General features: G+C 38.6%; 3 protein-coding genes and 1 long non-coding RNA gene across 5 annotated transcripts; 3 read left to right on the top strand and 1 right to left on the bottom strand.

Moving 5' to 3' along the window:
* The first annotated feature begins 12,438 nt into the window (after positions 1-12,438).
* Positions 12,439-20,882, top strand: LOC135775154 (low affinity immunoglobulin gamma Fc region receptor II-like). Its single transcript, XM_065285173.2, has 4 exons — positions 12,439-12,677; positions 12,803-12,844; positions 20,240-20,506; positions 20,593-20,882. Exons 1-4 carry the CDS (start codon positions 12,647-12,649, stop codon positions 20,880-20,882), a joined length of 630 nt encoding a protein of 209 aa, XP_065141245.2. The 5' UTR covers positions 12,439-12,646.
* Positions 20,883-24,549: 3,667 nt separating this feature from the next.
* Positions 24,550-32,964, top strand: LOC135776105 (high affinity immunoglobulin epsilon receptor subunit alpha-like). Its single transcript, XM_065286715.2, has 4 exons — positions 24,550-24,813; positions 25,211-25,501; positions 31,724-31,987; positions 32,478-32,964. Exons 1-4 carry the CDS (start codon positions 24,633-24,635, stop codon positions 32,774-32,776), a joined length of 1,035 nt encoding a protein of 344 aa, XP_065142787.1. The 5' UTR covers positions 24,550-24,632; the 3' UTR covers positions 32,777-32,964.
* A 3,044-nt stretch (positions 32,965-36,008) lies between these two features.
* LOC135775153 (high affinity immunoglobulin gamma Fc receptor I-like) lies at positions 36,009-56,681 on the top strand. The gene is made up of 10 exons (XM_065285172.1): positions 36,009-36,336; positions 36,810-37,100; positions 44,985-45,248; positions 46,072-46,338; positions 53,384-53,485; positions 54,141-54,197; positions 54,505-54,555; positions 55,444-55,512; positions 55,599-55,648; positions 56,478-56,681. Exons 1-9 carry the CDS (start codon positions 36,009-36,011, stop codon positions 55,646-55,648), a joined length of 1,479 nt encoding a protein of 492 aa, XP_065141244.1. The 3' UTR covers positions 56,478-56,681.
* On the bottom strand, positions 47,415-50,877 carry LOC135745940 (uncharacterized). Of its 2 annotated transcripts, none has more exons than XR_012335645.1 (3): positions 50,839-50,877; positions 49,827-49,977; positions 47,415-47,833 (listed from the first exon to the last, which is right to left on the bottom strand). It is a non-coding gene; the product is annotated as an uncharacterized lncRNA (long non-coding RNA). The 2 variants fall into 2 exon arrangements; XR_012335646.1 differs by lacking the exon at positions 50,839-50,877 and adding an exon at positions 50,114-50,221.
* Positions 56,682-64,605: the final 7,924 nt, after the last annotated feature.

Raw genomic sequence — 64,605 nt, 5'->3', positions numbered from 1 at the left:
TTTCTCATTAGTTAACTCACTCAGTACCTGACACAGACAAACTAAAAACAGAATTTCTATATATTTTCCATGTATAAACAAAGGAAACTGAAATATCACATTTGCATAAGTATTCTTACCCTTTGCAACAACTCTTGAAATTTAGCTCCGGCTTCTCCCATTTCTCTTGATCATTGCTGAGATGTTTCTATACCTTCAAGTCTACCTGTGCTAAATTAAGTTATATTGGCCAGACATGATTTGGAAAGGCACACACCCTTTTGTAAAAGGCCTCAGCTGACAATGCATATCAGAGTAAGAAAACAAGCCATGAGGTCAAAGCACAGAGTTCATAGACAGGATAGTTGCAAGGCACAGATCTGGGAAAGACTACGAAAAATTCTGCTGGACCCATCATTCCCAAGAGCACAGTGGCCTCAATAACACTGGAAGACGTTTGGCACAACCAGGACTCTTCCAAGAGCTGGTCGCCCAACTAAATTGACCAATCAGGGGAGAAGGGCCTTAGTAAGATAGGTGACAAGAACTCAATGGTCACTTTGACTGAGATCCAGAGATCCTGTGTGGACATGGCACAAAGTTCCAGAAGGACAATCATCACTGCAGCCCTCCAGCAATCCGACCTTCTCCTCAGTGCAAAACACATAAGGCTTGCACAAAAGACTTAAGGTACTCTGCATCATGCTGTGTTCCCTTTCAATACGGTTCACTTCGCATTGCGTCAGTTAGCTGACGCTATGGGGGGAAACTCCTGTTTACTCCGTGACTGAAGCCTATTGGTTAACGTCTGTACAAAGTACAGACCAATGACGTTTGAACCCGCGCGCGGGAGGAACGCGTCCCTATATAAGCGCGGTTCAATCGTCAGGAGCTCATTATTTTCTCCTTCAGCGCGAACCTCTCGCTGCTCCGAAGAAAAAGAAGAAGCCTTACCTCGCCGTTGACAAAAGCCCTGCAGCGGAGTCCAGGCCTAGCGTCTTCCCCTGCCGTTTTCCGGCTGAGAACCGAAGATAGCAGAGTCCAGGTCTAGCGTCTTCCCCTGCCGCTTTCCGGCCGAGAACCGAAGATAGCCTTCGCTTGCCGTGGTACGAGCCCTGTGCAGCGGACACACGCCTGACGAGGTCTCCCCTGCGGCCGCCCGGTAAGATCAATATTTTTAATATAAAGCTATAAGCTAAAAGAGCAGGCGCTGTTGTAATAGCGTCCAGCACAGCGGCTCGGTGAGCCTCTCTGCTATGAATTTCCTCCGAGCGCGTTACCGGTCTGGCACCTCCCATGCCGGGACCGCGCTTATGCTTTGGTTGTCTTATCCATGTTTCGTGCTCCCCCTGCTGTTCCTCTCTCGCCGGGATGAACACACGGCGAGCCATGAGACTAGATGGATGCATAGACAAGCACACACGGACTAACCCCCCCTGTGTTCTGTCATACCGCAACCGTTCATGCTTACAGAGTCCCTTCGCTCCTCTTACATTCAGTGGCGAGATCTCTGGCACATATATTAATCCCCCGAGTGCATCGGGTGATACCGTCACGACGCATGGCTGTTCTGTCTGTGTTGCTGCTCCCCTCTGCCGTTCCTCTCTTGTTGAGATGAACAAGCGGGGAACCGTAGACCTGGATAGATGCATACGACAAGCAAACACGGGCGGTCTGCCCCTGTCTCTGTCATAGCACAGCCACTCGTGCTCCACGCTCGCGGAGTCCCTCGCTCCTTTCCCCACAGTGGTGAGGTCTCTTAACGGCTTAGCTAGCACGCGGTATTACGGCTCGCTGCCTCTAAATGCAGCTGTCCAGTGTTCAACGATTACAGAGCTTCATGCCCCTCCCCTCCTGGAGCGGCGCGATCTCATTCGTCTGCTCGATAGGGCCGATTCGCCGCTATTGGAGCACCAAGAACACTCATTATAAGAGAGCTTCATGCCCCTCCCCTCCTGGAGCGGCACGATCTCATTCGTCTGCTCGATAAGGCGGACACGCCTCTATTGGAGCGCTAAAACACTTATTATAGAGCTTTACTGGCCTGAGCCGATCTCACTTCAGATAGCTCATTCTTTGTCTGCCTGGTAATTTCTCTCTGGTTTAGACGGAATCAGAGGCAGAACGAATTTGTTTATAATATACTGAGGCCCGAATACCTCCCTTTATTCAGTCCCGTCCTATATCAGTGCGCTGAATATTGGTACATTCTTATATATATACCCGGTTTTTCTGCCCTTTTAATAAACGGCAAAACCGCGGGCCTCACGGCAGACTTCCTCTCTGCGATGGGTTCAGTCTGACATTAAACCACCTAGACATACTACCCTGCTCCGTGAGCCGTTCGGTCACCGTCACTACTGAGGCTTGTGCACCTGAACGGCTGAGCTCTGGTCTCCGCAGCACAGCTGCATCAACAGAGAACGAAACTGTCTGGGAGAAAAGGGGTTATGTCGCGCCTCGGCTGGACTGCCCTGAAATGTTTTCTGTGTGCTGTTTATCCAAACATACTGTGTAATACTGTCGGCTATGCGACCTCACTATAGTGGCGAACGGTATTTAATTCCTCTAAAAAGAGTAATTTCCGTGCTTACTATACTGTGTTTTGACACCCACGGTTGTACGGTGTCTCTAAACACTTTATCGCCTTACTGACAAGCAATCAGTAATACGCACACACGGCCCGCTGTCCATAATTCTATCGACGCTAGCCGAAAAAACCCCGGTTTGGCCATATACTGTGTATTGACACCCCACGACTGTACGGTGTCTCTAACACCTTTCTGCCAAATTCGCTCGCAGCCCACCTCAGTTTCTCCGCTACGATGCTGATGGCGCAAACGAGCACGGTCTTACGGCTGTTATTCTCTCTTCCTAGAGGAAGGACAGCCTCAGACTTTTGCATGGCTCCAAGCGTTTGAATCGCGCCCTCTCCGGACGGCCACTCAAAGGCTTACAGCCAAGCGGTTTATGACGTTTTTCGGCCATATAGCTGATTTATATTAGCGGATCCGAAGACGCTCACACCTCCGCTCCAATACTCGGAGATATTAAGGGTAATATCAACCTCAAGTGAGCTTGCTACCCGCCACAATAAGTTTCAAAGCTTAAAGCGCGCGCACAGTCAGACGCGCGCGGCATCTCGTTTAAGACGGGCACACGTACCCCTCTAACGAGCCTCAGAAAGCTGAATATCGTGGCATTCTGTTCATAAGTCCACTTCAGTTTGACTAAGCAAAGGTCCCGCCCCGAGCTGACGGCCGGGAAGCTTGCTTAAGTTACACACGGCTGCATGAAGTGCTGTCATTACGAGCTAGCCCAGCATTTGCTGTGCGCTGTGGGTTGAACACGCTTTACGACGGCAATCAGCCTTCGGCGCGTGGAACGCCGTTTGTCTCATATAAATCACCTTGTACTGTGAATACGGTACATTAAGAGGATGATTTAGCACTGCAGCACTCTCGACCGTGTTATTGTGATAATGCGGTCGGGCAATCTACCGTGGTTTCATTATTTACCGAACCAGACTGAGATCTCGCCCCCTGAACAAGCTGACGAGTCATCTCCTTTATAAACTCATTGCATCGCTTTATAAGCTATGTTCAATCAGAGTGATACGCATCACATGCTTAACTACCAATATTAACCCATTACGATGGGCGTGCGGAGATGGCATCCGTGGGACACGACCTACATTACGTGCCTTATGACACATTGACACAAGCTGCTAGGACCCCTTTCACGAGGCGTCCTTATGCAAAGTCTGATCCATTCTGTCTAGTGACATTTGAAAGTCAAAACCCCCCGCGAATCGCCGGTGGAACACTTTTCTCCTCACTACAGAGGCACGGCGGCTCTCTCCCCTACCTATATCTATGTGGCCGTGATAACAGCGAACCACGCTTTTACGACCGACCATTCATTTAATTCACAAGCCTGTCATCTCTCAGATGCGGACGGTGCCCGAGGCACAGCGCTCTGGAACTGTCCAAGGTCCTGTATGACACATACGTCTGACGTACATCAGACGATCAGCTGTTCATCTGCGTCACAGATCACTCACTAGAGCACCTGTCAATACAGGCTATTTATGGATCGTTGACGTTATCACCTCCCGTGACAATTATGCTCACTTGTCTTAGAGCATGGGCATGGTCTTAGAGGTTTCTCATTGACAATTGTGACACGGCCGGCTGGTCCCCGCCGTCCACGTTGTCAGTTTACAGCTTCGACATCCCTGCTTCGCGCACTACTGAGGTTTGTTGCATTAAAGGTGCGCCCATTAGCTCACCTGTATGCACGATATGGTTTTTAATTATATGCGTCCACCGTGCGCTTAGAGAAGCTCACATGTACACGCTATAACATTTTGGTATACAATAAGATGCGCTTGGGAAAGCTCACCTGTATACACAGCTGTGTTATGCTTTGTGACACATACATTGTTGTTCATCTGTGTACGTTCACGGTGCGTTGGGTGCCCACCGTTACGTTCATCAATCATATCTGTACACATTCACGGCGCGTTCTGTGCACTGATTTATCTATACGCATTCACGGTGCACTGAAGAGTTCACCCGTGTGCGCACAATTTATTATCAGAACACATGACGGCGCGCTCGAGAATCTTGCCGGCCTGTGCATTATAACACTCTGATTCATCTATATGCATTCACGATGTATTCAAGTGTTCACCTGTGCCCGTGCAATTTATAGTCAATACACATTTACGGCGCGCTTGGAAAGCTCACCGATCTGTGCACTATAATACTACCTATATGCATCCCGATGCGCTCGAGGGTGCACCTGGGTTCACACTATTGTGGTATCTGTATAATCCCACGCTACGAACCGTTCTGCCGCATATTATAGTCAGATCGGCCGTTCGTGAGCTGCGCAGATCACTCACTACGTATGTCTGTTGCTAACAGTGGTTATTTAGATGGATCGTTGAAACCATCGCACTGGCTCACGCCCCTCTATGAGCTATGTCCTATATAGAGCCCACTCTGTGCGAGTTTGGCTTCTTCATGAACTTGGTCTACAGGGGTATCTATATCTATATTTGATATCTGCTACGCGGCCGGCTGGTCTTCGCCGTCTACGTTGTCAGATTGTACAGCTTAGACGTCCCTGCCCTACGAGCGCAGGTTCTCTCGGCTCAATCATGCACGCTCATGCGTTTTATGTGTACACCACGGTGCGCTCAGCGAGCTCACCAACGTGACTCTGAATTTACTTATCTCGCACAGCCGCGGCGCGCTCGGTACCTCGCCGTCTTGTGCTATGTTATGTGCCCCCGGTGCGTTTAAAACCCCACCGTGTGCGCGTCAACAATTTATATGGTGCTTACACATTTGCTTTTAAAGCTGTGAATATGCCGGGTATAGGGCCACACGCAGTGTCTCTCCGGTAAGGCACTTCAGTACGTTGTGTATGCACGGCGTGATGGGATTACGTTCCCCCATAGCGTCAGCTAACTGACGCAATGCGAAGTGAACCGTATTGAAAGGGAACGCTTAGGTTACTCACGTAACCCCGGTTCCCTGAAATAACGGGAACGAAGCATTGCGTCTCTTGCCGTGCTACAAACGTCTACGCAGCGAGTGTTATTCGGCTGCGCGCTTCAGTCGAATATAATGAGCTCCTGACGATTGAACCGCGCTTATATAGGGACGCGTTCCTCCCGCGCGCGGGTTCAAACGTCATTGGTCTGTACTTTGTACAGACGTTAACCAATAGGCTTCAGTCACGGAGTAAACAGGAGTTTCCCCCCATAGCGTCAGCTAACTGACGCAATGCTTCGTTCCCGTTATTTCAGGGAACCGGGGTTACGTGAGTAACCTAAGCGTTTTTAAGCCAGGGGACTAGTCAGTGTTGTGGGAAAGCCAAAGAAGTTAAGTACAGACTACAGAAACATCAGACGCACGTCTGCAAACTAGGGAATGAACTTGCGCTGCCTGGGCGGTTCAGCGCAAAAAAGGAGGCTTGTTCTGGCGCAAACCATCGCTGATGCTATTTTGCAGTTTCAAAAAACAATCGCGCCACTGACCAGAAAAAAAATAGTCTAAAGTCAGTGGCACACACACTTTGCTTATCTAATCTACACAGATGCAACAGTTATTTTTGCAAATCATAAATTGTTACAATAAAAAATATTAACACATGAGATAAGGGAAATCATTGTGGTGATAGTTTTTATTTATTTTGTGTGGCTGCGTAAAAAAATTATCATGCAAATAACGATTAAAATATTTTCATAAGTTTGTTGTGTGGCTGTATTACGTTTATTTTATGTAAATAATAATTTACACAAAGGGCAATTCCCGCAAAAGGTTAAAAAAAATAAAAAGTTTTTAATAATCGTTGCGTTGCAACCCGCCATGGAACTTGCGCCCTCGCGTTTAAAGGGAATGTTGGATAGCGTTCTGATTCGTTTATTTGACGTTACGCCCAAACCACACCTATGAATAATGAACGTACTTCAGACCAACCCCTTATTGATTTGCGCCTGGCGCAAGAGTTCTTTCTCCTGCCGGGAAAATAGCAACAGCGCCCAAGATCCGCCCACAAACTCACTTGCGCTTTGCACTTGCATTTCAGATCGTTAAAATAGGGCCCATAGACTTCAACAGGTTAGGCTTTTTATAAGACTGAATGCAATAAAATGTTTAATCATTTAAGACATACAGTAACCAAATGTTTACTAGGATACTCACTAAGACAGATATTTTGATATGAAAATGTTTCTCTTAATTTGTTTTTACAAATATTATGTGACCAATTGTCTAATTAAGATATTTAAACTCATCTGATCCAATATAAAAAAACAACTTCAAAGAATAGTTGAACATGCAAAATATTTTAAATACTTCACATACTCTGACCACAACTAGAGTTTCTTGTTAAATTTATCAACAGCCCAGGTGACAGCCTCCAAGACACAGTTTTGACACACAATTTTTACAGACAATTTGAACATGCTCTCTGACATTATCAATCACCATCTATAAGACAGGATAGTTTCACAGATTATTCAGATGCGCTGTGGTGTTCTTCCCCAAAGTGTCATTTCACACAGCGTTGATTTCCCTCGAAATGGAACACAAGCCACGCCTACCATTTTTTTCGTGTGATAATCCGTTTTACTCAGAAATACGTCATATTACAGAAATCAATCGCAATTTCCTGTTTACTGGGACTAAGTACTGGGTGCTGTATATGTTGTATTCTAAATTATTACATTATAATCTGAGTTTCCATGGCTGCTACCTAGGCCATGTCTGTCTTGTAAAAGAGATCATTGATCTTAGTGAGACTTCCTGGAAAAATAAAGGTTAAAAATGTGCTACTGTTTATATAACTGCTGCTTTTTTATATAAAAAATAGAAGAAGGGTGGTCTGTGGTCCCAAAATGTCTGTGCATGTTTTACATTGTTACTCACATGCGACTGATTTCTGCACTATGGGAGAAACTAAATGTATATGTCCCAATTACCTCCAAAGAGTTAATAGAGACCAAAAGCACCAAATTTCTGCTCATAAGCATGCATGCCGTCATTTTAGCTTTTGACATCCTTGCAGTGCTGCAGAGGTAATATGATTGAAAAAAAAACAGGATGTAGGTTCACCACTTGTGAAATAGGCAGGATATTCTGAGTGTTGCTTGGAAACAAAAATGAATAATAATGCAAAAAGTTTTAAAATGGAAAGTTAAGTAATGTGTATCTCATATTCTTTTGATGTGTGACTTAATGAGAATAAATGAGAATGCGTATTTAAGAACAAAATATTATAGTTTTATTTTCTATTAAGTACTGGCAAAAAATTATTGGCATTGCTACAACTACATTATGTTGTACTCATTATATCGCACATGTCATGGATACATGAAAAGAGAGATCTGTCCTTTCATTCAGTAAATTGAATCAATTCACTTGACACAAAACAGAAATGTGTTTTCTTTTCTGCTATTCTACCAGCTTCTGCTTTAAGCATTGTGGATGTGGTTCAGCTCATCATAGTTTAAAGAAGTGTTGAAAAGCATTTTATAAACTTCCTGTTTTCATTGTGTTATTTCCACTAGTGAGTTCAAAACATCACAAAAAGAAGCATGTTAATACAGTAAATACAAGAAACGAGACATAGTGAACCACTTTTCAGTCTGCTGAACACATGCATGTTCAGTAAAGATGAATGCCCAGTCATCATGTCATTTCATCCAAAAAACTAAACATAAACATAGTTTACCTCAGTGATGCAAAACACCATTGGGTTTTGTTTATTTCCTGATCTGCAACCGAGGGCCAGATTTTGTTATAGCTATAATTGTCAATAGCATACTTCGGCTACGGTTAGATTTAGGGTGTCAAACCAGGGGTGTGGTTTGAGGTTGAACACATAAAAGATATTTGTGGTGTCCGAAACCTGAGTGAACAACTTCATTCCTTACTTTCGTTCACTAGTTTTTACCCACAATGCACTCTGATTTTGAGGGTACATTCGATGTACACACGCTCACTTAGTTCCCATGATACAAACGGGACATGAACGTGTAACTGGAATCAGCTGAAGGATACTGACATTAAACACCAAAAATGTATGTTTATAGACGGTTTCAGCAGTAACAACATAAACAAGCGGCTTTTGTGGTCAACACGTAACTTCCAGTAAACTCCGCTAAGAATAAATAACAACAAAGTACTTTAAACAGTTTATTTATATAACAAGCAAATAAACAACACATATATTACCTAGGAAACCAAAACATTTGTTATTTTTGACAAGGTATTTGATCAGGTATTTTCTACTTTTTAAATTTAAAATAATTGTATTATCTTTTATTTAAATACACATTTGAATGAAACCACAAATAAACAACAGTAAATAAATATGAAAAGCAGTAGTTTTGTTCTCTTTATTATCAACTAATAAAATAAACATGACAAATGTGACAAACAGCAAAAAAGAAGACTTTGCCATTTCACAGTACAATCAATAAAGCCAGACAGGTGTTAAGGGTTTATGATGAATCTCTGCCACAGCTCTCTGACGCATAGTATTTATGCCAGTGGGTATATATATGGGTGATTCTCACGAAAACTTGGTTTTAAAAATGTCAAGCATGAAAATGTAAAAATTGCTTAAATTTACTTTTTTCCCACCAGACATTGAAAAACAAAGTCTGGAGTAAATGGGAACATTAATTTAAACACTTTTACTTATCATTTAACACTTTTTTGTAACATAATTTAAAAAATTTGTCATTACCGCAACAGTCAGAAAACATCAACACTGACATATTTTCAAAATGACATGACAAACCTGAAAGAACATAATTTGGAGATTCTGCACATGCATTTAAAATCAAAGTATTATGCTTTTATTAATTAAATTAACATTTAATAAGCATCTGTTGCGGTTATGATAATCAAAATTTCGTGTAAGCATTCTGACAAGACGTTATTTCAAATTAACTGTAAAAAAATTATCTTACCTGGTAGTCATCTTGAAGTAACTGGTCCATGTGCTTGGTCACTCAAAATCAAACTTTATTAAAATTCTGTATGTGTGCTTAAACTGTTCTCAAAAAGTGTTGCGGAGGATGAGAACATCAGGCATGGACACATACTTTTCCTAATTTTTCTTTCAGTAAATATTTTTTCTGTCATCTAAAGTAGTCTAGCAAAACATCCATTTATTTTTTTTCTAAATATTTTTGGGTTAATTTGATTAAATTACAACATAACGCATGTTCAAACACAGCGGGACACATTGCGGTAATGAGAATTTCAGCAGAAAATGAGATAAAATTGACAAATTATAAATTCTTATGTTGAAATCACACATTGTGCAAGGTAGAACACAGTATTGTGTTAATTCTGATGCTTTTTAATATTACTATATTACACATTTTATAGCTAAAATCATTAGTGCCGTGGTGTTTCAATGGTTTCGTGAGAATCACCCATATATGGAATACTTAATGAGTGAACAAGGGAGCGGTTTTGGACCCAGCTATTGAAATTCAAAACAAATACAGACTCATACAAGCTTCATTGATCATCCATGAATGACACAATTTGAAACAAAATGATGCACACTGTGATCACTCAAGCACTCTGTCTGTGAAATGGGTGCAGACCATAGACTGTAAAAAAGATGGACGTAGTGTCCGTGACGTCACCCATAGGTTTCTGAAGATAATTTTTTAAGCTTAAAGTAGACGGTGCCTATCGTTGCCGTCTTGGCCACGCGTCACCGCACATCACTCGCGGATATCCGAAAATGGGTAAAAAGGCGAGACGTGGGTGAAGCTGAGGTGTCTGGTTGCTGAAACCACGCCCCCCTAGCTCGATTCTAGAGACAGCGATTGCTGTTCAACCATCACTCAGGTGGCCACACCCTTAATTATGCAGAACTTTAAGGCTTAATATAATTTAAACGGATGAGTTTCAAAATAATTCACCCCCCTCACAGTTGTCATGAAGTGCAAACTTAGCTATACACACCAAAAACTATTTTTGTACCAGACTGTAAACATATTATTTTCTACTGTAAAGTTGGCCATTTTAACATGGAAGTCTATGGGAATTGAGTCTAGTGGCGGCGTTTCACAAAAACCTAGGGTATTGCAAAAATTCTTCGTACAAGGCCATTCAAATAACTTATCTATGAATCCACATTATATGTGTACATACTCCACCAACCTGTACAAAATCATACTACGATTGAACGGATGTGCACTTACTGACAACAATATGGAGGCAATACAAATAAAAAACAAAAATAGAAATCATGGTTGTTTAAAATGCTTTTCAAATGTTGTAATTCTTAACAAGTGCAACTCCATCAACAGATAAACTAAAACAAGATAAAATCAAAACATACTGTAACATCCCTTCACAAATCTTGTCATGACAACCGCCAATAAACACTTATAAACACACAATAAAGACTTTTAAATGATGTGATAGAGCACACATAGTTAACCAACTAAGACTAAAACACTTAATAAAACAGGGCTTAATGCAAAAACTTATCAAGTCTTACCTTTTGTCGTCGTGCAGTTTTATTTCCACAAGTGGCCATATTCAAAAATGCGCGCAAATAATTAATACAATTCACTTCAACTGCGCTACAATTTCCCAGTGGAAGAGAACAAATCATATTAACGTTACTTCTGGAATAATGTATGCAATATGCATAGCGCGAGTGTGAGGGAGAACCGAGTCTGTTTGAAAGTTAAAACAAAAAAAAGGATTTTATTGCGAAAATAAAGATTATAAGAGCAGCGGTCATCATGAAACCTCCTGCAGCGTGAACCCCACTATAGATTGTGTTCGACTTCAAGCTGCACTGTAAGAACGACAGGCTGATGACATCAAAGTACCGCGAGGGTGAGGCGAGAAATCATCGGAAGAGTTTGCTGTCAAACAGCTCTCCGGCACGTTGATGTCATCCGCATGTCGGTTCCTGTATTATATCATGAAGTCGAACGCACGTGTAAATTATCCATATTAGTGATGTACCAATGTTCAGAAATGTTTTACTGAAAATATTTAAAATTATCTTTAATGGGCATCATTATAGCCTGTTGATTTCTGGTGTTTTGTCTGAATGCTAGGGTATGGCAACTGCCATACCCTGCCATACGCAAACGCCGCCCCTGATTGAGTCCCTTTTGGAGCCTGCCTAGAGCGGCCAGTCGATGAATTGTAGTTTAAATCACTTCCGTTTTGGCTTCATCAGAAAGATCGGAAGATTGCCCCTCGATGCAGACACTATGGCTGTGTCCGATACCGCCTACTTTCATGATGAATTAGTAGGTGAAAAGCAGTAAGCGAGGAGATTAGAATGTCTGAATTCATATTCCAAAAACAGGCGAAAAGTACATGGATGACCTGCTACTTCCCTAAGATCCCGAAGTTTTCATTCGATGGACCCTTTGCTATCCCCTAAGCCCCCCCCCCCCTTTACGAAAATTAACCAAGGTTTAATGTTGTAAAAGTGTAGTAACCATGGTTTTTTGGTGCATTGATTACTATCAGCAAAACCATAGTTTTACTACACTAACCATGGTTTAACTATGGTTTTTGAAAACCACGGTTGTCAAAACCATGGTTATTTTGTGGTTACCATGGTTTAACTACAGTAACCATGGTTTTTTGGTTTTAACTGTAGTAAAACCATGGTTAATTTTTCGTAAGGGCCGGGAGAGGAGTGTTTGAATGAAGAAGAAGTATGAGAAGTGTTGTTTTTTTTTTCAAAAATGCCCGGTAATGTAGCTCTATTCAAATGAAAATGCATATATTAAACAGCTGTCCTTTGTGGTTAAATTGTGCTAGTTTGAAGTTATTTCAGTTAATGACTAATTTGTTATGTTGATGCATCAACATGGCAGATGTATTTTGTCCAAATTCAATCATACTATCCATATTCATACTATATAGTACCTACTGTATTAACCATCGATGGGTAGGAACTTTATCTAATTCAGTACCTACTGTCATGCTATTTCAGACACAGCCTATTTAAAAAAAAGAAAGGTTTAATTTCCTGTGAGGTTTACGTTTTTAAATGGTAATGAAGGAAGTCATTTTAGTTTTGCAGCATCTTCCTTCACTGACGGAGAACAGCTTTGCTTTACTCCTGACTGTGGGTGCAAATGGAAACGTTTAAAATACTCCTTTTGACAGGTAAGACATAATATTTGGTAGGAAATTGTGTTTGTCTACAAAAAAATTTATGGTGAAATGTTATTTTTAATATATTGTAGGTATTTTGACACATTACATTTCTGAATGTTTCTTTTTATGTACAGTGGCAGTCATTGCAGCAGTAAAATCTCAAAATGCAACTGATGGTAAGACATTTTTACACTGTAAAAGGTTTATTGTCAAATTAACAGTAAATTAATGGGAACAATTGTACAGTAGTTGATGTATTTTATACAACAGGAAAATTAATGAAACAATGACGGTATATTTTTAAGCATACTGCATAATGAAGTATAGTATTAGTAGGCTATTTATAAGATCCAAAGTACAATATTATACTGTTATACTGGAAATGTTACTGTTATTTTTTTACAGAGCTACTGTACAGTCTCTAATATATACTACTGTATTTTTTTACAATAAGTAAAGAATAATTGACGGCGGGCCATTGAATTATAAGAAAATAATGCACAACCAAGGTGGTAATGCAGCACGACGCGAAGCGGGTGTGTATGATTTTCAAATAATTCAAAGGTCCAGAGTCAATTATTTCTTTTATACCACAGTTACCACAAACATTGCTCTGGTGCCTATTTTTAAGACATTGACAAGTTAGGTGTGTGGTTATCAAAAAATAATGCATACCCACAGAACATTTATCAACCAATCAGAATACAGCATTCAACAGACCAGTGCTATAAAATAAAATAATGTTATTTTATTGGTTGATGTAAAAAAAAAGACAACAACAAATCTGCTTCAATGATTGTAAACATGACACAAAACTAAAAAAATTATAATTAGTGTAAGAAATAAAGAAATGTGTTAACTATAATAATTATTATCAATAAACAGATAACTAATTCCATATAGACCATTCAAAATTAAGTCAAGACCTTAAGGGGTTGTGCACACCAAAACTTTTAAATGCGGCTGACAACACCAAATGCCAGCTGTTTTTTCAGCTGAGTGCCAGCTTTCTTCAGCCGAGCGCTTTGGTAGCTGTGATACTTTAGCTGTGAGCCGATTGGTTGCTGTGGTAATGCCCAGCCCCTCCTCCACTGTGATTGGACAGCCGTGTGAGAACTAGGGGTGGACCAGAATATTCGAATATTCGTTCCGTGGGTTGCCATTCGATTTTCAGTTTTGAGATTCGAATATATATATAAACATTTTACAGCGTTAATTCAGAGCTTTTGCCAAGCAGGAAGTGCGCTTCACGCTCCCGCTCTATAGGTGGCGCAGAGAGACCAACATCCATAGCCAACAGCCACACGCCACCAGTACAAGAGATCGCCTCGAACGGAAAGCGCTCTTCCTACTTTGGCATTCATGCTAATAGTGTTGTAAATAACGTTCGGTTTCTTGCAAAAACTGATTGATTTGCTTCACAAGACGTCAATATGTCACACGGAGTTATGGGGATTACTTTTGTATTGGATATATATGCTTTCCCTACTGAAAAATCCAGCTAAGACCAGCATAAGCTGGTGAGCTGGTTTTAGCTGGTCTCCCAGCTTGGTTTTAGCTGGTTTTGCTGGTGTAGCAAGCTGGTCTAGCTGTGTTTTGGACACTTTTTAAGCTGGTCTAGCTGGACTTAGCTGGTCAGGCTAGAAGGCCAGCTGGCCCACCAGCATGACCAGCTTTGTCAGGCTGGGAGGACCAGCATAAACCAGCTAGTGCCACCTTAAACCAGCTACCAACTTATGCTGGTCTTAGCTGGATTTTTCAGTAGGGTTAGCTCTTAAAGTGTGCGGATCGGTTGACTTGCATGACGGAGCACTGGGGTTTCTGCTAAATATCTTCTTTATTGTTCTGCTGATGAAAAAAACATATTGGATGGTGTAAGTGTTATAAATAAACTTGATTTTGAAAGTATGCTACCATTTTATTACAGTTTGTTGAACTTCGTTCATTTATTTTCGTTGTTTTATTCAAATAGCCTACCCTTTACGTTGTCAGTAATTACTGTGCTGCTAATTTCTGATACGGGAATGATTGTTTGTTAGAAAAATGTTAGGCTACCTTATAAAAAGTATTGCTCTTGTGTTTTGTTTCACTAATGCTGTTCTCGCAGGACGCGTGACAAGCACGCCGCTTCCGGCTTGCGCTGTTCTGTAGTATTTTTAAAGTTTATTAATTCTAAACGTGTCACATGTCCATATTGCACGAAAAAAAAGGCACTGCACTCCCTTGGGTCCACAGCAACACATCCGCCACATAATGAAACTGTAGACAGACAGACAAACAGACACACACAGACACACAGAGAGAGAGATTCCTGCCTTTATTAAAGAGAAAAATATGTTCAGTCCCTCCTTCTGAAGCGTTGAATATTTGATTTGATTTCTACTAGAGCTTCGAAGCTCAAAAAATGGTATTCGGAACAGCCCTAGTGAGAACTGACATTAAGGAGCGGAGCTTTTCACCCAATGTTGAATATTTTTCAACTCTCGACGCTCAGCGCTGAGCGCAGAAAAACTGCAGAGCACCGGTCTTTAGTGTGAAAGAAAACCGCTAGCTGCTGGCTTATTTGAAAAACCGCTGAGCTTCCATTGGAAACAATTGAAAACATGCGCCGGCTGCGGAATGCTTGCGACTTGCGCAAGTTTTGGAGTGCACACCCCCTTAATGAACAAATTGACACAAATCTTATATTAACACATATTTTGAGAAAATGTTTTGAAATTTTTCAAAAACTGCATATGGCGACCATGTGCGTCTCCGCGTAGAGAACGTGGCGCTCATAAAAAACAGTGTCGGGTGTAGAGCGCATTGTATGGAATTGCGTTGCATGTAAACAATCTATGGAATCATATTACAGCACACACTTAAAAGATCCTGCAGTGCAGCCTCACTGAAAGTTTCCATGAAGGATACGAAGGTGAATAACTGTTTAACACTGTACGACATGTAACAGTTATCCACCATTACTTGACTCACGCGTCCTTGTTTGTAAACAATGTGAAAGTTTATGTAAGCTAAACTGCACAAACCATAAGCATATTACATGATAGTAAATATAAATGACGATAAATAAGTTACTTACTTCAGAAATATTTCCTCCTCCAGTGCGTCTTCCATTGTTCTTCTTCTTAGGTAACATTAAAGATAAACCCTTCTCTCTTCCTCAATGTCCAGACATAAATGAAGATCTTCCTCAGGGGTGTATAAAGTTTATCATCCAAACATGCGGTAAAGTCTTTAAATCTGATCAAACTTTACGCTTTGTTTGTTATGGTTTGAACTGCTCGTCTATTCATTACCATGTCAACAACCGGTACCGCCTGTGGGCGTGACCGCATTAGAGATAATGAGCTCAGCCAGGAAAAATGGTACTTTCTTTACTTCAATGCAGATTTGTTTTCGATTATAATTAGCTTGTTTAACTCTTTCGCCGACATGCATTTTTAAAAAAAGTTGCCAGCCAGCGCCAGCGTTTTTCATGATTTTCACCAAAGTTTAATGCCTTCCAGAAAATGTTCTTCTTTAAATATATAAACATACAATATACCAAATGAAAGAACAGACCCTCTGCTTTCAAACAAAAAAAAAAAACGTTTCATCCTACCTTTAGTGGTTCTTTTGCAATCAGCTTTTGAATATGGGTAGGTTTTTGCAAAAACACCATATTTTGAGCAAAAAGCAGAGATAATTCCATTTTTATGACGGATTTTTCATAGAGATCCCATTCAGAGCGATCTTTAAAACAGACACGGACATGCAGCAGCTTGCCATAGGGCAATACTTCCGGTTTTAAAAAGTTGCGGAAGGGCGCCACCTGGTGGATAATAGCGGTATTGCGGAAAGACGGAAAATCTCGTCATTGGCGGGGAAGCGTTTTCTCTTAAGTGACGAGATATCTCGTCAATGGCGGGGAAAGAGTTAAAAGAAGACATTTCAGGCTTTCTTTGGATATGTGTATCATGTTTGTGTGACGAGTTTCAATTGATTTTTGTAGTGTGTTTTGAGAGACAGCTGGTGGAGACAGAAATGTCTGAATGCACACCCTGTTTATTTTCTTTATTTAACAAAAACACAAAGATCTGTTGTTATTGTGAATGTAACAAATTAAAGAAGACCCTACACATTTTTAAATGATGTCAAACACGTAAGTGTATGATTATTAATGATGGAGTATTTTAAGTTGATTCTGCTATGATAAGGAGAAAACACGTCAAAACGTGACGCCGCGTTTTTGGACCCCAGGGGGTTAATTGCCAATTTCATAAGTGATGTCACTGATTTGGGAAAAACACACAAAATGACTGATTTTCAATATAAAAAGTGGTTGTGGACTGGATTTTTTTCACGAACAACCCGTAATGGTAGTGAATTTGAACAACGCACAAGGGTTAATATTATGCCATTTCAAACATCTACTTATTAAACACAAATTAAAGTCATACAGTTTGGAACAACATGCCAACACAACATTTTCTTTTTCATTTCATCAGCACATTACATTATCAAGCAGCTAATAAGGTTTTGCTTATGGTACACAAACGATGTTACCATGTAGAGTACAGCTCGGGTACATTTGTCATCAATGGCTGAAATATGTACATTACGATGTCTGACTCTGAGGTGGCGGAAGGGAACATTTGTTATATCCGAAATCGTGTACTGTGTCAGTATGTACTGAAGTACCTACTGCTTTATTGTTAAAACTGTACCTATGAATACATTTCGGCAATGCCATGTTTTCAATGTCATGTGACCCGTATGTCCTTTGACCTATGATGTAATCATAAATACAGTTATATCGTGATGAATACATTTCTTGATACCTAAATCACCTAAAGAGCCACATGTTTAATAGATTTACAGAATTTTTATTATATAAAGACATTACCATTCTGATAGATCAAATTCGATGACCCTTTATTATTCTTACTCTTCTGAATCATATTCTGGTTTTAACATAGATATCAAAATTTAACCAGTATTACCAACCAGTTAAACAAATATATTTCCAATTTTCCACTTGCCATTGTGTCACATTTACTACAGTTGAGTGAGTGGGTCTGGTGAGTTAAACTGGTTAGACTGAATGAATGTGGGGACAAATTGGCAATCGTCATGGTTCTGCGTACATGAAATGGGTGTAGAGTTAATTCAAGCTATTTTGAGGCATAAGGGTTTTTTCACAGGAAATAGCATTTAGATATGTCAAAATTATTGACCACAGGAGGATTTTTCCTGATACCATTTTTCAAACTTTAGTTATTGTTTAATGTTGCTGATTTATAAGGCTCATTCAATGCCAAGCGATATATTTACTTTAATAGAAATATATAATTTTCTATACATTTTTGGGATATTTTTCTTCCTCGTTCGTATAGTGACAGATGATCAAATACTAGTAAATAAATATTGCCTTTCATTTCTCTCTTTAGATCCCTTGACCAAACCGCTTTTAACCCAGACCACAGATGTCTAAGTGATTTACACAGGAGAAAAACTAACATTTAATTGTAAATCCAAGGTGCAGTCGTCAGGCAGTCGTTCTTTAGAGATTCAAAGCAGATTAACACTGACACCAACGCAAACACATCAGCACAAGTGCAAGACCGTTAAAAATACTGGTGTCAAATCAAAGGAAGAAATCTCTCCTCTAGCCGAAGTGATGAACCCACAGTAACTGTAAATGGTTAAAGGGGCAATGAATTTGTCGATTTTATTGTTTTATACTGTTGTCTGAGCTCTACTTATGATGTTTGTGTGGTTTTTACATTCAAAAACATTGAAAGCAATAAGAAACAATAAGGCTATTTTGTAACATGGATTAGTGGTTCTCTGGAGAAATCCTGAACGTAAACACCCACTGCTATGATTGGACGGCTTCATTACCCGTCATTACATGTGGGGAAATGTTTTAAAAACATTAATGTGTAAAAATAGCAGCCGAAAACATATATATTTGAGTCACAAAAGATTCTGGGTGCTAAAGATGATACACATAAATGACAATACGGATAGTAAAGTACAAACAAAACTTTAAACTCGACGTGACTACACATTTTTACTGGTACCGTATACAACGCAATAAGCGTGCATCAGAATCTAAACTGCGGCTGATAAATCCTTATCAATAACTTTCTATATTTCTATTGTGCTTGTGAAGTTGATCTTACATACACGTAATGTTACATACCACAGTTATATGATAAAAAAGCTTTGTTGAGTGTTGGACCTTTCAAACGCAACTCACCTAAATTACCGTATACAACACAGTAAGCGGGCATCAGAATCTAAATTGCGGCTGGTAAGTCCTTAATTATCACTAACTTTGTATATTTCTACCGTTATATTACAGTCGTATTGTTAAGTGTTGTACTTTTATTAATCATTTAATGTTTTTAGTAAATTAAAACAGTCAAACAAACGTGTTTAGACACGGATGTTACAACAGGACATCTCTTACAAAGCAATAGTGAAACGCAGTAACGTTATCTTAAATAAAGTAAAATGTTTTACCTACTATGTATACTGCTGTGTTATTTTTGTCAGATCCAATATTAGTGGTGCTTTTAATCTGAAGGGTGATTAGGGGGCGTCTAAATGGGGCAATCACTTAAATGCATATAGAAAATACTTATAGCTTTGTTACGTTCCTTAACTTTTAACGCGTTATAAACAAACATCTCGGTAATACAACCACAAAAACTGCAGCTATAGTGAGCAAAGTACAGAGCTCTGAACAATTTTACAACATACAAGAACAAATGAGAAAAAACTAGGGGTGACCCTGAACAGTCGAATATTTGATGCTTCCATACGAGAAGCCTTATTACAGTCGAATCGTCGCAGATGTGTTATGAAATGAGGATCATAAAATTTTGGCTATATAAGGGTGTACATTATCTGATTTTACATATAACAGCTTTCTCCCAATATATTACTATACTGTACAGCCCATTATCATTATGATAATACTATGCAAATAATATATGAAAAAGTAGCTTTTAATATAGCTGAACTTAGCTGGGACTTCCCAGGCAGGATACCATTTGTTATCTTTTAGGTTTAGTTATCAAAAATGTTTTTTGTTTTATCTTTGTGTGATGTTCTGAACATCGTGGCTTTAAAATGTTATGAGAAATCATTTAACAAATGTTTATCTTGCCAATCATTTTAACCTAAAAAAGATAAAAATGCATCGTCAGTTTTGTCTTCGTTCATCACTTGAAAGGCAGTTTTGGTCACTTTATCAGAAAGAATAAAAAGTTAAATATTTGTTGACTACGTGGTCTGTTCCCCTTCCACACACATAGATGATTCGACTATCGGTCGACTTAGAAATATTCGACAATTCTGATTCGAATATGAAAATCCGTAGTCGGGGACAGAGCCCAGAGTTAGTGGCAAAATTCGACCTTGCCTAACAAACCATTACAGTCACATTTCATTATTTGTGGGCTATGTTTGAATAATAAACATAATCATCAGCGAGTAATCAGAAAATAAAATATAATTGAATTCATTTTTAAGTATAATTGTATTGATATTTACATGTTTTATCTACATCCTTCATAAAGGATCCAAACCAACAATCAGTTTGAAGCAAGATCCAGAATACCCAGAGATCTACACCGGTGAACAGGTCATACTTACCTGTAGCATTACAGAGCAGACATCAACTCAGTGGACATACCAGTGGAAAAAAGACAATACTGAGGTCAACAGTGGCGGTCAGATTTACAATATCTCAAGTGCTACAATGCTTGACAAAGGGTCCTACACGTGTCATATAAGCAGGAATGGGGTCACATTTTCATCTGAGCCAAATAACCTGACCATAATCGGTAAGATCAATCTTATGCATTTTGGTCTAGGCAGGCATACAATGCCAAAAAGACCTTCAACATACATTGTTTTTATGTCTATACAGAGCCACCTCAACCACAACTGTCCAAAGAGCCTCAATGGGATTTATTTTACCCAACTGAAAAGGTGACTCTGACGTGTTCAATCAATGAAAATCCAAATGATTGGAAATATAGATGGTACAAAATCAAAGATAAGCTGGACAATGACATATCCATATCTGGAAAAACACTTTCAATAAACTCAGCAAAATCAAGTCACTCTGGAAAATATATGTGCAAAGCAAAACATCTACGAAGATCTGCAGGTACAAAACCAGCAGAACTTTTGGAGCTTCACATTTCAGGCAAGTAAAGAAAATTACGCTAAAGTCAAAGTCAGATATAAAGGATGAATGAGTTCGCACAAAGTCAGAGGTGTCTTAAACAGGTCAACAAGGCAGAGTAATGTGCTGTTCACATGAAGATTTACTGTACTAGTCCCAATACAGTTTGATGTAAAAAAAAAAGTTTAAAAGTGACATTCACCTGAAAGAGATCAGTAAGAAAGCTGCTTGTAGTTTTTTTGCCGCTAGAAAAACTGGCAGGTTGTTGCAACCCATTGCTGGGTCAAAAAATCCTGTTGTCATTTTAACTTAGTAAATATATTGCATATTTAACACATTTAATTCACATCATCATTATATTAGCAGATAGCTGTACTGGGTGTCTTATATAAGGGAGACTTATATAACCAAATATAGAAAATAACAACACCATGCATATTATCATCATTATTATTATTTATGAATAAGGAATGTTAATCAGCATATATTCAGGAAGATATTCAGCTTATTTTTGGTAGAGGACCTGAAAAATGGATGGGGCCCTGGCCCAACAAAGGTTGAGAAGCACTGCTTTAAATTATAAAATACCTTAAATTCTTAAAATTAATTTTAATATATAGTAAATGTAAACATCAAATCAATTACATGATTTAATGATTTTGTTTAAACACAACTCATACCTTGGAAACCGTATCAGAAAATTTTAGTGGTTTTGAAACCTTTAAACCTTAAAAAAATTATCTAAGGCCTATTGGCTTAAGCTAGGCCTAGTCTGTGAAACCAGGCTTTAGTCTTAAACTACATATCAAGAAAAACAAGCATGTGCAACTTCAGGACGTTATTGTTTGGGAATGGATTTTTAACCATACAACTGTTGTTTGCAGATTCCACGCCTAAACCAGACATACGACCAGAGCCATCATTTGAGTTTTTCTACATTGATGAGCGAGTCCAGCTTATTTGTAACATGCCAGGTGCCGCATGGGAATATCATTGGTACAAAGACTCAAAGACAACAGAACTTTCTATTGCAAATAAAAATTATATTATTAATTCAGCATCTCTCCATGACACTGGTGAATATTACTGCAAAGCAAAGAGACGTGACTTCTCAATCAACAGTGAGAACTTAACATTGCAAGTTAAAGGTCCGTTCATTTCTATATTAAATTATATCTAACATGTTCAAAATGCTTAAAGGGATAGTTCGGCCAAAAATGATATTAAACCCATTTTTTTCTCACCCCCAAGCTGTCCGAGTTGCATATGTCCATCGTTTTTCAGACAAACACATTTTCGGATATTTTATCAAATGTTTTAGATCTTTCAGTTGATTAAATGTAATGTTATGGGGTCCACCCATAGTCCACGACCTTCAAGTCCAAAAAAAGTGCGTCCATCCTTCACAAATTAAATCCAAACGGCTCCAGGATGATAAACAAAGGTCTTTTGAGGGTAATCCGCGCGGTGTTGTTGTAGAAATATCTATATTTAAAACTTTATTAATGTAAATAAATACCTTCCGGTAGCCCCGCTATCTTAGACTCCTCTGTATTCAGGAGAGAGTATTAGCGTAGTGTACGCACTTTTCTTAGTGACGTATGACAAATTCGGAGGGCGGGGGCACAGAGCAGCAGCAGAGAAACCTCCGTAGGCTGCGTAAGCTCTCATCCTGAATGCGGACGCGACTAAGATGGCGGCGCTACCGGAAGGTAGTTAATCATCCTGGAGCCGTTTGGATTTAATTTGTGAAGGATGGACGCACTTTTTTTGGACTTGAAGGTCGTGGACTATGGGTGAAACCCGTAACATTACATTTAATCAACTGAAAGATCTAAAAAATTTTATAAAATATCCGAAAATGTGTTTGTCTGAAAAACGATGGACATATGCAACTCGGACAGCTTGGGGGTGAGTAAATCATGGGTTTAATATCATTTTTGGCCGAACTATCCCTTTAAGGTCACTGCACATATAAAACATTGCAAACATCTTAGCTCACAGAAATTTGTAAGTATTTTACGAGTTGGCTAATTCGTATCAAGTAAATTGTACCATGTAAAGTCGCTTTGGATTAAAGCATCTGCCAAATGCGCAAATGTAAATATGTAAATATAAAATCTTGAATGGTTATTAGAAAAATAACAATAATGATGTCATACTCCTAACCCCGCCCCTAAACCCAATGTCACTGAGGGAAAGCAAATAATACAAGAATGTATGAAGTATAATGTACGAATTTATACGAAATAGCCACCTCGTAAAAAAACTAATTACCATGAGATTGTGTTGGACCTCACTAAACAATTTTTTTATTTTGTGGTATAAATTGTGGTTTAAGATGTCAAGGCAGTTTCCAATGTTAAATAATATTATGTTGGGTTTATCTACATAGAGCCACCTCAACCACAACTGTCCAAAGAGCCTCAATGGGATTTATTTTACCCAACTGAAAAGGTGACTCTGACGTGTTCAATCAATGAAAATCCAAACGATTGGGAATATGAATGGTACAAAAACGAAATGAAGCTCTCCAAAGACAATGACATCTCCTTATCTGGAAAAACACTTTCAATCAACTCAGCAAAATCAAGTCACTCGGGAAGTTATAAGTGCAAAGCAAAACATCTACGGAGATCTCCAGTTACTACAAAAGAATCAGAGACTCTGCATCTTAACATTTCAGGCAAGTAAAGATAATTCTGCTAATGTGGAAGTCAAATATAAATGAAAAATGAGTTCACACAAAGTCAAAAGCTTAAAGTGACAGACAGGCACAATACATAGGTAAGCAGAAAAACTGTAAGCAGAGGAAGAAGACCACACGTTTAAGATTAATGTAAAAAAATTGCGTTGTGTTTTATAAAAACTTTTATTTTTGTAATTAAAGCTTTGGTTCTCTTTAAAAGTCGTTATTTCACTAATGGAGTAATAAGTAAAATAAGCAGTGTTTTTTGTGCCCATTTTTTTGATAAGAAGTTTGACTGTTGTATTTAGGCCTTACAATATTCATTTTTTAAACTCTCTGTGAAACTATAATAATATCCAACTGTCCTGTCAGATCAAAACTGTCATTTGGCTTTAAGTGACATTCTATTTAACTATAACATTATTAATAAAAGAAGAAGGAAAATAACAATGCCATGTTATATTATTATTATTATTATTATTAATGAAAAAATAAGGAATGTTAAACAGCATATATTCAGGAACGAAATTAAGCTTATTTTTGGTGGAGGACCTGAATAATGGATGGGGCGCTGGCCCAAAAAAGATTGAGAATCACTGCTTTAAATAATAATATACTTTAAATTCTTAAAATGAATTGTAATATATATTAAATGTAAACATCAATTACATGGTTTAATGATTTTGTTTAAACACAATTCATTGGAAGCTGTATCACAGAAAATTTGAGTGGTTTTGAAACCTTTAACCCTTCACTCTTTAAAAGTCAAGTATACCTTGAAACTGGTAACCGACCCATGCCTAATTTCAAGATACACACCAGTAATATATTTTTCTATTGCATGTTTATAAAAGGTGCTTAAATTTAATTTAACTAAGACCTAGTACTGGCATAAACTAAGCCTAGTCCAGGCTTTAATCTTATACTATCAAGAAAAACAAACATGTGGGACTTCAGGACGTTATTGTTTGGGGATGGATTTTTAACCATACAACTGTTGTTTGCAGATTTCACTCCTGAACCAACCATACGACCAGAGCCATCATTTGAGTTTTTCTACACTGATGAACGAGTCCAGCTTACTTGTAACATGCCAGGTGCCGCATGGGAATATTATTGGTACAAAGACTCAAAGACAACAGAACTTTCTACTGGAAATAAAAATTATATTATTAATTCAGCATCTCTCCATGACACTGGTGACTATCACTGCGAAGCAAAGAGAGGCAACGTCTCGATCAACAGTGGGAAAATGAAAGTGCAAGTTAAAGGTCAGTTCATTTATATTTTAAATTATATCTAACCAGTTTAAAATGCTTAAGGTCACTGGACATATGAAACATTATGAGTTGGCTAATTGGTATCAAGTGAATTGTACCATGTAAAGTCGCTTTGGATTAAAGCATCTGCCAAAAGCGCAAATGTAAATATAAAAACTTGAAGGGTTATAATAAAAATTACAATAATGATGTCATACTCCTAACCCTGCCCCTAAACCCAATGTCACTAGGCGAAAGCGAATCATACAAAAACGTACAAAGTATGCTGTACGAATTTATACGAAATAGCAACCTCGTAAAAAAACAAATTATTTTGAGATTGTGTTGGACCTCACTAAACAGATTTCCAATGTTAAGTTATTATTAACTATTGGGTTTATCTACACAGAGCCACCTCAACCACAACTGTCCAAAGAGCCTCTATTGGAATTATTTTACCCAACTGAAAAGGTGACTCTAACGTGTTTAATCAATGAAAATCCAAATGATTGGGAATATGAATGGTACAGAAACGAAATTAAGCTCTCCAAAGACAATGACATCTCCTTATCTGGAAAAACACTTTCAATAAACTCAGCAAAATCAAGTCACTCTGGAAACTATAAGTGCAAAGCAAAACATCTACGGAGATCTCCAGTTACTACAAATGAAACAGAGGCTCTGCAGCTTCACATTTCAGGCAAGTAAAGATAATTTTGCTATTGTGGAAGTCAGATATAAATGAAAAATTTGTTCACACAAAGTCAAAAGTTTAACAGACAGACAGGTACTATACACTCACCTAAAGAATTATTAGGAACACCTGTTCAATTTCTCATTAATGCAATTATCTAAACAAACAATCACATGGCAGTTGCTTCAATGCATTAAGGGGTGTGGTCCTGGTCAAGACAACCTCCTGAACTCCAAACTGAATGTCAGAAGGAAAGGTGATTTAAGCAATTTTGTGTGTGGCATGGTTGTTGGTTCCAGATGGGCCGGTCTGAGTATTTCACAATCTGCTCAGTTACTGGGATTTTCACACACAACCATTTCTAGGGTTTACAAAGAACGGTGTGAAAAGGGAAAACATCCAGTATGCGGCAGCCCTGTGGGCGAAAATGCCTTGTTGATGCTAGAGGTCAGAGGAGAATGGACCGACTGATTCAAGCTGACAGAAGAGCACCTTTGACTGAAATAACCACTCGTTACAACCGAGGTATGCAGCAAAGCATTTGTGAAGCCACAACACGCACAACCTTGAGGCGGATGGACTACAACAGCAGAAGACCCCACCTGGCACCACTCATCTCCACTACAAATAGGAAAAAGAGGCTACAATTTGCACAAGCTCACCAAAATTGGACAGTTAAAGACTTGAAAAATGTTGCCTGGTCTGATGAGTCTTGATTTCTGTTGAGACATTCAGATGGTAGAGTCAGAATTTGGCGTAAACAGAATGAGAACATGGATCCATTGTGCATATTGTTATCAATGTGCAGGCTGGTGGTGGTGATGTAATGGAGTGGGTGATGTTTTGTTTTGGCACACTTTAGACCCTTAGTGCCAATTGGGCATCGTTTAAATGCCACGGCCTACCTGAGCATTGTTTCTGACCATGTTCATCCCTTTATGACCACCATGTACCCATCCTCTGATGGCTACTTCCAGCAGGATAATGCACCATGTCACAAAGCTCGAATCATTTCAAATTGGTTTATTGAACATGACAATGAGTTCACTGTACTAAAATGGCCCCCACAGTCACCAGATCTCAACCCAATAGAGGATCTTTGGGATGTGGTGGAATGGGAGCTTCATGTCCTGAATGTTCATCCCACAAATCTCCATCAACTGCAAGATGCTATCCTATCAATATGGGCCAACATTTCTAAAGAATGCTTTTAGCACCTTGTAGAATCAATGCCACGTAAAATTAAGGCAGTTCTGAAGGCGAAAGGGGGTCAAACACAGTATTAGTATTGTGTTCCTAATAATCCTTTAGGTGAGTGTAAATAGGGCAATGAGCAAGCTGTGTGTAGTTTTTTTTATTGATCTTTTTTATTATGTTCTTTGGTTATTGTTGGCATTTGTTTAAGAACAGTGGTTCTCAAAGTCTTGGTTTGAGACTAAATGAACCAAAATACTGCTAGTGCTTCACTAGAAATCTAAAGGACTGCACATTTTGTGTGTCTTCCACATTTAACACATTTGATTCACATCATCATCATCTCATAAGCATCTCAGAGAGCTGAACTGGGTGTGCCACATTAGGGAGACTTTCACAAAGTGTGCAGTGCTGTGAGTTTCTAGAAGCATTAGCAGTGTCATTTCATTTAGGGGTTGCTATAATATGCTTTAGCAGCCACATACACCTTAAGGGTAGAGGGAGAGGGATGTTTCTCCAACCTTTCCTGTAGAAAGGAAAACACCACACTGGTGGCGCACCACTGTGGCTCCTCTCCGCGAGAGGAACAACAGGATGAGAAAAGACGCAACTTAAAGGCATAGAGCCGTCTAGTAGAGGGGGCTCTAGCCTGAGCGATGGTTTCAGCCACGGTAGGCAGATGCTCCACTAGAGCGTCGTCGTCCTGTCCTGAAACCAGACATGGAGGTTCCAGAGGTCCGGCCTCGGGTGCCAAATCGTGCCCTGCCCCTGTGACAGAAGGTCCTGTCTCAAGGGAATCGTCCAAGGAGGGGTGGTCGCTAGTAGCGAGAGCTCCGAGTACCAGGTCTGGTTGGGCCACAGGGGCGCTACCAGAAGAACCTGATGCTCTTCCTCCTTGACCTTGCTTAGAACCTGAGCAATGAGGCTCACTGGGGGGAAGGTGTACTTCCTCAGATGATGTGGCCTTGGAGTGGAAAGCAAAGCAAGCACAAGGCCCCCCGTGGGGACTCAACTGAAAATAAGACGGAAAGGTATACGTCTTGCAAAGGCCAAAGAACGATGAAAATGGCTCATAGGGCCAGGCCCGCTAGTCGAGATTTCCTCCCCGGAACGGCACCGTCAGGGCTGCTCAGCAACCAAAAGGGTCCCTCACAATCATCTTATGACCTGTCTTCCTGTGGGTAGATCTTCACTAGGGCCGGCCAATCTATTGAAGGGGAGGCCAGCTCCTGTATCACTCGTGCTGCTCGCTAGACTGACAGAGACTGAATTAACAGCTAAACCGCCAGCATGGAAAGCAGACGCAGCCGTGAATGTAACGTTTTAAATAGACACGCTCTTGCAATAGGAGTGTAACAGGTTATAAACGCAGCCTCAGCAGTGGGGGAGAGAAATCTTACGCTCCAAGAAGCACAGAAATGAAAACCTTTCCAGAAACGGACGTTCATTCTGTGCGGAAATTGTTTTTTAAGATAATGCTCTGACAATCTGCTGAAGTTCCCATGGGATGTTTTAAGACGAATCCACTGCTTCGCCATCTTGCCAACAGTAAACTTCTTCATATTTACTGGAAGAGAGATCACACCAGCAAGCTCTGAAGAACAAGAGCAAATGAATGAATGCATTTTGTCTCTTTTTATACACGTATGTGTGGGTGGAGACTGGTATGCAAATACCATTCACACAATTTCATTGCAATTTCATTGGCGTTTTACACACAAGTCAGACCAGTTTGGCTCTTAAGAGCACTGTGAGGAATTGTAGGACAAATGAACCCAAGAGCAGACGATGTCGGGGAAAAACAGAAAACACTTTATTCTTTCACAAAAACAAAAACCCACGAGGGGGTACAAAACATGAAACACCAAACTCTGACATATAACACTAAACTCTGACAGGATAACTAGACTTCTCTTGAACACCAACACGGGAAACAGAACACAGATGAACCTGCCAAGATTGAACCCAGCGACGGTGCCGGGGTCTGCTACAATGTTTGTCCTGCTGCCCGTCGGGGTGCGCCCTGTCTCGGATTGGCTGACCAGGCGGGCTCGAGTGCGGCTCTTTGCCGATCTATGGCAGGCCGTCGTTGAGTCCGATCCGGACCTTGAGGGGTTGGCTGCCTTGTCCGGGCCGATCCTTGGACTGGCCCCTGTCCAGTTTGCCTCGGCCTACGGGATGACCGAGTCCGCGCAGTCTGCGCCACCCACCGAGTCCGCGCAACCGACCCAGCCCGCGCAGCCGGAGCCCGCGCATTCCGCGCATCCCGCGCAGCCGGAGCCCGCGCATCCCGCGCAGCCGGAGCCCGCGCATTCCGCGCATCCCGCGCATCCGGAGCCCGCGCATCCCGCGCAGCCGGAGCCCGCGCATCCCGCGCAGCCGGAGCCCGCGCATTCCGCGCAGCCGGAGCCCGCGCATTCCGCGCAGCCGGAGCCCGCGCATTCCGCGCAGCCGGAGCCTGCGCATCCCGCGCCGTCAACCCAGTCTGTGATGTATGTGTTTGAACGGCCTAAGCCAGTGAGGTCTGCGTGGCCTTTGCTGCGCCCTCGCCCCGCACCCCCTTGGACTGTTGTGTTTTGAGTATTTGGTGGACTTCAGAGTGTTTGATAAGTTTTGTTTTTAGCACCTGTTAAGTTTTAGTCTGATGTGTTCTAGTCTTGTCATGTTTATTATCTGTCATGTTCTCTTGTCTTGTGTGTTCCCTTTTTGGACGCCAGGTGGCGTCCTTTGAGGGAGGGCTACTGTCAGGACTCTGCCTTGAAGTCTTGTTAAATTTGTATTTTGTCATGGTGGCAGAGTTCTGGCAGTCCCTGGCCTTGTGTGGAGGTTCATGCCTTGTTTTTGTGTTTGGCATGTGCCTCCGGTGTCTTGTCCTGTGACCCCGCCCCCTCGTTCTCCTGCTTATTAGTAATCATTGGTTTTCTCTTATCACCTGTTCCCCGCTCATTATCTTGTTTTGTTCATTCTATTTAATGTCAGTGTATCTTTAGTTCTGTGCAGGATCATTTTGTATTGTTCTCGTGTCTGTGTAGGTTCAAGTCAACCAAGATCTCGTCAAGTTTAGTGGTATCTGTCTAAATATCGTGTTTCTTGTTGTGTACCCCCTCGTGGGTGTTTTGTTTCTGTGTTTAAAGAATAAACTCTTTTCTGTTCTCCCCGTCACCGTCTGCTATTGGGTTCATTTGTCCGTTATTCCTGACAAGCACACCCCATACTGTCATCATTGACACAACGTCTGGTGAATGACAGAATGGGACCTACTACTAGACTGCACAATGGTAACTTTTAAAAAACGCATATAGAATAAAAAAATAATATTTCACAAGCAGGTATCTTTTTTCAAAATCAAAGGCACAATATGTAATTTTAGCTGCTAGAGGTCAGTGGTGTAGCTTGATGATGTTGTGAAAGAGCATAAAACAATCAGAGTCTTCACCTTTACTGTCTGACTCACAAATTATGTTCATGGATGAAATATTGAAATAAACTTTCATAACAGCATTGCTTGATATAAGCTACAACAGATTTATGTGATAGTTGTTAAAACCTCTACATCTGTCACGGTCTTGTCAGACATCTGTGCTAGATGTAGGTCTGAGTGCATCTGACAGGACCGTGGCAGTATCATGTTCTGTGTGGGGGCATGTGGAATCACATTGTGTGTGTGGCTTCCACATGTTTCCGGTGTCTTGTTGCTGTCGTGATCTTGCCAGACCTTAGTATAGATTCAGGTCTATGTTAGAGGGCAAGATCCTGGCAGCATTGTGTGTACGTGGGAACACGTGTGCTTCACATCATGTCTGTGTAACACGTGTTCCCAGTGTTTTGTGGCTGTCATGGTCTTGCCTGACTTTGGTTATAGTCCAGGTCAGATGTTGGAAAGATTATGGCAGCATTGTGTTTGTGTGGGAACACGTGTGTTTTCACATCATGTATGTGTGACACGTGTTCCCAGTGTCTTGTCACTTTTACCCTACTCCCTTATGTACTCGTGTCTTAAGTGATTAATTATGTTCACCTGTTTCCCATTGATGTGCTGTCTATATAATGCCCTTGTGTTCTCTGTGTGGTGTGCGTGCGTTGTTGTAAATTCTGTGTTCATGTTCTCTGGTACCTGTTTCAGTGATTCTTGTGTTTCATCACAGTCCTTTGTTGATCTTCTGTTTTTCCCCCTCGTGGGTGTTTTTGTTATAGTTAATAAATTCATAGTTATATTTTTATACATCTTTGCGTTTGGGTTCATCTTTTACTTTTCTTATTCGGTGTTTAAATCACACCGTGACAACATCAGCATACAGCACTGCGCAGATTGATTACATATATTTTGCCTTTAAAAAATGGGTTTGCTGAAAGTAGTACACTGGCGGTACTATAGTACAGTTTTCTTATGGCTAACACTTGATACAGTGGCTCCAGAAAGTATTTAGACAAATAATATGAAACAAATATATTTATAACAAAAAATAGGGCCCCTAATAGGAAGTTTGGCTGTTGTATTTAGGCCTGTAATTACAATGTAACTCTGATATGATATGATATATGATAATAATATACCATATTATACCATATATTCTGTCCTGTCAGATCAGGTCATTTGGCTTTGGGTGACATTCTTTTTAATTATAAAATTATTAATAAAAGAAGAAGAAAAATAACAACGCCATGCCTATTATTATTATCATTATTATTATTATTATTTATGAATAAGGAATTATATGTTAATCAGCATATATTCAGGAAGATATTAAGCTTATTTTTGGTGGAGGACCTGAATAATAGATGGGGCGCTGGCCCAAAAAAGGTTTGAGAAGCACTGCTTTAAATTATAATATACTTTAAATTCTTAAAATTAATTGCAATATATATTAGATTTAAACATCAAATCAATTACATGATCTAATGATTTTGTTTAAAGCTAAGCCTAGTCTGTGAAACCAGACTTTAATCTTAAACTATTAAGAAAAACAAGCATGTGCGACTTCAGGACGTAATTGTTTGGGGATGGATTTTTAACCATACAACTGTTGTTTGTAGATTCCACTCCTGAACCAGACATACGACAAGACCCATCATTTGAGTTTTTCTACACTGGTGAACAAGTCCGGCTTACTTGTAACATGACAGGTGCTGCTTGGGAATATCATTGGTACAAAGACTCAGAGACAACAGAACTTTCCATTCCGAATAAAAATTATAATATTAATTCAGCATCTCTCCATGACACTGGTGACTATCACTGCGAAGCAAAGAGAGGCGACTTCTCAATCAACAGTGGGAAAATGAAAGTGCAAGTTAAAGGTCTGTTTCTATTTTCATTTCTATTTTAAATTCTATATAACATGTTTAAATTGCTTAAGATCACTGCACATATAAAACATTGCAACCTCTGCTCACAGGAATTTGTAAGTATTTTACGAGTTGGCTAATTGGTATAAAAAGAGTTGTACCATGTAAAGTCACTTTGGATTAAAGAATCTGCCAAATGCGCAAATGTAAATATGTAAATATAAAAACTTGAATGGTTTTTCAGAAAAATAACAATAATGATGTCATACTCCTAACCCCCCCTAAACTAAAAGTCACTGGGCGAAAGCAAATCATACAAAAATGTATGAAGTATGTTGTACAAATTTATATGAAATAGCCACCTCATAAAAAACTAATTACCATGAGATTGTGTTGGACCTCACTAAACAGAAAATGTGTTAATTTGTGGTATAAAATGTGGTTTAAGATGTCGAGGCAGTTTCCAATGTTAAGTAATTTTCTTTTGGGTTTATCTACACAGAGCCACCTCAACCACAACTGTCCAAAGAGCCTCAATGGGATTTATTTTACCCAACTGAAAAGGTGACTCTGACGTGTTCAATTAATGGAAATCCAAACGATTGGGAATATGAATGGTACAAAAACGAAATGAAGCTCTCCAAAGACAATGACATCTCCTTATCTGGAAAAACACTTTCAATCAACTCAGCAAAATCAAGTCACTCTGGAAACTATAAGTGCAAAGCAAAACATCTATGGAGATCGCCAGTCACCACAAAAGAAACAGAGGCTCTGCAGATTCACATTTCAGGCAAGTAAAGATAATTCTGCTAATGTGGAAGTCAGATATAAATGACAAATGAGTTCACACAAAGTCAAAAGCTTAAAGTGACAGACAGGCACTATATGTCAATGAGCAAGCTGTATGTGGTTTTTATTGATCTAAAGCCTTTGATTGGGCCCTATTTTAACCATCTAAAAGCATGGTCTAAAGCACACGACACAAATGCACTTAATGTAAGGCGTGTCCAAATCCACTTTTGCTAATTTAATGATGGGGAAAATGGTCTATGCGCCTGGCACACAGTCTAAAAGGGTGACTTCTTTCTATTCTAATATTTCTAATAATGAGTAATGGGTGCACTGTAAAAAATCCAATTAATGAAATGTTGGACGGGCAAAAATATATAAGTTAAACCAATTTTTTTGTTTGAGCTAGTTGAGAAGACATATTATTTTAATAAATCTGTGTTTAAAACATTAAATTAATGGTTATTTTCAAATCCAGTCAACATTCAGAATGGCTAATGTTGACTGAACTAAATAAGACAAATCAAGTAAATATGTGGACTTATGACAGCTCTGTTTCCTGACAACAAAATGCTCAAAATATTACTGTTATTTGGTCACAAAATGTAATTGTAAGAGTTGTTCAGGCGTGAATGTATGTGCTTAAAGTTTAAATATGCGGTCGGTTAATAAAGATAGCGTCTATTTAAAAGTGTGCTCGGACACTTTCAGACGGAGATAAGCTCCATATGAACTCCATATGAGCTCCAGAAAATCACCGGCGCTTAAGCGTTCACACCCCGCCCAGCGCAGCCTCGCCTCGGCAAGCGCATCAGAAATCGACTGCTGGCTCTGATATCTCTGTGGTGTTTAAACGTGATTTAATTCATTTTAATTTCTCATACTTAACAATGAAAGGGTTATGTTTTAAATCATATTTTAGGATTGCACTTAATTGATATGGCTGTTGAGTGATGTTTCATATCTTTTACATTTGTTATAACCGGACTGCATGCGAATTTGAACTTCAGAGCTGAAGGAGCGGGTGGAGAAATAGTCCCAATATCATAACAATCTTAAATAAAACTTCTAAATATACCCGTGTGTGTACCCGTGTGCGCGCGCGCGTGTGTATGTATGTACAGAATGTGCGTGAGTTTTTAATTTAAAATGTCTCAACTCGGAAGGATCTGGATCACAGGTCATTTCATCTGAGATCAATCCGCACCTAACAGCAGGAATCACTCACTGTTTTACACAAGGACACAAGTCATCAGCCGTTTCCTCAAGTTCACGTCAGGTAAGTGTTTGTAAATAAATGTTAATTTTAGACTATATTTATTGGCAAAGATGCAAATACTCGACGTTTTTGTAAAGATATAAGTTATATAAAGGTGAATTATGTTATGTGTCCGAGTTAAAGTGGAGCTATTTTAGTTACCGGACAGGGTTTATTACTCCGTCTTAATTATAATTGGGACATTTTTACAAACAAACCTTATAAAATACAATACTGGCGTGCATTGAGACAAAACAATAGCACTCATATGTTAAGAGATGTCAGTATTTTAGTCAGTGATAAGTCATGTCCGAGAAAACCGCCCAATAGTGTTTAATACAATTACGTTTGATGTCTGAGGGAAATTTGGCAATTTTAGGGTATAAAGTTTTTCACCGTCAAGCTTTATTATATTAAACATGTATTTATGTATGTATCTATATTCCTCTGTTTATCAAACCAGAGCGGTGATGATGTGGAGGCAGACCAGAGGGATACATGGCGAAAGAAGTTTTCCTAAATGGCCCTGGAGATGTTCTGACTAACTTTGGAGTGCTTTTGGACTGTTTTATGCCTTTTATTTAGAGAAGACTTAATTCTGTATGTTCAGTTTGTATAATAAGTGAATAAAGCTTTTGTTTTTATGTGACTGAAGTTAATTTGTTAACAACACCAGCATAAATTATTTGATAAATAATTTTAAAAAGTTTATAAAAAATTCCCAAATAATAAATATTAATTGAAGTAACACATAAAACATTGAGTAAATACTTAAAATTTAATTGACAGAGTCTTTGCTGTAATTTTTTAAAGATTCAACTGATTAAAACATTTTAGTTGAATGAACTATAAAGCTAGTTGAGCAAACATACTTTTTTATATTTGAGTCAAGTTTGGGCCAACTAAAAAACATCAATCCAGGTAACACTTTGGAGTCAGAAATTGAGTGAATGTAAAATTTCTGTGGAACTAGTTACTAAAAAATTATTTATTGAGACAACTTTTTTTTTACAGTGTGTGTTTTGGGTGTAACATGCAATAAACCAATGGGAGTCTCATCCCTCATCCCCTTTAAAGCCAGTTGCACTCGTGCCAAGGCGAATTCCCTATTTACATGGCAGAGTTTGTAAGCAGAAAAACTGTAAGCAGAGGAACAACACCACCAGTTTAATATTAATGTTAAAAAATTGCGTTGTGTTTTATAAAAACTTTTATTTTTGTCATTAAAGCTTTGGTTCTCTTTAAAAGTTGTTATTTCAGTAATGGAGTAATAAGTAAAATAAGCAGTGTTTTTTGTGCCCATTTTTTTGGATAGGACGTTTGACTGTTGTATTTAGGTCTGTAACTACAATGTAGCTTTTTAAACTCTTTGTGAAACTATGATAATAATATACCAACTGTCCTGTCAGATCAAAACTGTCATTCAGCTTTAAGTGACATTCTTTTTAATTATAACATTATTAATAAAAGAAGAAGGAAAGTAACAAACAACGCCATGAATATTATTATTATTATCATTTTTATTATTATTTATGAAGAAACAATGTTAATCAGCATATATTCAGGAAGATATTAAGCTTATTTTTGGTGGAGGACCTGAATAATAGATGGGGCGCTATCCCAAAAAAGGTTGAGAATCACGGCTTTAAATTATAATATACTTTAAATCCTTAAAATGAATTTTAATATATATTAGATGTAAACATCAATTACATGATTTAATGATTTTGTTAAACACAACTCATACCTTGAAAACGTATCACAGAAAATTGGAGTGGTATGAAACCTTTAAACCTTCACTCTTTAAAAGTCAAGTATACCTTGAAACCGGTAACTGGCCCATGTCTAATTTCAAGATACACACCAGTAATGTATTTTTCTATGGTATGTTTATAAAAGCTGCTTAAACTTAAATTAACTAAGGCCTAGTACTGGCTTAAGCTAAGCCTAGTCTGTGAAACCAACCAATCAAGAAAAACAAGCATGTGTGACTTCAGGACGTTATTGTTTGGGGATGGATTTTTAACCATACAACTGTTGTTTGCAGATTCCACGCCTAAACCAACCATACGACCAGACCCATCATTTGAGTTTTTCTACACTGATGAGCGAGTCCAGCTTACTTGTGACATGCCAGGTGCCGCATGGGAATATCATTGGTACAAAGACTCAAACACAACAGAACTTTCCACTCCAAATAAAAATTATATTATTAATTCAGCATCTCTCCATGACACTGGAGAATATCACTGCAATGCAAAGAGACGTGACTTCTCAATCAACAGTGAGAACATAACATTGCAAGTTAAAGGTCTGTTCATTTCTATTTTAAATTATATCTAACAAGTTTAAATTGCTTAAGGTCACTGCATATATGAAACATTGCAACCTCAGCTCACAGGAATTTGTAAGTATTTTACGAGTTGGCCAATTCGTTTTAAGTGAATTGTACCATTGGATTGAAGCATCTGCCAAAATGAGCAAATGTAAAAATGTAAAGGTAAAAAACTTGAATGGTTATTAGAAAAATAACAGTAATGATGTCATTCTCCAAACCCCGGTCCTAAACCCAACGTCACTGGGCAAAAGCAAATCATACAAAAACGTATGAAGTATGATGTACGAATTTATATGAAATAGCCACCTCGTAAAAAACTAATTACCATGAGATTGTGTTGGACCTCACTAAACAGATTTTTTTTTATTTTGTGGTATAAAATGTGGTTTAAGATGTCAAGGCAGTTTCCAATGTTAAGTTATTTTCTATTGGGTTTATCTACACAGAGCCACCTCAACCACAACTGTCCAAAGAGCCTCAATGGGATTCATTTTACCCAACTGAAAAGGTGACTCTGACGTGTTTAATCACTGAAAATCCAAATGATTGGGAATATGAATGGTACAACAACAAAATTAAGCTCTCCAAAGACAATGACATCTCCTTATCTGGAAAAACACTTTCAATAAACTCTGCAAAATCAAGTCACTCTGGAAGTTATACGTGCAAAGCAAAACATCTACGGAGATCTCCAGTTACTACAAAAGAAACAGAGGCTCTGCAGCTTCACATTTCAGGCAAGTAAAGATAATTCTGCTAACGTGGAAGTCAGATATAAAATGACAAATGAGTTCACACACAAAGTCAAAAGTTTAAAGTGACAGACAGGCACTATGAATAGGTCAATGAGCAAGCTGTATGTAGTTTTTTATTGATCTCAAGTCTTTGGTTATTGTTGGCATTTGTGTAAGAACAGTGGTTCTAAAATCATGATAGTTTGAGACTACAGTAAATGAACCAAATTTCACTGCTAGGGCTTCACTAGAAACCTACAGCTCTGCACATTTGTGTCTTCCACATTTGATTCACATCATCTCATTATCATCTCAGAGAGCTGAACTGGGTGTGCCATATTAGGGAGACTTTAACAAAGTGTTCAGTGCTGTGGGTTTCTAGAAGCACTAGCAGTGTCATTTCATTTAGGATTGCTATAATATGCTATTTAACAGATTGGGCCCTATTTTAACAACCTAAAAGCCAATGGCGCAAATGCACTGATGTTTGCGTTTGACTCTATTTTCCAGTTTTATTTTCCTTACAAATGCACCTTATTTGACTTCACATTGCCTTTTTGAGTCCACAACACCGTAAGAGCTAAAACACACAATAACATTCACAAATAATTAAGATATATACAAAATGAAAGTAAATAATATGATATTTAACAGCAAACTATCACATTTTAAAGATAACATCTAATATAGACAATATAAAATTACTTGTATAACAAGAAAATACTTATAAGCAAGCACAAAGACTATGGCTGAATCCCAAACCGCCTACTTCCATACTATATAGTATGTAAAAAGCGCTACTTTGCGTACTATATAGTATGGAAGTAGGCGGTTTGGGATTCAGCCAATATTAACTATGTTAAAGTGCTCAAATACACGTGACTGACCTTTGTGCCTCTTTCAACCAGGTACTAAAATAAAAGAAGGCCAAAAACACAAAAATATCCAAAAATAAACCAAAATAAACCGTGTGCTACACTAATCAGGCAACTATAATTACTCTGAATTACTTTTTATCTGCTATAACTTTATATTTAATCGTTTTGACTCCGTGACCGTGTTGCTCCTTCTCTCCATGCACGAGCGATCTCCACATGTGACCGATTTCCGCGCATGCGCGATCTTCGCGGCAGTCCGTCTATCCGCCATTTCAAAATAAAAGTCTCTATAGGCTTAATAACTTTGCATGACAAGAAAACATTTTTTAAACCAGAATAAACACAACTAATATTTAGAAAACTTAAACTTATGCTCAGTATAGTGCATGTAGAGAAAATCTAAAAACTAAATAACTGGGTTATTTACACTCCCACCAAAATCACGAGTGACTATAATCTCAAACTTAAATCACGAATGATTTTTAAATGAATTAACTATTACTTAGCCTAGATGAGAGTAAAACAAAAGAACTAATCATGTATTATGAACTGCTAAGCTTAAAGGATACATGACGTTGTTAAGCTGCCTCTAGCAGCAGGACCAACTTCTGCACTGGGCGCTCGACTACTGATGGTTTGCTCAGACGTTTACCATCCTTTCCCAGCTTTCTGTCTCCAAAACGTATTTTTACTCTTCTCACTAGATTATCCTTGTCAACCACAGTCTCAATGACTTCTGCCATACGCCACTCATTTCTAGGCAAGTCTTCTGCTTTCTCCAGCACTATATCTCCAACTTGTATGTTCCTCTTGGGGGTTAGCCAGCATTGTCTGATTGCGATGTTAGACAAGTACTCCTTTCTCCAACGACTCCAGAACTGTTCCGCTAAGTACTGGACATGGCGCCATCTCTTGCGAGCATACACGTCTTCTCTGACAAATTTGCCAGGGGGTGGTAAAGCTTGGGCACTTTTTAAAGTGAGCAGATGGTTTGGGGTTAGGGGTTCAGGACTTTTAGGATCATTAAGATTGTCTACTGTCAGCGGTCGACTATTGACAATTGCCATAGCTTCGTAGAAGAAGGTCCGTAGACAGGAATCCTCCATTCTTCCAGAAGATAAGGACAGAGTGGAATGAAGAACGCTCCTTACTGTCCTAATCTGTCTCTCCCAAACTCCTCCTGTGTGACTTGCATGAGGTGCGTTGAAGATAAAGTCACACTGCTTTTCTGCTAAGAATGTCACAAGACGGTTGTTGTCAATCTCACTTAAAGCCTTTGCAAACTCGTTCTTGGCTCCAATAAAGTTACTTCCTTGGTCACACTTTATCTGACGAACTGCTCCTCTGATGGCAATGAAACATCGCAGACTATTAATAAAGGAGTCCGTGGACATATCATCCAGCATCTCAATGTGGATAGCTCGGCAACAGAAACAGGTGAAAAGAAGTCCGTACCTCTTGCATGATCTACGTCCTTGTTTTGTGAAGAACGGGCCGAAACAGTCCATTCCACTGTAAGTGAAAGGAGGGGATGGATCTATGCGCTCTGAGGGCAAATCTGCCATTTTTTCCTGTTCTGTGGGTCTGCGGTGTTTACGACATCTTATGCAGTGTTGCACAAAAGAGGCTACAGTCCTGTTTACTCCTGGAATCCAGAATCCTCTTGATCTGATCTCATTTATAGTTAAGCCTTTACCTTGATGTCCTGTTTTCTCATGACAATCAGCAATTAGGAGTTTCGTTAGGTAATGTTCCTTCGGAAGGATCACCGGATGTTTGACAGAGTGTGAAACAGAAGCATTGCCGAGTCTTCCTCCCACCTTAAGCAATCCGTCATGATCCACAAAAGCATCAAGTAAGTATAGGCTGTTGCTGCGAGGTAGCGTCTTGCCCTTATTCAACAATGCCATCTCCTCTGGATATGTCCGTCTCTGCAAGTCCTTGATAATAGTGCGCTCAGCATCCTCACGCTCCGCTACTGTACTATGATCACTTGACTTGTCCTTTCTCACTCTACGAAGTACACGTGCCACTGCTTGGATGACTTTAGACCATGAATATAATCTTTTGAGTCTGTCAGACTCAACAGGTGTCCCCTACTGTATGGGTATTCAGTGATGTAGCCTTTTTGACCTCTGGGTCTCCAATTTGAAGATGAGGATTAACATCCACAGGAGGAGGTATATTTCTTTGCCATAAGATGTTGGGTCCAGTGAACCAGCAGGAAGTGACTAGATCATTAATGCTTAGGCCTCGTGATGCATAATCGGCTGGATTTTCATCCGAGGGAATATACCGCCACTGTTGAGGAGCGGAACTGTGATGAATCCTCTGGACTCGATTTGCAACGAATGTGTGAAAGCGACGAGCTTCGTTGCTGATGTAACCCAATACCACTTGGGAGTCAGTCCAGAAATATACATCTACATCAGTAAGATTCATTTCTTCTTTCAGCACATCATTAACTGCAACTGACACAACCGCTGCAGTAGACTCTAACCGAGGAATTGTTGTGACTTTTAGTGGGGAAACCCTGGATTTAGCCATGAGAAAACTACAATGGACGTCGCCCGGTTCATTTTTGATTCGGAGGTATGAGCACTGGCCATACCCATTTGTACTGGCGTCGGAAAAATTATGAATCTCCTTCTTTATGATTTTTCCAAATCCAGCAGGTACAACACAAAGTGGAACCTTGACCTTTACTAAGTTAGCGAGATCGGTCTTCCAGTGCTCCCACCTTGGATTCAACGCATCAGGTAAGGGATCGTCCCAGCCCATGCCACTTCTGCATGTTTCTTGTAAAATAACCTTTCCCTTCAGTACAAATGGCGAAAGAAACCCTAAGGGATCGAACAAGGAGGCCACAGTTGAAAGTATACCTCTTCGGGTTGCTGGTTGGTCCTTAAAATTAGCATGGAATATGAAGTTGTCATCATCCAGATGCCAATAAATGCCTAAGGCTCTTTCCAAAGGTTCGTTAGCGAGGGAAAGGTCAACAGTACTAACATCTGTTGCGCATTCAGAAGATGGTATGCTCTCTAAAACTTTCTTGTTGTTAGAGACAAACTTATGCAGCCTCAAACCTCCCAGACTACAAAGGTGACGTGCTTCTTGTGCCAACTGAATTCCTTTCTCTGCATTTTCTACACTGGAAACTCCATCATCCATGTAAAAGTCTCGCATAATGAACTGTGAGCCTAGGGAGTGTGAATGCTCACCCTTTTTTGCAAGATGCTTCAGTCCAAAGTTGGCACATCCTGGGGACGACGAGGCACCAAAAAGATGTACTCTCATTCGAAAGGTTTGAGGTGGCAAGTTAACATCTCCATTTCTCCACCAGAGGAATCGTAAATAGTCTCGATCTGCTTTGTCGGCATGCAACTGGTGAAACATTCTTCCGACATCACACATCAAGGCAACTGGATGCTGTCTGAACCGTAAAAGAATTCCAACCAGGCTATTCATCAGGTCAGGGCCTGTAAGCAGATGATCATTTAGGCTGGCTCCCTTGTATCTCGCAGAACAGTCGAAGACTATGCGAATTTTCCCAGGCTTCTTCGAGTGATACACCTTGTGATGCGGGATATACCATTTTTCTCCTTCCTTTCCTTCATCAAGATCTCCTTCAGCATCTCCGTTTTTTATTATCTCCTCCATGAACTTCACATAATGTTCTTTATACACTTCGTCCTTTTCGAATCTCCTCTTGAGATGTTGAAGTCTCACCACTGCAAGGGGTTTGTTATCTGGAAGAAAGGGTCTCTGTCTGAAAGGAAGGGGCATTTCCAAGTGATTGTCTTTGTTCATTTTGACATTTTCTTCTAGTCTGTTCAAGAACATGATGTCCTCTTGAGACACTGCCTTTGTGTTTTCATTAGTGTCTTTAAAATCTGACTCTAGTAATTTAATAAGATCTGCTGGTGTAACAGAAGGCATTTCCTTGATAGATACTCTGTGACATATGTTGACACCATTTACAGAATCATGATTCTTCAAAGAAGGACCCACAATGCTCCATCCAAGATCTGTGGGAACAGCATATGGTTCGTTGTCTGCTCCAATGATCACTTCTCTGGGTGCTAGAGCTCTGGAACAGTTATATCCTATCAAGAGTCCAACCTCACAATCTTGAAGTGGGGGAATTTTATCTGTGAGAGCAGTGAGATGTTTCCAGTGTCTGGCAGTATCTTTGGTAGGGATGTGTGCACGATCCACAGGGATACATTGCTTTGTGTATGCAGGAGGAAGGTCTAGAACAACTGTAGAATTAAAGCCTCTGACTCGGAAACCAGACACTCTTTCACTTGATGTTAATGAATCTTTTCCTATCATAGTAGTGAGCCTAAGAGTAACTGGGCATGAGTTTACCTGTAGACCTTGACTTACTGCCTCTTCAATGAAGACTGAGTCACTTTGTGTGTCTAGAAGAGCATAGACAAGTTTCTCAGAGACTGGGTCCCTTTGTGAAGACAACCACACAGGTACAATCATTGAGGTGATGGTGGATGTGCAACCAGATTCTACGCTCAAAGACGTTGTTACAACTCTCTCCTCTTCTGAGGCATTATTAGGAGAAGACTTCGACCTCATAACAAAGGTGTCATCGTGTAGGCATGTAGGATGTCTTCTTCTGCATGTATTACATGTATGTCTGTAGCGACACTCTCTGGCACCATGACCGGGCTTCAGACATCCATAGCACACCTTATTGTCCTTAATGAACTGCCTTCGCTCTTCAAGAGATCTAACAGAGAATTTAGAACAATCATGAATTCGATGCTCTTCACTTTGACAGAACAGACAGGGTTTAATGACTTTATTAGACAACCTTGGATTCTCATGCTGTGTGACCATCTTTGTATGGAAGACATTAGCTTTATTCCTAACAAGCTTAGGGTTAGGTCTCTCTTTGTTAGCTTCGGAAGCGTGGAGGGCAGAATAGGAAGTAATAGGGTTGCAGGCTATTTTAGCCTCTGCTGAGACAAATCTCCCAAAGTCATGAAAGGTTGGGAAATTTTGAGTCTCACTCAAAGTTTGTGTGGCTTTACGATTCCAACGGGCAGCCGCCCAATCTGGAAGTTTGCTGACGAGTTTTCTGTTCTCTTCACAATCATTCAATATATCCAGTCCCTTTACATGAGGCATAGCATCTGTACATGCATTTAAGAAATCTGAGAAATTTCTGAGCCCTTCAGCATCCTTGGTTTGTATCCTGGGCCAATTCGCAAGTTTTTCTCTGAATGCTCTTTGTATAATGAATGGCTGTCCATAACGATCTTGCAGTCTTTTCCATGCATCTTGGTAGGCTTCCTCATCGTTTCTGTAAAAGATGCCTTCTAAAGTCTTACGAGCAGGACCAGTGACATACCTTTTCAAGTAATACAATTTGTCTGCTGGAGAGATGTGCCTTTTGTCAATGAGTGATTGGAATGAAGTTTTCCACTCAACAAAATGAATGGGGTCACCACTGAAGATAGTAGGCTCTGGCATAGGAAGTCGGTTCAACATCATGCTATCTTGGACAGCCTGTGCTAGGTAAGACACATCAGCATTAGTTGGTGGTGATAACGCTTTCTCATTAAGAATTGGTTTAGCTGAGGTTGCGCGTAAAGGCTCTGTAATGTTTACATGTTGCTGCAGCTCACTGTTCTGATTACCAGAATGAATTGTTTCTTCTCTATCATAAACTTCTAGTCTTGCTCTAGCTGCTCTTACCTCCCTTACTGCTTGTAATGTTTGCAACTCACTTTTTTCAACATTAAGTTCTTGCCTTTGCTTCTCTTCTAGAAGTTGAATTCTTTTCCTTTGTTCCCTTTCCTCAATCATAGCAGTGTATTCTGCTTCCTTAGCCGCAAGCTCTGCTGCTGCTTCAATTTGTTTTGCTCTTAGCGCAGAGTTTAATGAGGACTGACTTGAAAATCTAAAAACTAAATAACTGGGTTATTTACAAAGACGTGTCCAAATCCACTTTTGCTAGTTTAAGAGGGGAAAGATTAAATGAACATAATCCAGTGCTCTCTGCGCATGCGCCACCGCACCAATACAATATGTATCCCTTAGATACCCAATAAACTTTCAGAACAGTTTTCCCACTCATGCCTGCACTGTCAGAAATAAAGGTTTAGAATTGTACCTTTTCTGTCACTGGGGTGGTACCCTCAAAGGTTCAGTTTTGTACCTTTTATGGGTATACAACACATTGAAATGTTGTAACTTTTGGGGTACAATATTATACTGTACCTTAAGGACCTATTGTCCTTATTGTCCCTATCAATACTGTAACACATAAAACGAGAAACACAACGCGTTATAAAAAAATGACCGCTTTAGGAATTTACTTATCATGGTTGAAAACAGCTTTCTGGACCTACATTCTTGAAACAGTTAGGAAATAATGCAATATTTGTCAGCTCTGTCAAGGGTTTGTGTGCTAAAGAGCTGTCATAGTTTGGGATGCAAATGTTATCAGGGCTCTGAGAAAATCACAGTTACTTTCGTCCCACCCTACTTTTGTCACGGTTCTCCCCTACCTTTCGGTGAAGTTTTTATGTGGTTCGGCTGTTCGATTGCATGAAAAATGTATGGCTGCCTACAAGACTGCGTTTGTGCTGCTCAAGAGTTTCGTTTCTCCAACAAAGTTTACAAAAATTTTAGACTTTATAGTCCAGGGTCACTTGTGATAGAAAACTCATTGCCCATCTAAACAAAACTGCTCAATGCTTTTGCTGTCTTGATTGTTTTACTGCTTTGTAGAAGAGTGTGTATGTGAACAGGAGTGTAGTGCTTCTTTACAAAGCATCAACGCCATCTACTTGCCTCATAGACATAATGCAGCATTTTCAGTGATGGATTTTTTGACAACGTTGTTGTGTGTATATGAAATTTTAAAAGGAACTTTTTTTAAAGGAAACTTTTGTTGTGAAAATGTAGCCGTAGCCTCAGACTATCAAGAATGGGCAGTTATTGTTTGAGGATGGATTTTTAACCATACAACTGTTGTGTGCAGATTTCACGCCTAAACCAGCCATACAATCAGAGCCATCATTTGAGTTTTTCTACACTGGTGAACAAGTCCAGCTTACTTGTGACATGACAGGGGCCGCATGGGAATATTATTGGTACAAAGACTCAAAGACAACAGAACTTTCTACTGCAAATAAAAATTACATCATTAATTCAGCATTGGTCCATGACACTGGTGATTATTACTGCAAAGCAAAGAGACGTGACTTCTCAATCAAAAGTAAGGGGGAAAAAGTGCAAGTTAAAGGTAAGTGAACATACAAATGACTTCTGGTAACTTCAGTTTTAATGCAGGATACAACCTCATGACAGAGCATTCACTGGGTTTAAAGTTGTCACAAGAAAAGTGTCATTTGTATAAAGTGAATTTTTTGTCATGTTGCAAACAAACTCAATCTGCTTTGCAGAGGGAAAATTCGACTCGCAAACAAACCGAAATGTTTTGCAAATAAAAAAGGCAATTTGAGAGAAAATGCTGATGATAACCTCTGTAAGTTGAATTCAATGTCTTGACACACAGAATTTGTGTACTATTAACAGACATTAATTATTATTAACATTTTCAATAAATTTAATGAGACCAACAGAATGAAGCCCAACAAATGAAATGTGTCTTTATTCAGTTGCTGCCCCTGGCAGGGGTGCTATGTAAGGTAAAATTCAGGGCTTTTTAGGGAGACTTGTTTAAAATGCCATGCAAAGCTCAACATTATTATTCATGACCCTTTCAAATAAGGTAATAATAGACCATTTCATTCTGAAGGCAAATCCTAGGGTTGTTAAGTGGACATGTAAACATGTTGCTGGATCATTTTTGCACTTAATAAAGCCACAAACCTTCTACTGTATGTAGATATCAAAACAGATTATTTCAATGCATTCTTTGGAACCTTTAAATGTCATTTTTTTCAGTTTATTTTATTTTTGCTTTAGTTTTTCCAGTTTATTCCTTTAATTCAAATTATTGGCAGTCATGGCACATAACGGAAACACACTTGCAATGCTTTGTAAAACTATTATTATAACAGATAATTATAAAAAAATAAAATAATTGATTTGTTTGCTTTAAGCTCTTTCAGCAGCTTCACTGAACCTGGTCACTGAAATAAATGACATCATCGCTGGAAATATCCTGACACTGAATTGTGAGGTGTTAGATGATAAAACATGGAATTACACCTGGTTTGAGAACAATCAGGAGCTGAATGAATCTTCAAGTACATTAAAGGTCAAATCAACCGAAGAAACTATTAAAAATGAATTTAAATGCAGAGGGAAAAGGACAGAACGACCGCTGCAGTCCTCTTGGAGTGAGGGGTTCAAGGCAAATAATATTTGTAAGTAATATTTGCATTATTTGTACTAATATACTGTCATACATTTACATATTATAACACAGATTTGTGTGTTATGTATCATCAAATAATCTGACAGAGTATGAGAGCATGGGCAACTGAATAAGCTGGTTATTTATTATGGTCCTGGATAATCTGGTGGGTGGATGAATTAACATGACTGGTTATTTGGGCAAAAAATTGATTTAAAAAAGGTTTTCAGAAATTGAACTGAATCAACACACTCTCCAGTTTTTGCTTCTATGCCAGTTTACCTTGGAAATAGTACTGCCCTGCTGAAAAAACCAGCTAAAACCAGCTTAAGCTGGTCAAGCTGGTTTTAGCTGGTCTCCCAGCCTGGATGTTTCATGCTGGTTTAAGAGGGGTTTTGGCGACTTTTTTTAGCTGGTCAGGCTGGTTTTAGCTGGTCAGGCTGGTCTTAGCTGGTCAGGATGGCTGGTCTTAGTTTGTCAGGCTGGTTTTAGCTGGTCAGGCTGGTTTTAGCTGGCCAGGCTGGTTTAAGCTGGTCTTATCTGGTTTTAGCTGGTTGGGTGGCTGGTCTTAGCTGGTCAGGCTGGTTTTAGCTGGTTTAAGCTGGCCAGACTGGTTTAAGCTGGTCGGGTGGCTGGTTTTAGCTGGTCAGGCTGGTTTAAGAAGGACAGGCTGGTTTAAGCTGGTCAGGCTGGTCTTAGCTGGCCAGGCTGGTTTAAGCTGGTCTTAGTTGGCCAGGCTGGTTTTAGCTAGTTTAAGCTGGTCTTAGCTGGCCAGGCTGGTTTTAGCTGGTTTAGGCTGGTCTTAGCTTCTCAGCCGGCATTTCAACGTTGAATCAACATCAGGGACCAACGTTGCATCAATGTTGAATTACCTTTTGGTTTTGCAAAGTGAATCAAAGTTGACTTCACAACGTTGTTTCAATGTTGATTTCACAACATTTCAATGTTGTTTCAACATCACACTTTCAACAAAGGTGAATCAAGGTTGATATCGCGACGCAGTTTTAACACACTTTTTACCCCTAAATATAGATTTTTACTTTACATTTCAATACTCACCAAATGATTTGCTGAACATATCATGTTTTTAGTGTAATTATTACAAGAATGCAATTTGCTGCTCATTACCTACAGTACAACCCCATCCATAAAACTAAACACCTAAAGTAGGTAAAGTTTGTGAATGATGGCATGTGCCTACCCTTTCTAAATAAACATAAAAGCAGCTGTTAAAATTGATCTTTTATAGATAAAAACAAATTCTTTCAAACAGTTAGGTTTCCAGTTAGTAGTGCAGAAGTGGAATATTCCAAATACAGAATAAAAACATAAAATATGAAAACAAAATAATATTTTAAAGTCATTTTATTCATCTGAATAGAAAAAAAATATTCTAGGAAAACTGCAAATATGAATTTTGTTGTAGGTTTAGCTCACAGTCTTCTTATGGCCACCAACACCCTTCCATTCTGGCTCATACTGTACTTAAAACCTGATGACAGCATCTAAAGAGGAAACAAAAGTTATTTCATTTTCAAAAAATGATGCATTTTTAGCCCATGTATAAAAAAAATCTTGTTATTGCACATCTTCTGTATGTGTGTTCTTTAATAGTCTGTCTAGAAACATTGCATAGCCATCTGATGAAGGAAGAAAGCTTTTGTGTTTACAAAGGTGACAATAAGCCTCAATCAAGATCACCTACAGTGCATTCAGAAAGTATTCAGGGTAGACCCCTTTCACATTTAAATTTTAAGGTGGTTGCATGATACTAGGGCTGGAACGACGCGTCGACGTAGTCGATTACGTCGATTACGTAATTACGTCGATTTGCCGGAAATGCGTCGATGCGTCGCACTGTTTACATTTTGAAATGAAGGCGGCTTCAGCTCCGACCGGGTGATACAAGTGTTATACCAAACAGACAGAACGCGATCAAAAGTGTGGGAATACTTTAAGCAGAGACCAAATAAAACACATACTGTGTAAAACTGAAATGGCATACCACAGCAGCGCAACACCTGTGTATAATCATCTTAAAAGAAGAAAACCTGGGGCTCTCCGACCTCAAAATGATGAGACGTCAGCGTAAGAATTTGAACTATTACAGTAAGTTTTTATACAACAATAGAATCAATACATATTGTGCTTAATACAGCTGTGTTTACATCTTCGTTTAATACGAGCTGCGAGACGCCTGACAGACGCGACATTGCATCGCTTCTGGGCAGTATGTTGAAACAGTAAATAAAGAGCAGGACATGTTTTTATATTAAGAAGTTATGAAATAATAAGTTACTGTCACATTGAGAACTGATAGGCATGTGCCCGCATGCACTGAAAGCCAGCTGGCAGTGCGGAGTTCCCAATGAACGTCTTTTTTGCGAATATGTGCGCAGATATTACAGAAGCTCGTCTTGTAAGGTATTCCTGACATGCGTTTATTTAAAGTAACAGCGGCGTAAACGCTGTTTATAAAATATTAGAAGATCATACTAACTGAACTTGTTTTTTACCCGGAACTTAAGAAAAGTTAAATGTTAAAGTTAAATGAGAATGCAGTACTACTAATAGTAATAATATTAACAGTAATAATATAACCATTACATCTTATATAAGGGTTCATGAATCACAATGAACTTATTTTTACTTCAGTCTGAACTAATGCTGAGTTAATGCATGTACTAATCATAAACTAATGTTTAAAATATTAATATATGCCTATTTTATTGTTTAAGGTGAAAAATGCCTCTTTTAAAGTGGCACTGCCACTTTATTTTTCATGTTGAAAATTTTGGTTTGTGTGTTTGTTTAATTAAGAAAATGCTTAAATAAAATGTTGGCGTTAATGGCAGATGTTACATTTATTATTTGTTGGGGAATTATATGTATAAAAAAATAATTAGACTATTCGATTAATCGAAAAAATAATCGATAAATTAATCGGTTGAAAAAATAGTCGATAGTTGCAGCTCTACATGATACTGTAATTGTTTAGATATTTTCCTCATAAATCTACAATACATACCCCATGACAAAGTAAAAACTGAATTTTAGAAACTTCTGCAAATGTATGAAAAAAGAAAACTGCAATATTATATTTACATTATACATATTCAGATCATTTGCATCAATATCTGCAATTTAGCTCAGCTGCCTCCAATTTCTCTTGATGGTTGCTGATGGGTTCGCATAAACACATGAAGATATTTTAAGGAATGTCTGTAACAAACTGACCGGAAGCACCATTGACTTCCATAGTAGGCTAAAAGAATACTATAGAAGTGAATGGTGCTTCTGATCGCTTTGGTTACAAATGAATCCAGGAGTTGCAAAGATTGCTACTTCAAAAGGTGCTTCAACTAAGTACTGAGTAAAGGGTCGGAATACTTGGGTCATATCAATTTTAACCCCCCCCCCCAAAGAGATGCTGAACAGAGCAAAAATTGACTAGTTGCTTTACGTGTGGGTCAAACAGCCTTTTGTGCAGTCACTTACCAATAAAAGCTAAGATGGACTCCAGACCTTCTGGACTGTCTGTGAGAGACTTCAAACTCGCCCAGACCAACAAGGCATCCACAGGTGATCTGGCAAAGCAAAGACTTATAAAACAGCATCTTCCCAAATCTCCTCTTCAGGCTCATCTTAGCTGTCATTGCATTTGATAAAGTTCAGAAAAAGAAAAACATATTTCATTAGTATAGAATCATAAATGTAATGTTTTGGTTAGAAATACAAAAAACTGTGGCCCAAGTACAACTTTTAAAGAAATAAAGAATTTTTACATTTTTTGTCATGGTACACTGTCACTTCATTACTTCATGTACTTTTGGGCATCTGGAAAGACACATGACTTCACCTCTGTATATTTTATCACACTTCTTCAAATTTCATGGTAATCTGCCTACAATATAAAACACATAATAAAATAAAAAACAAATCATGGCCCCTTTTCAAAAGAAAATATAAATTGTAAAATACAAAACACTGCATCTTAGTTATTATGATTAGTAGAATTTGATCTGAATACAAAACAAATACTAAATGCATTGTAATGTTGTAGGGGAGATGCTTCAAAAATAAATGGTAAATTATTGATTTCTGTTACAAAATGTTAGCTTGGTGGTGCGTTACGATGGTGGGTGGCTCATGGACATAGCCATCATTTAAAAAATTATGATTAAAACCATAATACATAAAGATGGAAAAAAATGCTGTTATGTACACCACCACAAAGACCAATTTTATATGTCAATATGAAGCCTCTCTAAAACTTGTGTCAACATCCACTCTGAACTATGAATTAACTTTTGTAAGGGTTTGAAATATGTAAGCCTACATACTGTAAAAGGAATAGTGACATTCAAAAGAAATGAATTGCTGTGCTGAACAATAACCATTGTATCCTAAATTATTTTCTTATATTTTCCAAATTACAACGATAAACCAGATATGCACTTTTTGAGCACTTATGTTTTGGATGCAAATATAAACACAAAGTAATACTTACTCTTCAGCCAATGGAAAACATCAAAACACAAGAAGATAACCTGTAAAGAAAAGTGAACATAAATATACAACAATAGTTATTAATCCAGATTTGATGGCTTCTGTTTTAATTCTTAACAGTTTTAACAGGCTAACGTTACTGTAAACTGTGTGCCCGTACTGTAAGTTAAATAACTTTACATTTACGCGTCAAACCCTAACTGTTACATTTAAATAAGTTGCGTTATAATTAACTAAAAAATGTCAAATAAATTTGAAGAACGAGGATAACACATTTTTATAGAAGGTAAAGACAAATAAAAGATATGCACTACATTAGCTCAGATGCGTCACGAGCTCAGTCAAACCACTGCATCAACAGTCAACATTAAAGTTCAGAATATTTTAGTCATATCGAATTAACTGTTACTAAAAACAAAATAAACATAACTGTGAACTTATTTTAATGACTTAACCAGGAATTAATAAAAACTTACCTTAGAATTTGCCATAGAAATGAAAACTGTCGTCTGAGGTAAACGGTTAAAATCCACTTTGAACTCACGAGGACGGAGGCGCGCGCCCGCAAATACGTGTGTTCGACTTCTTGCTGCGCTGACAGGTTGATAACGTCAATGTACCGCGAGAGTGTAATTTCTTGACTCGCTCTCGCGATACATTGACGTCATCAACGTATGATGTCGGTTCTCGCAGCGCAGCATGAAGTCGAACATGACTAATAATAATAACCATAGCTAATAACACATAACAAAAGACAAAATGTTAAAAAAACAATAAAGATGGTAAAAAGATGTCTCACGTCCAGAAGAACTGAAAATTAGAACTTGTTTAACAATAAATATTTCTTCTATTAAAATAAACAGAAATATTGTGCTTTTAAAACATAGCTTTTTAGATCTTCATCCGGGGGTGGGTTCAATTATTTCATAAACATGCATGCACATTTTGTTCTAAATGGACAGGGCTTTATAAAAAAAATAAAATAAATGTTTTTATTATAATAAAAGTGTAGTAACTGTTTTTTGATTTAACAACAACAATAAACATAAAAAAATTATCTGCTAAGATAATAACAACCAATGATAATTATTTTAATAATTTAATAATAATACTTATTTTAATAATTAAAATATTTAAAAAAAAAAAATTAGGCCCTACTATGATTAATGGCAAACTAATGGGGGCTAGCTAAAAAAATATGGGGCATGTGTGGGTTTTCTGTGGGCATGCCCACTAAAAACCCCTATGGGGCTCAAAAGGGCAAAGTCATAAGGAGCCTGCACGCCTTGCCCATATGGGCCCTGTGTGGGGCCTATTTGGGATGTGGTGTGAGTTTGCCCTGCCCACACTGTCCCACAGTAAACCCCAGAGTGGGCCCGCATGGGCATGTTTTGCTTACAAAAGGCTGAGGGAGCTGTCTGTGGCACCGTAAAGAAAGCAGAGAAAAGGTTGGATGTTATTACATTATTAATGGTATTCTTAAAATTTATATTTGAAACGTTATATTTTAGACATTGTGATGAAAATATACTAAAAATAAAACAACCATAATAATGCTTACAAAAATAGCCTAATCCATCTCCTGAATTCATCATATGGAAATCACATGCCCCACCAGTGTAAAAATCAATCAAATAGTATACATAAAATATTTTTATCTTCTTAAACTTTATATAATATGAGCAACCTAGTAAAATATTTACCAAAAAGGCACTTGTTTTGAAAGGGAAAAATAAAGAAATACAAAAATGATTTATTTGCATGTGTCTAATATATTTTTAACTTGATCAATTACTTTTGTTAAATTTTAAAAATATAAGTATTTTCATAAAATGAGTTTTTACATTTTTATCTAAAGGATTCACAAATTAAAATGTCATAAAACAACCATTTACCATTCACCGTACTGACATTATTTCAACCAAATTTCAACGTTGATTTTTAAGCATTGTATTAACCTTTTGCAACCGTTTACCATTCACCGTTGTTTCAACATTGTATCAATGTCAAGGTTGAAGGTTGGTCATGCCTGCTTGGTGGTCAGGCTGGCTTGTCTTAGCTGGTTTAAGCTGGCCAGGATAGAAGACCAGCTTGACCAGCCCTAATACCAGCCTGGCCAGGCTTGGAGATCAGCTTGACCAGCCTGGCCAGGCTGGGAGACCAGCTTGACCAGCCTGGGAGACCAGCTTGAACAGCCTGGCCAGCCTGGGAGAGCAGCTTGACCAGCCTGACCAGCCTGGGAGATTAGCTTGGCCAGCCTGGGAGACCACCTTGACCAGGCTGGGAGACCAGCTTGACCAGCCTGGCCAGGCTGGGAGACCAGCTAAAACCAGCTATTTCCATCTTAAACCAGCTAAAACCAGCTTGACCAGCTTAAGCTGGTTTTAGCTGGTTTTTTCAGCAGGGTGTGTACTACTTATACTATATTAATGTAAGAATAAAATAAACAAAAAAGTAATGTGTTTTTTTTTTTAAATTTCCAGTATCAATAAAAAGTTTCACTTGTACAGTGCCGTAACTATGTCCATTTCTGTCCCTTGTTGCAGTGTTCAAAAGAAAAATACTGCTGGCCATTTCAGGCTGTTTTGTCTGCTGTTTTGTCATTTTGATCATTGGATGCATCGTACTGAAAATCACTCGTAAACCAGGTACAAACAGAAATATATACATTATACTACTATATTATACATATAGTCTGTGTGTACACTCTTAAAACTAATGTGTTAAAACAACAAATGTTGTGTCTAGTTAATGGCTGGGTTATTTTTGACCCATGGGTAAATATTGGACAGAACACACCGCTGGGTTAAAATTGACCCAATGCTGGATTGATTTAACCCAACTGCTGGGTTATTATACCCCAGGGTTGCATAACCAAAAGCCAACATTGGGTCATTTTTAACCCAGCATGGGGTATTTTTTAACCCAGCATGTGTTCTTTCCAATATTTACCCATGGGTCAAAAATAACCCAGCCATTTTTAGAGTGTAAGGACAACACTTAACTAGACACATCTCTACGTTATTATTGGAACAACACACTTTGTGTTATTTTAACACATCTTGTGTTGTCTCTTTTATTTATTTGAACACAAAATTAACATGAAATGACACATAATGTGTTAAAATAACAGTTGTTGCATTATAATAATAATTACATATAATAGTAATAGTTGCATATAGGATAAACCAACGTGCTATTTTCACTTTATTACTTAAATTGATAAAATTTTGAACTTGTTTTTATTCTTGCGTGTTATTACACTGCATTATTACTAATGAAACATTAATATTTTATCTTTAGAAAAGAAAGAGCCAGTTCATGAAGACTTGTTTATCTCACTAGCAGATTCCAAGAACCGTAAGTTTGTGTGAGCGAAATGATTTTGGGATTCCATTTGTAAAAACACTAAATAATTATGTGACCCTACCTGTGTAGCGCAGCTAAAGAAATATTTTGTGGTTTATTGTTAAATCATCCTTCATAATGTACATATTCTGTCAAATATAACCTTAATATCTTCAGTATGGACTGAATAAGTTCATGTCAAACATTAAAATCAATGCAAAATCAATAAGTAAAATGTTCACATTTAGAGTCACATAAACAATCTGTCTGAGTCTGTGTTTACAGATTATTTTTACTTTGTATGGTTGTTTGATTACAGAAACTACTTCACCCATGATGGAGTACATGGCCAGTAAACCGTTAGAAAAAGGTATTTTCCTTTCACAAGATTTACTGACAACACAGTACAATTTACAGTAATACACTATAAAGTAATGATCATTATACAAGACTCCTTTCTGGTTCTAGAATCTGATTATTCCATCACTATCATTTATTCATGAGCAGGGAAGGAATGATATGTAAGTGAAGAAGATGTAGAGCAGTTTAGCTGTACAGTTGTTTTATCTGTGACTGCAAAAAGCTGTGAACAGAGCGTCACACAATCACACTTTAAGCTGCACAAACGCTGCTTTAAATACTTTCCGTGTCTCAATCAGTTTTCTAGCTCCCTATAGGTCATGAATCGGATAAAGTGATCAGCCCGATTCCCTTTAAGGATCAGAGGTCTTGATGTTTAAGCTTTTGAGGGAGTTGCGGTCATTGTGTCTCATAACGTGACCAATTAAAATACACTTGGCGAATAGAGCAATCAAAACAATCATTCTCTCTTTATCTGTTTACAAGCGTCCGCTTCCTTGAAAAGGCGCACGCTGTTTGGAATTAACGTTAACCCTGCTAGTATATTGTGTAGTATAACAATGATATAGAGCTTTATCACACTCCTACTCGAGGGATATTGCTTTAGTAATGAGGCTTTTATATCACAAATCCTATACTCTAATAAACTTTACTGATTTGTTGAATCATGTTGTTAAGGGATAGTTCACCCAAAAATAAAAATTCTGTCATCATTTACTCACTCTCATGTTGTTACAAACCTGTATAAATGTCTTTGTTCTGATGAACACAAATGAAGATATTTAAGCAATGTTTGTAACAAAACCATTATTGAGCACCATTGACATCTGTAGGAGGATTGTCTCCTATTATGTAAAGTTTTAAATGAGTTTAATTTTTGTCTGTTGTGATCTTTCAGAATCTGAGGAAAAAGAGGAACTGCAGCTGGATCGTATTTTAATCACTCATGTTGATGGTGTGATAATGGGTGAGTTAAAGACAAGATTATAATCATTTTCAGCATTAATCCATTAATGCCAATTGAACATTTGCCTTTTTTTATATATTTTCAAGATGAAGATTCAGCATCAGCAGAAACTAATGACCTAACATCTTTTAAATAGGTAAATTTTTATGCCATTTTGTGTCTGAGGATTTAAAAAGTAATGCTTTGTGTGTCCATTTTCCTGTTCACACCTGGTATTGAGATGCATGTTGGTCTATCGGATCAAAAGTGGAGGAGAAAGAGCTACATTCACTGTGAGATGAAGCTAGAAGTCAGGACCGATGTAAAAACATTGTGCTCGGTACATCACATTAGATCAATCAACCCAGTATCACAAAATAACGTACCTATAGTCACATAAATGTTTGATTCTTTTCCGTGACACTGTCACGTTTTTTTTTTTTTTTACGTGACTGTATCACGTATTTCTGTTCGCATTGGTTACTCAACTGTTTTGTCCTATTTTCTTACCATTGTCGCTTCGGTTTAGATTTATATAAATAATCTAATCAAATCTAACCCTAAACCAAAACAACAATGGTTTGAAAACAGGACAAAACAGTTGAGTAACCAATACGTGACAATGACATGTAAACAGAAATACGTGATAAGGTCATGTAAAAACGTGACAGTGTAACAAAAAAGAATCACAAATTTACGTGACTATAGGTACATAATTTCGTAATACATACAGTGTTGGATCAATAGGTGCATGTGATCGAATGTGTTCAAAAAGCCACAAAAGACCGCCTAGGCATCTACACCACAAGCAATCCTGTTGAACGTGTTTTTGACTTCCTCTGGATGTGGTTAAAAGAGGACAAGCTCAAAACCTATATTTACAAGATCCACTTGTGATCTGATCGACCAAAACACATCTTAATAACAGGTGTAAACAGCCTTTGTGAGTATGTGCCTATTATAATGTCACTGTGTCTATTTTACAGCAACCTAAAACGATTTGTCAACAATCAACATCAAGAGGAAGCTTCGCTTTTTTCTACTAAAGCAGTTAAAGTAGCACGTGCATTTTTAATAAAACTGCGTTGTGTATTATAGCATAGCACTTTGTCTAAGAGCAATTGTACTTTTATATACACAAGTGCTGAATAAAATGCTTTTGTTTAAGACTGGAAATTTTTATATTAACTGCAGTGTTATATACGATGGACCTATCGTGCACAACACAACAAAATTTATAAAGCAAACATAAGTTTACAACACTCAGAGCTGGGTAGATAACTTATTAATTGTAATCCGTTACTGATTACGAGTTACATGACAAAATATGTAGTCAGCAATACAATCCCATCGTTGGTAATGTAATCTGACTACTTTTGGATTACATTTAGATAACATTTGACAAATCTTATTTGATTTCAAATATATAAAGAGGGTTAAATATTAGGGCTGTCACTTTTTATTCAATATTCGAATATGCATTCGAACATGACGTGATATATCCGTATTCGAACTATAAATAAACCATCCGGTTTTTTAAATGCCATGTGTAGCGCATTTTTTACAGTAACACCTCGTAATAGGAAGGAGGCTGAGATTGAGACCGACTGCAACTGTGCGCAAGAGAGGGAATCAAATGGGACCAAAATGAACCTCATGTGCATGTCAAGATAGAATTATAGTTTGTATATAAAATGACATATTGTTTATAGTGTTAAATATTATAGCAGAATAAAAAGCTTGTGTTAATACGTTCGCATTATGAAATTAGCATGTATGAAGATAATTTCATAATTTTTACAACGCAATGTAAACTTCATATTAAACAACAACAGCATTTGTCTTGTAAACGGATGTGAAATGATCATGTGCTGACTGTTGCGCGTCACATTGACGCCAAGTGAGATCTGCTTAAAGCGGTAAGTTTAATTTCATCTCAAGTATCAAAGGGTTTGTGCTCTCTATCATTGAAAACGGGCAAGCAAACAGCACGCGCAGGGTTAATGTACTTGTGAATGACGGCTCACAAACGCTCGGGATAGGCTTTCTATGTGTGCTTGTTGTCAATGACAGTTCTGGTCACAAACACACTCAAGAGCGGGATATGTGTGCTTGTCAATGACGGGCATTAAATCCGCGGAATTCCGCTGAGTTTTCTGCCGAAATCTGCGGGCGCGAATTCCGTTTGCGTCTCCTATATACTCCTGCTGCTATTTAAGTTGTCATGTTATTGTTTGTTACTGTTCTGAATCATTTTTTTTAATATATATAAGTTTGTTATTCATAAGTTGATAACCTGCTCTTTCAAACATTATGTATTTTTCTCAAAAGTGACAGCCCTATTAAATATATTCAACTAGAGCCTTAAAAACTCAATTTTAAAGTGCAATGTACGGACAGTTAATACTTCACAACACTAACACAGATTTACTCCGCTATTAGTGTCACAACTGATAGTAACACACTGAATAAAACAAAATCACTCTTTATGAATTCAAAACATATTTACTTAATTTTAAGTTAATTAAAACAAAAACAGCAACTTTGGCAAAAAACAATATTGAATTTCACTAAATTCACTGCAACAACACTGCTAGCCAGGTCTAAAAATTCACCTCACAAATAAAACTGAAGTGTTTCTTTAACTGGCCAGTTTCTTTAAAAAATAAATGGTGTCTATAACAAGAGCGCCCTCTGGTTTTTGGATGTAGCAGCATTTCAACGTAATTCATTGAGAAGAAGCAAGCAGAATTGCAAGATGTTTTGTCCCAGCCCTTAAATATATATGTATGTGTACACATTATGTTATAAATACATGACTATGGGTGAATCATGTAAATGTTGAATCTTATTACATTATGATTACTGTAAAACACTGATATATGATAAAAACTGCATCAATTAAAGGTATAAACATAATTTCGTAGTGTATTTTAACACATCAGAAGCATGTGTCAAGGAACGAAAGAGACCATGCAGTTGCAGGTGAAAGAACTAATTACAGAAAAAAATAGAAAAATGTCTAAGAGCGAGACAGATGACAACTAGACCAATGCCAGGGAGATGTTTCAGGTGATGATCTCGAAGATTGGCTGGATAGAGACTATGATGACCACTAAGCTCGTCTGATGTGTGGTGATGAAGGTCTCGGAGCTTCAGCGAAGTATATGGCAATGAAGGCGCTTGGCAGATGATTGGCAGTGTCCAGTGGAAAGTTATGTAAGTCCTATATATTATTATTAATATTATTCTTCATTTTTCTTGTAAAGCTGTTTTGAATCAATAAACATTGTTAAAAAGAAAGCGTTACACAAATGCTGTAAATCTGACTTGACAGTGTTTCTAGCACAAACCCATTTTAAATTAGACATACATTTCCATATTACATCGAAGAAATGGCCCTTAAAATAAGAAACATATGAAGTGTAAGTCTGACATTACATAAGGGATTTGCAATACTACCAATTGTAGCAACATCAAGTGCACCCCAGCACCAAACCTGCAACATTGAAACATTACAAGAAAAGCTGTATTAACAGATTTTGACCCAATTTCATGTTTTCCTTTGTTTTTAGAGTGTTAAATTATGTATGTGCACATAAAAGATCTGTAAAGTTGCAAAAATTAAAGTTTCAAATCCAAAGAGATCTTCTTTTTAAAAGTGAAGCCTTATTCAAGCCTACCTAAAATGGCTCGTTCAAACACGCCCATGAAGTTATACATCATACTGGTTTAAACATTTTCATAACACCGCCCTAATGTACACGTAAAGATCTGGACAAAATTTACATTCTTCTTATTTTCAGTGGTGGTGATAAACATAACATATTCCTAGGTAGCCATTTGCCATAACTGACGCATTACAGCAAAAGGAAAGGCTGTGAATATATGTAGACGTTTTATAAGATGTACAGTACAGGCGTTGTTGGGTTAAGCACATGAACCGAAGTGAACTTCTGGTTTGTACTTATTCATCAGTCTCAGTCTGGCTAATGGCTAAATTGATCTTTGAAACAAATACCTAGTCAAAAAAAAAAAATGTTTTGGTTTGCTAAAGACAAAGGAAGACGACGAGTGTGGATCAAAACTGTGTGGAGAGGTTTGGTAGCCAGGCAAAAAATTCAAGGACCTGTGGCAAACATTGTATACATAATTTTTTTTTAAATAACGTTAGCTCAGTGTAATATATGAGTTAGATATGATATATGAATAAAGGTATTTACATGGCATTTATTTATCTTGTTATCAGAAATAAACTATTGTAAAAGGACTCTGTTGTTATTGATTTTATGTGAATGTCTACCAGAAGTTCGTTTAAAGCTAAAAGCTGTTTGTTTATGTTGTTGCTGCTGAAACCATCTATACCTTTGTATACTGGTTAATTGTAACCCATTTTCATACTCCCAGACTTCTGCAGCTTCTCTTTTAGTTTCTGATATCCAGTCTTATACTTCCTATACATCTCTAATTCAGCAGTTTACCAACGCAGCAAGCACCCAAGACACAACAAACATCATACAACAGAGGAAGCACCCCCTCACATGGGATTCGAGCCCATGACCTCAAAATCTCAATGCATGCGATTTATCAGATGCGCCACTCAGTTGACATGTTGAACCAGCCTGCGGAACAAAGTTTCAGAGCTGCAAGCATTGACTTACGCCAATCACTGAAGATGCAGAAATGACACAACAGAGCAAAAATAAGAAATACAATGTATTTGACAATAAGATGACTTAAACAACAATGAAGTCATTCAGAAAATTTTGTACAATAATGAACAACATGGGCAAATTTTGTCAGATTAATTTTAATATGACAAATAGACAACGTCACAGGCACGGCAAACTTTGGAGCGGTATTTCTTAAAAACATTCCTAGGTAACAGAAAAATCTGTTCAGTCATTTCTGTGCGAATTGCTCCAAACATTATACCAACAGAACCTGGGTTAAAATAAACAAAAAAGTGAAAAAAATCATTTACCATATACCTTAAAATAACAGATGAACAGAATGATGGAAAATGACAAATGAGGTATCGTTGTGATCGGCATAAACCAGTGAATACAATTTCACAAAGAAAATTAATATCAGACCAAGTATTTAGAAGTTATAAGCAGTTCTATAAGAACTGTTATAGTTTATATCCCCTAGGTGGTGCTGTACTCTGACTTCCCAGGTACCCTCAGGACATCATACCGAAGCTCCCTACCGATGTCCAAAACTTCAAAAGTTAAAGCCATTTTTGACAAATTTAAAAATGGTGGACAGGCAGTTCGGTTAAACCCGGCATAATACACATTGACAGATGAAGCCAAGGAATCCTGAGACACTGTAAGCAGGGCTTGACATCATGGGCGTCGGAAGCAAAAGAAAAGTGGGTGGGTCCCCACATAACCCCCCCCCCCCCCCCTCCGAAAAATACATTTACTGCAATAGATGACATTTTCATGTTTCCTTTTAATTAGCCTGAACATTTGCGTTTATTAAATTAAAGACAGTAGTCTATTACGGTCGAAATTCTGGTAATAGCCCTTTAAATATTTTGCAAATAATGACAGATGTCATGTTTCATTTATCTTTCTCTGTGTCATTTTTTTTCTCTACTCTGCTGACAGTAGGCTACAATGTTTATTTTTTATTTTGAGGAAATAAAAGGTAAGAAAAACGAATGAAGGTAAACTGATACAACTTTTGTATACCTTTTTTATTTGTTATACCCAATTTCTCTTTCTCTCTCTCTTAGAGAAATATAAATGTGAGATTCTGGAAATGAGATCACTTTATTTTATGGTATTCGTCGGGAAACAATGCTGTCATAAGAGTTTGAGCATGTGTACTTCTAAAACACAATCGATTAACGTGAGGACGTGAGGACGTTCATGTCGCAAATGAAAAGTAATTGCAGGCTTCTGTAAAAAAAAAAAACTTAAAAATAATCCAGCAATCGTGGGACCATAATAAAAATAAACTATTTTACAGCAGTAATAATATTTTAACGATTAGCCTACACTTTTAACGTTTGAAAGGAACCACATTTAGTGCTGTGTAAATTATCATTAAAAGCAAAACGGGAGTCTCTGTGCCTCCGCGACAGACGCAATTCTTCTGGCATCTCTCCTCATCATCTCCTCTTTTTTTCTTCTGTGTCTTGAACTTGGGGCTCGAGTCCGACCTAAGGTTCGAGCTGCCTTTAAGAACACCAAGCTAAGTTCGTTTACCGTTAATTATTAAGACTAAATGGGCAGGCAAACTCGTGAAACAATGAAAGTAAAATAATCCGCTATAATATGGTTTTACACGTCTATAGAAAATATACTATAAATAAAGCAGTTATTAATTTTCCTAATGCATGGTTGTTTGACATTTACTTCTGTTTAAAACATTTGGCAAAGGAGGTTTTTCAGCACTATGTTCGAACAGCAACTCAGCGTCCACTCACCCCCGCGAATTATGTAAAGCTGAAACGGGTCCGCGGTGTAAAAAAAGCAAAGGTTAGGGATCCCTGCTCTAGTGGAATGGATTTGGACTAACAGCGCTTTGATAAGTGAACAGACAAATGCGCTAAATTAGAGAAAAAGTGGGTGGGTCCATTATCATTGGTCTTAAAAAGTGGGTGGGTCCTGTCCCACCCACGTATAATGGTTCCGACGCCCATGCTTGACATTAACTTTTTTGCTCACCAGCCAAAGTGGCTAGTTGTTTTCCAAAGTTACTAGCCACTCAAGCATTTTCACTGGCCACAATTTTGTTGCTGGTAAAATAAATTTTATATGATTAAACTTGACTTTGGCATAAGTCATCCTAAAATGACTTTAATTCAAGCAAATTTACTTGGTTTAGCTAAATTAGATGCAGATTGAATTTTTTAAATGCAGTCTAACCACCCAAATTATTACAACATTTATTAGCTGGTATATACCAGGTATATCAGTATAGATCATATCATATGTTTAGGTGTATGAAAAACATAAGGGATAAATAAATTAACTTTGAACGAATATATGGAGTGAATACAGTCTCAAAACCTCCCACAAATGCACACAATAAATCCAAACACACGCACGGTAATTCACAAATGCACACAATAAATCCAGACGCGCGCACGGTAATTCACAAATACACACAATAAATCCAGACGCGTGCACGGTAACTCAAATGCGCACAGGAGATCCACATGCGCAAACGAGACTTTACAAATGTTCGTGAGAGACCCACATATTGCAATCCACAAATTCACGCGAGAAATCCACATGCTGTGATCCACAAATGCACGCGAGAAATCCACACGCTGTGATCCACAAATGCACGCGAGAAATCCACACGCTGTGATCCACAAATGCACCCGAGAAATCCACACGCTCTGCTCCACAAATACACACATCAGAATGCACATATATTGCTGCCTTTGGTCACAACACAATACACAAATACTTTATCTGTACCTGTAACTGTTTCTGCCAAATCTTCCTCTTTGGTTTTATTGGCGGTTGGCAAACCAGCTTAAAGGTGTATTACCGCCACCTAGTGGACTGGAGTGTGAGCAGCAGATGATAAAATAAGATGATAACACGTTAACTTAGCCTATTATAATCTATTAATTTACCCAGTAGATTTTAGATAAATAATTATATAATCAAGACTTTTATTTGTTGTTTTCCCAATAAATGTTCTATATTTATATTTCGCAGCCAAACAATTTTTTTTTATATTGATATAGAACAGTGGTATTGTTCATATTTGTTTAGTGGTACTTTATTACTTTTCAGAAAAGAATGTTAATTTTGATTGGGATGAAAGTGGTTTTGCTGTAAGAGGAGAAGGTGGCATGATTATTCCCACACCAAACAGCATTCTCACTCCGCAGCAACTGGAGGAACTCAAGAATAATTTTGACCCACTGGAACAATCTGATTCTTTTGGGGTGAATGTTTACTTGAATATGTCACAAGGTGACGATCTTTTGGGCGGAACCAAAAGTCGGGAAACTTTGGTTCCGCCCGGATGTTTCCGCCCAGACCGGGAAGAGGAAACACCGGACATCCGGTAGCATCGCGAGGGCTGTAATCAGCGAAATCAAGCACAGCTGTGCGTGTTTAAGAGGAACGCTGGTTGATTGGAGGGTTACAGCACACAGAGGAGTATTTAAGAGCAGTGTAAATCACAGTTTGGTTGTGTAGTGTGTGAGTTGAGGTACGGAGCTGTGCTCGTCCGTTACACGTTGGCAGTTGGTTGCACTTTCTCTCTTTCTCTCTCGTAGTTCTCTGTGGATGTTACCGTAGAGGAAACCCTGTGGGTAGAAGACAACAACGGTGATTGTGACACGCTTGGAGTAGCCAAGGAGGAAGGAAACGAAGCAGTTTGTAAACTAATCATCAAGAGGATCGCTGTGAGTATTGGCTCTGGATAACTGAAGCATACCTACTAACCCGTGTATTATCGAACGCCTCCAGGAGGCGGCCCTACCCCTGACTCAGCGTGGTAGGTGGGCCGCAGGAATAAGTGGATCCAGTAGCCATAGCAACAGAACCAAAAGCTCCGGCCGTGGTACCATCGCCCCCATTTGACCTTAGTGAAGAGGAGGACGTCGGGCGTCTCGTGTGTACACTTGTAGTGTGGGGGGGGTGAGTCCATGTCATTTGAAAACTTTTCACGTTGAAGTGGTGCTGTGTATTTGCTGTGGGTTGCTGTGCAAGTGCTGTGTGTCTTGTCAGACGTACCCCGCATCACCCCTTCTACTAAGAAGAGACGGAGAGGCTGACGGTTGTGAGCAACATCCATTATTGTACGCTGTGTGCGATTCAAGTGTAAAGTGACGTGTGGGTTTTTTCGGAAGTCGCCCGTCTGGTGTGTCGACAGTTGCAGAGTGTGGCGGTGAAGATTGGGAAGCTGGCAGTGCGTGTGTGAGTACAACCACGAACCTGTATATTGCTACTTTACCTGTGTGTTCTATCTTGTGGCAGAGTGAGAGGCGAAGGAGTTCCGCCGCCCCGTGGTCTCTACAAAGGGGCGCCCCTGTCCGGCATTCGATCGGCCTACGGGCATTGAGGATAGGGCAGCGCTCGGCCCGGTGAGACGGTGTGACGTTCGCCCCCTGCTGACCAGCGCATCCGC

This window comes from Paramisgurnus dabryanus, chromosome 21 (assembly GCF_030506205.2).
Source record: "Paramisgurnus dabryanus chromosome 21, PD_genome_1.1, whole genome shotgun sequence".
NCBI classification, from domain to species: Eukaryota; Metazoa; Chordata; class Actinopteri; order Cypriniformes; family Cobitidae; genus Paramisgurnus; species Paramisgurnus dabryanus.
Note: the sequence above shows the minus strand (reverse complement) of the source record. Positions and strands in the feature narration are given on the sequence as shown.

Excerpts from the sequence above, each read along its gene's own strand:
- LOC135775154 (XM_065285173.2), top strand. The coding sequence starts at position 12,647 with ATGGAAACGTTTAAAATACTCCTTTTGACAG. Across the intron at positions 12,678-12,802 it reads TAAAATACTCCTTTTGACAG|TGGCAGTCATTGCAGCAGTA; the intron begins GTAAGACATAAT and ends TTTTATGTACAG. Across the intron at positions 12,845-20,239 it reads ATCTCAAAATGCAACTGATG|GATCCAAACCAACAATCAGT; the intron begins GTAAGACATTTT and ends TCCTTCATAAAG.
- LOC135776105 (XM_065286715.2), top strand. The coding sequence starts at position 24,633 with ATGCCAGGTGCCGCATGGGAATATTATTGGTACAAAGACTCAAAGACA. Across the intron at positions 25,502-31,723 it reads TCTGCAGCTTCACATTTCAG|ATTCCACTCCTGAACCAGAC; the intron begins GCAAGTAAAGAT and ends TGTTGTTTGTAG. Across the intron at positions 31,988-32,477 it reads AATGAAAGTGCAAGTTAAAG|AGCCACCTCAACCACAACTG; the intron begins GTCTGTTTCTAT and ends TTATCTACACAG.
- LOC135775153 (XM_065285172.1), top strand. The coding sequence starts at position 36,009 with ATGTGTGACTTCAGGACGTTATTGTTTGGGGATGGATTTTTAACCATA. Across the intron at positions 53,486-54,140 it reads GAAAATCACTCGTAAACCAG|AAAAGAAAGAGCCAGTTCAT; the intron begins GTACAAACAGAA and ends TTTTATCTTTAG. Across the intron at positions 54,556-55,443 it reads CAGTAAACCGTTAGAAAAAG|AATCTGAGGAAAAAGAGGAA; the intron begins GTATTTTCCTTT and ends GTGATCTTTCAG.